The 72,089-nt window shown below is 36.2% G+C and overlaps 3 protein-coding genes across 3 annotated transcripts; 1 reads left to right on the forward strand and 2 right to left on the reverse strand.

Annotated features, from left to right (window-relative positions):
* Positions 1-785: 785 nt before the first annotated feature.
* Positions 786-6,120, forward strand: LOC139713485 (retinol dehydrogenase 8-like). Its single transcript, XM_071625213.1, has 5 exons — positions 786-1,050; positions 2,011-2,190; positions 4,139-4,232; positions 5,200-5,334; positions 5,847-6,120. Exons 1-5 carry the CDS (start codon positions 786-788, stop codon positions 6,118-6,120), a joined length of 948 nt encoding a protein of 315 aa, XP_071481314.1.
* A 312-nt stretch (positions 6,121-6,432) lies between these two features.
* On the reverse strand, positions 6,433-24,147 carry LOC139713486 (retinol dehydrogenase 8-like). The gene is made up of 6 exons (XM_071625214.1): positions 23,883-24,147; positions 19,627-19,806; positions 19,054-19,149; positions 18,629-18,761; positions 16,973-17,192; positions 6,433-6,438 (listed from the first exon to the last, which is right to left on the reverse strand). Exons 1-6 carry the CDS (start codon positions 24,145-24,147, stop codon positions 6,433-6,435), a joined length of 900 nt encoding a protein of 299 aa, XP_071481315.1.
* Positions 24,148-25,910: 1,763 nt separating this feature from the next.
* On the reverse strand, positions 25,911-38,839 carry LOC139713487 (retinol dehydrogenase 8-like). Its single transcript, XM_071625215.1, has 6 exons — positions 38,575-38,839; positions 33,181-33,360; positions 30,906-30,999; positions 30,400-30,534; positions 29,166-29,342; positions 25,911-25,986 (listed from the first exon to the last, which is right to left on the reverse strand). The coding sequence occupies exons 1-6, from the start codon at positions 38,837-38,839 to the stop codon at positions 25,911-25,913; spliced, it is 927 nt and encodes a 308-aa protein (XP_071481316.1).
* Positions 38,840-72,089: the final 33,250 nt, after the last annotated feature.

Below are 72,089 nucleotides of genomic sequence, written 5' to 3' on the forward strand. Positions count from 1 at the left end.
CGTACATGGTACATCAAACTAGGAAGATGATATTCACAATCCTTGGCATACCTGCTACACGTTACACATGTTTGTCTTCACATTATTTCAGACTTCCAGATTGCACGCAAATATAGTCTTTGATATGCTTAACGAGATAAGAAATGCGATCCATTTGAGTAAGTATGAGAAGTATGTTCCCTAATGTACATCATTTGGAAAGATACGCGTCTACTTATACGCTTCGCACTACTATCTTTACTTTTATTGAGGGGGGGGGGGGGCACATTTATTCCATATCTCTTGTTCTTTCAATTCCGTTTTTTATTTTTTATTTTTACACGTATAAACTACCGGAGCTGTTTTTGGTGTAATTTCTCGTCTAAAATAAAATGACCAGATATGATATTTGCAGGTAAGGAAAAAGGGACTTTTCATCATTTTTTCTTTTTAACAAGATCGTCATTAAATAGAGAGAAATGTAGAACATTTTCAATGGTACGGCATTCTCTACCTAACCAGATATATATATTTGAAAATAACCTTAAAGTTATGACATATTAAATTTTATTGTTTTCTTTGTCTTTCAGCAGATTGAATCTCATATAATATATATCAGACTTATAAAAATGGATATATCTGCTTTTGCATTTAAACTCTTTAAAATAATGTTCGAAGCTAACTTCAACCAGAGTGTAACTAATCGATAAAGAAACAATTATGCGGAATCATTCATTGTCTTTAACTCTTTCACATACACAACACAGGTTCCCAACATCAACAGGAGTCGCCCATCGCCAACAAATATGGCTCAAAGAGTTGTTTTAATCACCGGCTGCTCTTCGGGCATTGGCCAAACTATGGCTGTAAAATTGGCCAAAGACGCAGCGAAGAAGTATCTGGTGATTCCAACGATGCGCAACCTCGAGAAGCGCAAGCCGTTGGAAGAAGCTGCCGGTAGCACCCTCAACGACACAATGTACATTGAGAAATGTGACGTCCAATGCGAGAAGTCCGTCCAGGATGCTGTTGACAATGTAGTGAACAAATTTGGCCGAATCGATGTTCTAAGTAAGCACAGCTCTTAAGATACTACTCTCCAGCATCTGAAGAGACAATCAATGGTTATAGACCTAATCTAGTTCTTTGTCTTAAGCCATTACACTCAACTGCAATAGAATGAATTTGGCATGAGTATTAGGCTGCAGATCACATCCAATCGGATCTACAATGTACAAGCTATCGTAAATTATTCCAAACTTAAATCTGTCAAGCAAAAAAAAAAAAAAAAAAAAAAAAAAAAACGTCTTCCAACATTTTCGTCCTGGAAGTTGTTGTATCAACTGCTGCCTTCTATTCTAAAATTATTCATGTAACTATTTTATGTTATAAAAGTGTCAGAAAAAAATCATTGTTTATCTTGGATCATTTGTACCTGTCCTTGGAGGGCGTCTTTTATCATTAATGTTCTTTAGTGGATCAAATGCTAGATTGTCTGAACACACAAGAAAGCAGACTATTGACACCGGAGCGATTATTTCCATAGATGAAAGTAGAAAAGTCAAAGCGACATGATGTAAAGAAAAGAACAGGTAAAAGAAAATGAGTGAAGGAAATGAATAAACTAGGTTACACAGTATACTTCGATAATGAAATTGGTGAATAAATTGTATACTTAATTGAATGTATGAAATATATGAAGATTTTGATCGGAAAACCGTTTAAGCTAAATTTTTATACATGTTAATGTAAATCAGTCACCAGGTATAGAGCAAAACTAAATCTTTCTAGCGATACTTACGTGTTACATCGCATAAAAATGAATACTTATGAAGATATGTTTCAGAATTTTCCGCATTTTCCGATCATTTTCTCTCTTTTTTTCGAGCAACTGTAATTGTAAATATGAAAAATATGAAAAATGGAGTTACCTCGTCTTGCCATCAAACTCTTCATGCGTTACTGTGTGTACAGTGTGCACGACTATGTGTTTGTAAGCATGTACATGCGTGTGTACATTTTCCCGTGCAGTTAATAACGCTGGAATCGCCTCATTCCAACCAATGGAGTACATGCCGATCGAAGACATGAAAGAGCTGTTCGATACGAACTTCTTCGGGATGGCCCGGATGTTGCAGGCTGTTCTCCCTCACATGAAAGAACAGAAGACCGGCCACATTATCAGCACCTCGTCAGTTTCGGGCATTGGCGGTAGGTTAACGTTCCTCACGTGACATACCGTTTAACCTTTTCTGTGCCAGGGACTTTGGAGAGCTTACATAATGCTGTGTCGTTGTCTGGGCCAATCAGCAATTATTGCCTTTGTCAATACATTTAATGTATACGTGTTAAAGGCCCGAATTCACGAAGGTGGTACAAATGACACCATGGTTTAAACCATGGACAAAAACCATGGAGCGCCAAGTGTCGAGTGGAATATTTCGTTACGAAATCGGTCACTTCGTCGATGAAGTGATTATTTTGTAACGAAATGACAAAAATTGTGTAACTGAATGAAAATGTCGTTAACGAAATTATCATCTTGTTAACGAAACGGTCGAACTGATTGCCCATTTTATGTAAGAACACATAATCATGTATTCGAGCAATGTAATTTCCTTTTCTTGTGATTATTTTGTTTGGTAATGAATTTAGAGGCCTCAATCTCTTTCATTGCAGCTGTTAATATCTTCCTCTAGCTTGTTTCCATGCAGAACTGTTTACACTGGTCAAGTTTCCTGAAACAGATTGTAATATTTTGACTCACGGACTTTCAAGATTGAGAAATTTATCCCCGTGTTCGTTACTTTCCATTTGATTTTTTTTTTTTTTTTTTGGGGGGGGGGGGGGGGGAGGTTTGCAATTATCTTTTCTGACAATGTCAACTTATCCGCTGTTGATAATATACTAATCACTATAACTAATAAGAATCTGATAGAAATCATGAAATGAAACTGAATGTGGTACTTGCTGTAAAGGGAAGATATTTGTTCAGTTATTTGCGATCGAGTTGCGATCGATCATACGCTCGATTAATTGAGCAATTTGCTCGTTGAAGCGTAAGTTCAATATCAAGCGTAAGTCCTGTTCATAGAGACATTTACGCTTGATTTCAAGAAAAGTCAGGCATAACATTCTGTGGATTGAGCGTTACTTGCGATCAATCGCAAAGTTGTTATAAAACGCAGTTTTCGATCGATTGCAACTGGTGCTAAATCTGAATGAAACAGCCTGGTTGTTAAAGGACAAGTCCACCTTCATATACATAAGGATTGAGAGAATGCAGCAATATTAGTAGAACACATCAGTGAAAGTTTGAGGAAAATTGAACAATCCGTTCAAAAGTTACGAATATTTTCAGTATCTGCGCAGTCACTGCTGGAAGAGAAGACTAGTACAGTGTATGATGTCGCTTGCGTACAACTATATAAGGAAAATAAAAAGAGAGTTTCGCAAAACTTTACTTTTTGAATAAAGTGCACATTTCTTTGACTTGCTACTGACGTATGTTAAGGGTAATATTATTCCCCCTAACTTCTGAAAGAGAAAAGTCGAGTGTTCTTTTGTTATGCGAGAAAAATGGAAATATGTTGAATTTTCTTTATTCTTTCTTTATATCGTTGTACTCATGTGACATCACAAGCTATAGTAGTCTTTTCATCCAGCCGTGACTGAGCAGAAACTTCAAAAATGCATAACTTTTTAACGGATTGTCCGATTTTGCTCAAACTCTCACTGATGTGTTCTACTAATATTGCTGCATTCACTCAACCCACATGTCTATGAAGGTGAACTTGTCCTTTAATGTATCGCTCCGTAGTTGAAAATCTTTCTTTGCCTTCATCTAATTTTCATATTTTTTTAAAATGTTATTATTACATGTACATAATGCCGTATTTTAATGTAATATTTTGTCAATCAGTATTAATGCGCTAAGAAACGTGAGCGTTAAGCGCTATAAAAGTATTTTCTATTATTGTTCATTATTATTACAATTATTATTATTATTATTATTATTATTATTATTATTATTATTATCATTATTATTATTGTAATCTTTACTCTCTGTCTTACCATTTATTTATTTATTTTTTTTTTTTTGGTACCGGAAAACATAAATTTCCAAATTATCGGCTTAAATCTAAATTGTTTCTCTAAGGCTATCCCCTGTACGATGCCTACTCTGCATCCAAGTTCGCAATTGAGGGCATAACAGAAGCGTTGGCATGCAGACTGAAGGCTCACAATATCAGGTATACATTAGCATATCTCCTGCACTTTTTGGTGCCTTTAGAATTGATACATTTATTTCATTATGTGTTTATTCATTAATTTCGTTACTTCTTCATCTACTTTTTATTCATTCATTTATCTATGCATTTGTGTATTAAATTCTTTAGCAAGTTACATATGTATTTGTTCATTCATTAATATATTATTTTAAATAACGTGTACTCTTTAATGTCTAATGCAATGGTAACTCTTTCTCACCATGATGCATTTGTGTTCTATTGGTGTGTCATATGGTCCTGATGTCCGTAATCAGCTACATTGCTTCCAGAAAGCAGGAGATCAAATACATGATGTTTTTTTCAAATCTTTTTTTTTTGTGTGTGTGTCTCTATAGTCAGACAAATTATTTTCAAACTTCAAATTTCAACATTTTTAAAATAATGAATCACATATAATTCAATTCAATTCATTTATTTTATTTTTTTTCAGCAAAACATAACACAGAATTAAGCACGAATTATAACACAGGCATACATTCAACTGTTCAAAGGATAAATAACAGTTAATAAATAAACATATGCGTGCATACCGGCAAAATACAAACTTATATTTAGAGAAAAAAAGAATTGAGATGTCCAATAAAAAGCATGCTTTTATACTGTGAACCACTCGAAAGATTCTAATGAAACTATACTTGTTTACAAAGATGCACGATGGACACGATGATTGAACTACCATTCGTTTTTCTTAAAGAAACACGTCACAAAACGCAAGAAATAATGCAAGACAATTGATTTTTATTGCATTGAAAATTTCCAAGATTTACGAATCCGAGTAATGAATGGTCAAATTGTCCATGATCAGTAAACGGGGCAACGTTTATGTATTTGGTCCAAGGTTGCCAGCAGAAATGTTATCTGCATTTTTTTAAAAATCATTTTCTACTTTTTTTTTATTTGCTGTCTGTTTTTTTTTTTTTTTTTTTAGAGTTTGTACCATAGTGCCGGGTCCTGTAGAGACGAACATCAATACCAATATCGTTGATGGAAACCGCATCCCAGACAAATCCACAGTTGACCCGATCACTAAACGACAACTTAAGAACATTTTGACTCATCAGAAGTAAGTGTCCCTATATATATGAAGCTCTTTTTTCTTGTTCGTAATATGTATCCATTTCTGCATGTAAGTTTTTTTTTTTTTTTTGTACCAACCTAATTTATTTATATATTGAGTAACTAAAATGTGTCAACTTCTCAATCATTGATTCATTTATCCTTTTACTCGTACAATATTTTGCATTGATCTTTTTTTTTTTCAGGGGCCGGCTATAATGGTTGCTCACGTTATACGTTATGCACTAATGCAAACTTCGCCTAACATTGATAAAAACCAACAACGAAAAAAAAAATTCATCAAAAGCGTACTCTGAAAACTGTGCTTAATAGATGTGAATTGTTTTAAGTGGCAGTAGTGTTACTATTGCCATTGTTATTATCATTGTTACTCTTACTGTTATTATCATTGTTATTATTGTTATTAGAATCATTATGATTATTATGGTTATTATTATTATTATTTTCCTTATCGCCAAAAAAGGGTGAAATATTCAAATCTGATTTTATTTCATGCAGGTTTCATTTTGCACCGCCCGTGATTCAAAGTGCCGAGGAAGTTGCCGACATCACCGCGGAGCTCTTGGACAAGAACGATGTCGACATTCCTCCCAAGATTTTCACCAGTGACTACTCGCTTGGCATATCGCAGATAAAGAACTCCGACCTGGACGGGATGAACTGGGTGGAGTACATTCGGTATTTAGTGGACAAACCACAGCACGAAACCCCGGATGACCATAAAACATGGGAGAAGAACTTTACGTATGCGAATCAGAGTCGGAGGTATTAAGACCAGTGATTACGATTGCCAGAGATACCATAGATCATTGTTTGAAACGAACGGGAATCGCGTTTTCTAGGAGATACATGGTTAGGGGAAGTGTGGGAGAGTTGAGCCACTGGGAGAGTTGATCCAGGCCACCTCACATCTTCATAGTAACTGGCAGTAGTCAGCTGATGCCATTTCTTGTTCATGCCTATGATTAACTATATACCAGTGTACGAGGCAGCCACGTGAGATGAAGCATGACAAAATAGTTGAAGATAAACCATTTTTAGTCACCAAAAGTGAATATTTACTTGTTAGATATGTGGTTTTCTCTCACACCTGTGGTAGAGGATAATTGCGAATCAGTTAGAGTAGCAGATAGTCTTTAAATCACTTGTTTCTTTCAGCAAATTTCAACAGGTTTGGTGCAGTCACTTTCATAGGCTTTGAGGATTAGTTTAAATGGCGGCTGAGGGGAGAATTGAGCCAACGCGTTAAGGGAGAGTTGTGACATGGCTAAACCTATATTCCAATGGCTCAGCCTCCGAGTGGCTCAACCCTCCCTTCAAGTGGCTCAATGGGTGTCATTTTTAGTCAAAGAAAGGGGTCTTCAATTGGATGAGGTGAGGGATATTGGAAAGGTATGTGGTAAGTGTTGCTAGGGGTGAAGACCTAAGGGCCGTTTCTTCTTCCTCATAAATCACACAAATCCACTAAAGGTGCATCTAGAAATCCTGATCATGTGATCGTTGGTGGATCCCAACAACATCCACATTATCCATCAGATGACCCTAAGTCGAACAGACGCCCCACCTTCTCTGTTACCATTACACCATCTGTCCTTTAAGGTTTCCATATAGTCATATTTCTTCATAAGCTTGAACTGCAATTAATATGATATGTAGGGCCTAAAGAGTAATGGCTCAACTCTCCCAACCCCGTGGCTCAACTCTCACCACATCCAGGGAGAGTTGAGCCATTTTGTTTTGTTGAAGTGTCACCCCCAAATCGTTTGTGCCAGATGTCTTTTTGGGCAATCATATCATGCCTGACTAGTTGTAGTTTACACCTGCGAACGAATAATGCATAAATTATGCATAGTTATGGAACAGTATCACTTAATGTAAAAAGTGGCTCAACTCTCCCACACTTCCCCTACTTATATTATGGCCGATGCTTGTCAATCTTGCGGAGGGAGGGAGCGTCGAGAAGTCATTGCTGGTTATTACCCCTGGTGAAAACCGTACCCCTAAAATCTTGACGATTATACCAGAAAAAGAAACCGAGAGCCCGCGGACAAGGACTTATACTTGCAATGAATTAGCAATCACAAACGCACGACATATGAAACGTTTGTTGCTGACCGAGCTCCGTAAAGATGTTGAAAGACAGGGATACGCAGACACAATTACAAAGAAAACGAAAGGACTAAACACTCATTAAAACATTAAGATTTGATTATCACGACGCCTCTATCAAATATCTATTCATAAATGTGACCGCCCGACTCGAAACCCCAAAAGGAGGCCAACAAAATTAAAAGGATAAGCTCTACGCTTCAAAATTATGTATAAGGCCTAACTTGTTAAAATTGGACCATTCTTACCCATTAAAAAAGGGTGACTAAAATAAGAAAGAGCTTGGAGGTTCAGTTTCATTGAAAATGGGGAAAAGACGATCCAAAAATTAGAGTCACGCTGTACAGGAGTATCCATGATATTCTATGTCACAGTGAAAATATCGTCTGTCCGAACAGATGTTGTCTTGAAAAAACTGCTCGATTTCGGTTTAATTTTTAATTTTAAGATAATTTTGACAGTAAAGGTAGAGAAAACATTGCACTCCCAGTTAAGACAAACTAAAAAGGGAATTCGGAACTAGGTCAACAAATATGATATATTTTGGTCCATCATGTCCATGAAAGATATTCTTAACATGAGACTTTTTTTTTTTGCGCAGTCACAAGTATCCCCATGAAAACAATTATTAATTCCAGTATGGTTTATTCCAATGCTATCTTTAAGCGTTTTGAATTGAGTTGACACCAATTCGTTGCTAATATTATAATCTATTAATGCGTCTGTTTCTTTGTTGTTGTTGTTGTTGTTGTTGTTGTTGTTGTTGTCGTCGTCGTTGTACTACAGAGGAAAAAGCAGTAGCATAAATTGCTACAAATCTTAAATCTGTAAAGCGTCTATATGGTTTTTTTTTCGCAAAATGCTTAAAAGCATTGACGTCTAGTTTCAAAAGTGGTAAAATCGATACCTTTATTTATTGTAAGCTATGCAGTTATGACCAAACCGCCTTTTAATAACAGGCCATAATATCATTTTAGTGTCTGATTTTCGGTTATGTGTTAGTTATTTTTCTCTTTCTCTATCTTTCTTGCTTTCTCAGTTTTTCTTTCTCTCTCTCTCCCTTGTCACAGGTGTAGTAGACGAAACATTTAGTAGACGAAACATTTAATTTAGTTTGGTTTCTTTAAATATATGTACTTCCATTGTATTCACTTGCATCATGAATTGTCGGGTTAATTGTATTTAAATCTAATGGATCTGGCTCAATGATAATGTTGTGATATACTTTGTTCGTACATGCCAATGTTTCACTGGGCTATGACTAATATCCCTCGCTTTGTGATCTTGTTGCAAATACACTATGATCTGTAAATGAGACCTTATGACTACTGTATAGTATTTGTGAACTCATTAATTCTGTCTTCGGATGCAATTATTTGACTGCAGTGTATTGTGTTGTAATTGTATATAATAAACATGGAAACAAAGTGATGCGGTGAAGCATTCCGAGAATTTGAGCTGTGGACTCTTCATTGTTCTTATGATTAACTGTTCAATTGAAGAGCGTACTCCTTTCCACAATTTTAGCGTGTACCAAATTATAGGGAGAAATTACGCCTGACAGGGGGTTTGATGTTATAATGGTCTCATGAAGTATACAAAACTATATAGAAATTATAATGTCACAATAGAGGAATGCAATAAATGCCAATTGCCTTGATTTAAATTCAAATTTTTGAATTTAAATCAAGGCAACTGGCATTTTTTTGCATTCCTCTATAGTGACATTATTATTGCTATTTTTTAGTACTGCCAATACGCGCAGCAAATATAAAACATGTATACTATATATATATATATATATATATATATATACAGTGAATATATTACCATGTGTGTGTGTTTAGTGTTCCTTTTACATACATTCTAACCGCAGAAATGTCATGCTTTTGATTTAATTGCGCACATACGTCGAAAGAAAAGAACGAACCTCCTCCCTCTCTTTCTCTCGCACACACACACACACACACACACACGCATGAATTCATAATTATTCGTATCACAAAGTGCATGGGTTTCATGCATCTGACATTTAATGTCATTATGCAACGCGAAAACTGAAAACAAATAAAATGAATAAGTATCAAGTTGCATATACATGATGATGCATAAGAGCATACATATCACGAATAGGTTTTTTTTTTCAGATTAGAAGTGAATTTCTTCGTGTAACATATCGTTTTATTGTGCTGGACTGATCTGGTTTTGCCAATATTTGATGCCGCTTATTCCCTCTGTTTTCACTCTAACTTGACCACTATATGTATATTTATAACTTCGTACCATCTCTTTATCCGACACTATTATCCGCAAGACAGCTCAGGAATTGACTGTTTCGACAATAAAATCAACAAATAAAAAAGAACCCGAAAATCATTATGCATCGTATTTATATTCATGAACTATTACAGCATGCTGGCTTGTATACGGAAATAACGTCATTGCTTTTGCTTTAAATTGACCTTACACTTCTTATAATTTGACTTCGCAAAGCAAGACATTATTTATTTTTATTCGTCATCTTTCGTGACGAAATCAAATGGCAAAGGGAGATATTTTTGATGCATTTACTGCTACTGTATGGCTGAGAATGCTCAAAATCTCATAACAAAACTTGTTGTCATCAACGTGTTCTTGACTCTAAAAATAATTTAATAAGATATTCAAGCCGAATAGGTTTTGGAACAGTTTGGATATAATTTTTTTTATCTTTCTTTAATGAAAAGGGCATCGTAAATATGATTAATTTACGCCTAAGACTGCCAGCGTTCAACCTCTTGAATATAGCATTGCGTATATGACTACTCAGCTGACATATCAAAGTGAATCCGTTAAAAAAAAGATATCCCGTCGTTATAAACACTACTGATCAGAGGAATTAATCAAATCATGATAAATAGAACATCAACGAGGAAGAAAAAGAAGAAGAAGAAGAAGAAGAAGAAGAAGAGAGAGAGAGAGAGAGAGAGAGGGGGGGGGGGGTTATAGGCCTCCTCCTTTGTATTGTACATCAACACGTATCAGCTTAAATATTTGTATGTGGAATTCTGTAATATTGATACCTGGATAAGACAATCTGTCATCTTATCGTTATAGCCGTATCATTGGATTTAGGAATGTCAACCTCATCACAATGATACCGTGAACGCCGAGACTAAATGTGCCACCAAGTAAGAATTTTAAACGACAAGCTCACCTTCATATACATAAGGTTTCAGTAAATGCAGCAATTTTAATATAGGTTTTCCCGGTCAATTTCATACTTTTGTCACTCAAATTCATTAATGTGCAATCAAATTCACGCAGCGCACGCACGCGAAAATATTCGGGCATTCAAATTCAGAATCCGAGCGATCAATTTCATTTATGGGCGTTCTGTTTCGTTTTCATGAAATCAAATTCACGATTGGGCATTCAATTTCAAAATGCGAGCACCGACTTTCCTACTCGGGCATTCAAATTCATGCGATTGTCACGTGCTAGTCCCAATGAGCTTGTTTGGAGCGTTCACATTCATTTTTAGGCGATCAAGTTCCTACTTCGTGCAAACGAGGAAAATGGAGTAGACTTTTAAGAAAGGAAAAAGGGCCAACACAACCAATGAAGGCTTGCATATAGTGTAATTATGATTGTTTACGGGTTCTACCATTGTTCTCTGTTCATGTACTCTTTGTTTTTTTATCTCAATAAATTTCAAATTGTGATGTCCAATTAGTAGTGCATCCAAACAACACAACGGCAATTCAATCATATTTCTTGATGATACTGCATGCTGTCAACGTCCCAACACCAATCCCATAATGACAATTCATCAAAGACAAACTGACACACAATGATCTCATATAATCCCGCAAAAGTGAATTAATAAGACAGCAATACACAACAAACAAGACGTATAAAATGTTCATGTATCAGTGTCAATAATTATAGTCGAAATTGTTTTTTTTTTCTTCGAAAGTGTCAACCAACCCTCCGTATCATGCTCGTCTGTAGGTCTATACAGTGCCTAATGTTTGTTTGTTTGTTTCATTTTCCATCAAAAAAGATGGCTGGATAACCCATATTCAGCTGCAATAGCTGGTCTTCCAGGGGTCCAGTTGGATGTTCTGCTCTCTGCGGTGAATAAATGAAGTGGGATCTTTTACGTGCATGCGTTGTGACTCTCTCACACATGGAACCTCCATTTTATGTCCAATCCGAGGGACATGTGCCTGTATATTCCTTTTTGCTGAGCGCGAGTTAAAAATTGTCAATGAACAGGTGGACCTCTACTGCAAAATAAATAATCATCATAAATCCCAATATATTCAAAGCCAAATGAGAAAACACGTGCATACACGGCCCCAAACTAAGTAAATTCAGGACTTCTTTTAAATTGAATGCAGTTATTTGGAACATGGTTGCCTATTCACGAATTTGAATGACCGACGAGATTCCGTCGCCAGCTTGACATGAATTTGAATGCTCATTGATGAAATGCGTGCTCCTCTCTTAAATTTGAATGCTCCGATAGTGAATTTGAATGTTCCGATAGTGAATTTGAATGTTCTGATAGTGAATTTGAATGCTCCGACAGTGAATTTGAATGCTCGGATAGTGAATTCGAATGACCGGATTTTGAATTTGATTGCTGATTCAGCTGCTGCGAGCGTGGAATGCGTGAAATCGAATGCTCGGACATAGGAACTTGAATGACAAAAGTATGAAATTGACCGGGAAAACCTACAGTAAAAACACATGACTGTTTGCGAACATTTAATAATCCGTTCAAAAGTTATGAATTGTTAAAGTTTCTGCACAGTCACTGCTGGATGAGAAGGCGACTGCAATGTATAATGTCACATGCGTAGAACGATATAAGGAAATCATAAAGAGAATTCCATAAAATTTCATTTTTTTGGGGGGGGGGGGGTGGGGGAGTGCACATTCCCTCTACTCGTTATTGACATATGTAAATTATGTGAAGTTTAATATTATTCCCTCTGCCCTCTGAAGGCGGCATGTCAAGTGCTCCATTATAATTATATAATGTAAGAAAAGCGAAAATATGTTGAATTTTCTTTGTACTTTCTTTGTATCATTCTACTCTTGTGATATCAAAAGCCATAGTGGAATCTTCTCATCCAGTGATGGTAGCACTGACACTTCAAAATTCACAACTTTTGAACGGATTGTCCAATTTTCCTCAAACTTTCACTGATGTGTTCTACTAATATTGATGCATTCTCTCAATCCTTATGTCATATTATGAAGATGGACTTGTCATTGATGTATAGGTTCTATTATAGGTTTTCCCGGTCAATTTCATACTTTTGTCATTCAAGTTCCTATTCCGAGCATTCGATTTCACGCATTCCACGCTCGCAGCACTGAATCAGTAATCAAATTCAAAATCCGGTCATTCGAATTCACTATCAGAACATTCAAATTCACTATCGGAACATTCAAATTCACTATCGGAGCATTCAAATTTAAGAGAGGAGCACGCGTTTCAGCAATGAGCATTCAAATTCATGTCAAGCTGGCGACGGAATCTCGTCGGTCATTCAAATTCGTGAATAGGCAACCATATTCCAAATAACTGCATTCAATTTAAAATAAGTCCTGAATTTAGTTAGTTTTGGGCCGTGTATGCATGTGTTTTTCATTTGGCTTTGAATATATTGGGATTATCTATGATTATTATTTATTTTGCAGTAGAGGTCCACCTGTTCATTGAAAATTTTGAACTCATGCTTAGCGAAAATGAATATACAGGCATATGTCCTTCGGATTGGACATAAAATGGAGGTCCTATGTGTGAGAGAGTCACAACTCATGCACGTAAAAGATCCCACTTCATCTATTCATCGCAAAGAGCAGGGTGCAAAGGCTTACATCCAACTAGACCCCATATGGAAGACCAGCTTTTGCAGCTGAATATGGGTTATCCAGTCATCTTCTTTGATGGAAAATAAAACAACACACAAACATTAGGCACTGTATTTAGGCCTACAGACGAGCTTAATACGGAGGGTTAGTTGACACCTTCCAGGAACCCCCCCCCCCCCCCCCACACCATTTCGACTATATTGAAACTGATACATGAACATTTTATACGTCTTGCTTGTTGTGTATTGCTGTCTTATTGGTTTACTTTTGCGGGACTATGTGGGATCACTGTGTGTCAGTTTGTCTTTAAACTGATGAATTGTCATTATCATGATTATGTGGTTGGTGTGGGGGCGTTTTCAGCATGCAGTATCATCACGAAATATGATTAAATTGTCGTTGTGTTGTTTGGATGCACTGGAGATTGGACATTACGATTTAAAATTTATTGAGATGAAAAACTAAGAATACATGAACAGAGAACAATGTAGAAACTGTAAACAATCATAATTACACTATATGCAAGCCTTCATTTTGTTGTGTTGGCCCTTTTTCCTTTCTTAAAAGTCTGCTCCATTTTCCTCCTTAAATTGATTGCAAGAAGTAGGAACTTGATCGCCTAAAAATGAAATTGAATGCTCCAAACAAGCTCGATGGGACTATAACATGACTATCGCATGAATTTGAATGCACGAGTAGGAAAGTCGGTGCTCGCATTTTGAATTTGAATGCCCGATCGTGAATTTGATTTCACGAAAACGAAATAGAAAGCACATTAATGAAATTGATCGTTCGGATTCTGAATTTGAATGCCCGACTATTTCCGCGTGCGTGCGCTGTGTGAAATTGAATGCACATTAATGAATTTGAATGACAAAAGTATATTGAAATTGACCGGGAATACCTATATTACTACTTTAGCTTCTTTTCGCTACGCAGGATAATGCTTGGTATACGTTCATAAACTTTAATCTCTGGCAGACTCTGTATTTTAACATACTGTTATAATCAAAGCTATGTAGTCCCCCCCCCCCCCCCCTTCAACAAGAACTATCATTAAGAAAGAATGTTGTTGAGTCAGCTTTAGCTGATATCTATTCGTAAATTGAAAAGGACATGAAAGGTGTTGACAATGACTGACAAACAGCCATTTCATTCCGTCATTAATGCAACGTCAGTTTATTGATTGTATTCATTCAGTCATCTATATTTATTTTCATTTCCTCGCAGGATTTAAATTTCATTACACCTCTTGGTATAATCGCACTGCTTGCGGGAAAATCGATTGTAAACGCATTAAAACGTAGTCATGGAAATCATCGGATCTCGCAAGTAGCACATTAATGCTTCTGTCATATTCGGACAGTATAATTCTACAGTCATCATCCACGATAATTTGAGTAGCAAGAACACGGAGAAAAACAAACCAAGTAAAAACAAACGCTGACAAATATCGTGATAAACATTTATAATGATATTCTCGTTTGAATTCTATGTGTCTCTTATCCTACGTTTCGCCTGATGTATTTTACAGCTTGAATTTAGGGTTTTCCTGGTCAATTTCATACTTTGGTCATTCTAATTCATTAATGTGCATTCAAATTCACACAGCGCACGCACACGAAAATATTCGGGCTTTCAAATTCAGAATCCGACCGATCAATTTCATTTATGGAAGTTCTATTTCGTTTTCGTCAAATCAAACTCACGCTTGGGCGTTAAATTTCCAAATGCGAGCGTTGCATTTCCTACTCGTGCATTCAAATTCACGCGATAGTGATGTGATAGTCCCGATGAGCTTGTTTGGAGCGTTCAATTTCATTTTCAGGCCATCAAGTTCCTACTTCGTGCAATCAATTTAACGAGGAAAATGGAGTAGACTCTTTTTAAGAAAGGAGAAAGGGCATGCACAACCAATGAAGGCTTGCATATAGTGTAACTATGATTGCTTAATAGCTCTACATAGTTGTCTGTTCATATTCTATGTTTTTCATCTAAATAAATTTAACTTGTAAAGTCCTATCAGCAGTGCATCCAAACAACACAACGGTAGTCTAATCATATTTCTTGATGATATTGCATGCTGACAACGCCCCAATATTAACCACATAATGACAATGCATCAGTTTAAAGACAAATTGACACACAATGATCTCACATATTCCGCAAAAGCAAACCAATAAGATAGCAATAAACAACAAACAATATTACGTATAATGCTCATGTTATCAGTTTCAGTGTAGTCGAAATTGTTTTTTCCCCCGAAGGTGTCAATCAACCTTCCGTGTTATGCTCGTATGTAGGCCTATACAGTGCCTAATGTTTGTTTGTTTGTTTATTTGTTTGTTTGTTTGTTTGTTTGTTTCATTTTAAATCTATGAAGATGGCTGAATAGCCCATATTCAGCTGCAATAGCTGGTCTTCCATTAGGGATCCAGTTGGATGTAAGGTGGGACCACTTTACTGGGTTAAACACCCTACTTTTTGCGATGAATAAATGAAGTGGGATATTTTACGTGCATGAGTTGTGACTCTCTCACACATGGGACCTCCATTTTATGTCCTATCCGAGGGACATGTGCCTGTATATTCCTCTTCGTGACGCCGTAGTTCAAATTTTTCAATGAACAGGTGGACCTCTACTGCGTAATAAATAATCTTCATCACAAACCCCAATATATTCAAAGATAAATGAAAAAGACACACATACACGGCCCCAGATTAACTAAATTCAGGACCTCTTTTAAATTGAATGCAGTTATTTGGAACATGGTTGCCTATTCACGAATTTGAATGACCGACGAGATTCCGTCGTCAGCAGCTTGACATGAATTTGAATGCTCATTGCTGAAATGCGTGCTCATCTCTTGAATTTGAATGCTCCGATAGTGAATTTAAATGCTTCGATAATGATTTCGAATGCTTCGATAATGAATTTGAATGCTCCAATAATGAATTCGAATTACCGAATTTTGAATTTGATTGCTGATTCAGTGCTGCGAGCGTGGAATGCGTTTTTGATTTGATTCGTTACATCTTTTTAAGAGATAGCCTTTCATAGTTTCGCCCTCATTTCCAAATAATTCTGAAAAAGTAAAACACTTTCTCTTGATATCAATAACGCAAATTTTTCTTGTTAAGGCCTACTCCCGAAATCTACTTTGTGAAGTTTACTTTGTGGCTAATTTTGGTAGGAATCGGATGCTCAGCCACTCGAGCGTGACGAAATATTAAACAGCAAAGACTGTCACGTGTGTACGCAAGATATCGATAATGGTCGATATGATACAGTAGTTTAAAAATCATCTATATTACTATTCCGTTATAACGGGTGCGGTAATAACACGTTTACTACGAATTTCTCCGTACAATACGTATAACAATGAAGTAGAAATTCAGGTCCAAAAAACCATCACCCATATTCATATAGTAAAACTCTTATACAGGCCCAGATACGTTACTGTCCAGGTATAACGGAATTACCATAAAAATGACGAAAGAAAGTTCCGGTCCGGAAGACTCCTATACAAAGGGAGTTGCTTATATTTGATATCTTGCCGTCCACTCGGAAAGGAAATGTGCAGAGCATGGATTATCTACCTAATTATAGCCAGAAATTTTTTGAATGATTTATCATTCTGTACGTGGGCAGTCGGTACTTCATCTTGCTTCTTCTCAACCATATACCGGATGTACTGGATCCAGTTACTACGGCCCAGGTCCGAGCGCTTGATGGCCGCCATGTTTCGCACGTACTCGCTGGTGAAGACCCGCAGAGGCCCGTCGATATCGTCCTTTTCGATCACCGCCTGTACGACATCGCTGACGTCGTCTGCCGTTTGAATAAGTTGCTCGAAGATGTATCTATGCCGATAGAAATGAAAAACCAGGATCCTTAAAAACACCCCCTGAATGATTGACATGCACTTTGGGTATCCTTATTTCAATTCTTTCTTTCAATTCTTTCTTTTTTTTTTCTCTCGAAGATCAAATTTTTCAAGTTAATGATATGACGAAAGCAAAGTTATTTTCAAGTAATATACATAATCAATACACAGATATCAGGGCTCGAAACTAACATTTTTCTCCAGTGGCAAATTTGGGTCCAAAAAGCTTTGAATATGACATTCTGGCGGCCCGAAAAGAAATGAATAGTGGCTCAAAATAAATGGAAGTTTAAAATTTCAATTTGAATTTTGGTCACCAACTCGGGCCACCAAAAGACTAGCTTTTAGGAAGTTTGGTGTCAGGGCATCAATTTTTAATACAATGTATGTCGATTTTTTGAAAATAACATCACATTATCCCCTTACTCCTCCGCTTTAATTTCATGTATAACAAGACTCATAAAAGTACTTGGATGAGACTTAGGTACAACACGCGCCATCGTGGACACAAGCACACTGGACTTCATGATGTAAGTGCAATGATAAATGATATCATATATATATATATATATATATATATATATATATATAACTAATATGTATGTATATATGTTACCGTGCACCTCAAAACGAACATAAAGTCGCACACACTGATTTTGCGTGAGGACTGAGAATAAGTGAAATGGGTCAACCTAGCCGAACTTGACTTTTTCATATTTTCTGAAAGAGCGGGTCTTCTTTTACATTATGCTAAAATTTGGTATCATAAAACGGGCAGGAAAGTGTGTTTTTTAGCAGTTTATCTCGAACATTTTTGGTAAAAAAGTGTGATTAGGTGTGTCTTTAGAATCCCTTTTTCATTAATTTTCTGAAAAACCATGTCCACACTATTCACTTTCAACTCTAATAACTTTTGAAAGGATAGTGCAACTGCTTTGAAAAGGAGCATTAATTATGGACAGAATGTGTTAATGAGGCATGCTTAATTTCAGTTTAATCTGATAATCCTTTCATTGTTGTTACTCTGGTGGTTTACTTCCTGTTTTTTGTCCCATTCATCGCACAGCCAGCACGGTTTGGTAAAGATTAAGGGCTTGAATAGACACTGTACTTCAGAGCCTCTTTTCTCAGTTCACACTTTTCCTGGGTTTGTGCTTTCTTTCCAGTATTTAGATAAGTTAGGAGAGTCCATTTGATTTGAGTTATACATCATTTCAAAGCTTAAAGTCTGGTCTTTCAGAATATGGTCTTAACTAAAAATTCATGTCTGGCGACTTTTTGTTTGTTTTGAGGTGCAGGGTCATATAATATATATATATATATATATATATATGTATGTATATATATATATATATATATATATATATATATATATATATATACATACCGTGCGGGGAAAACAATCTGACTTACTTTAAATGTGGGTTGATGGTCCTGGCTTGTTGTAAGGTTATTAGGTCGAAGGCGGCTCTCGTAGGTAAACGTCTTTCTTCCACTATGTTGTCGTTGATTTTAGAGTCAACAGGTCCAGGGATGATTGACGTTACTCTATCAAGAAGACGTGTTTGAATTATTCATATAATACATTTTCAAAGCCATCAAATTTCCCCGTATACTATACATCATATACAGCAACTCGGACAGATGTGTACTTGTTTATTTCATTTGTACCTTTTGAAATATATTAAACAATATTATAACATCCAATACACAGACATGCATAAATAGTCTAATTCTAAACTAGTCGAATTAAAGACAAAGAGAAGATACAAAAAATATATTCCATAATTATAATACAATATCTCTTACAAAAACTGATAATCAATGGGCAACCTCACACCTGATGTTATGTGCCTTCATTCGAGGAGCCATACTTTCAGTAAGTCCATCTATGGCATGTTTTGAAGCAGTGTACAAATCGTAGAACGGAAAACCTGCCAGAAAACAATACAAAAAAGGAACAAACCATAATTTCTAAATATAATTCAGGAAAAATCCACAAGTAATGTATCTGTCTTGGTATAGGTGAGTGTTATGGGGAAAGATATCTGATCCTTTGAATGCATTTGATATGTTGCAAACTAGCTGCTGGCATGTCACAGACAAACGTCAATTTACTGTCGTCTTTCTTTGATTTTATTCTTTATTTTTCAATTCTCAAGTTTGGCTTTTGTCAAGGGATATGGCGTGAGCAGAGTAATAATGAGCGTGTATATGTATACGTACTTTCTGCAGGTGACTTTGAGTAACTGTCAATATGGATTTGGAAACTTGAACTATTTAAATCAAAGTCATCAAAACCATCTACACAGGCAATTTTCTTTTGTTACTTGCATTTCCTTTAGTTCTGTTTGCGTTGAGACATTGATACAATTGAAATTTTGAGGATACACATCACACATGTGACGTACCATTTACTCCTGTGATGGAACTCATGTTGATGATGTGACCGTACCGCTGCCTTTTCATGTGCGGTAACACCGCCTGCATCATCCGGGCCGTACCGAAGAAGTTGGTGTCCATGACAGCGCGCACGTTGTCCAATGAAGCTTCCTCTAATGGAGCGAGTGATGCAACCCCGGCGTTGTTGACTTCAAACATATATTCATGAGAAATATTGTGGTTTTTATCTTTAAATTCTGCATTTTTCTCGAAAGCCATAATTGAAAAAAATATAACGATGAAACAGCAAAAAAAAAATGATGTTGTGAATAAATTAAATACCTATAAAGTAATCGTTTTGTACTTATGATGTGGTAGAGTTGAACACGCTATTCAAAGTCCCTGTGGCATGATAGGGCTATGAATGTAATATAGGCATTTCTACGGATTAATTATGGAGGAATGTATTTGTACTTATACACATTTCTTGGGGGAAAATATTCACTAAAAAGCAGCATTAACTTTGCCACATAAAAACGCCATGGATCTTCTTTTCTTTTTCATGTTTTTGACATTGTAATTAACTGGAATTGGAGTTGTGTAGGGGCTATTTAGTCGTTATAAAAGAAAACAGAAAACAAAAATCATATGAGTAAATTTCTTAGGAACACTTTATACTCTGACATAAAGCCAGGAATTAAAATTTCGAATGCACATTTATTATGATGACTGAAAAAAGGAAAATACATTCGCTTTATAAAATACAGCTGTCATGGCAGCATTGGACCAGATGGTGCTAAGTACTTTGAATTTGTAAACAACATTTACGGCACTTTCTTTGCTGTTATCAAGTTCAATGCAATTCCAATCAACACTGACTTTCGTTTTTCACATAAATTTATGATATTATCTCCCACACGATCTAAACATATAATTATGCAAGTTTGACTCACAAGTGGTTACTGATTGATTCGTGCAAAGGAAAATACTTGCCATACAAGGTAGTTGAGTTTTCAAAACTAATCAATCTAAAATCGCACCTTTGCCCGAATGTCTGACGCGAACTCAACATAATCATGCAAGTTTGACTCAGAAGTGGTAATTGACTGATGTCTACAAGGAGAAAGTACTTGTTGCAAAGCAGTTGAGTCCTGAAAAAACAAACAAACAATCAATCAATCTATAGCTGCACCTCTGCCCGCATGTTTGCACAAGATCATTTATGGTTAACAACCATGTTTCCTGCGGGAGATAACTGTAGCGTCATTGCGTATATTACGTAAATTTTATCATTTTCATTCAACTGAACTATCACGAAGTTGGAGCAATGATTTTATCTTTATTGATTATTTAATCAATGCTAAGCAGAACAGCTTGATTGCACGTCTTCCGCCCAATGAACAACAATTATATACATAGACTTTGATTTGGTTTGATTTGGTTTATTGGTTTCTGTATCATCATTGTACATATACACATTCATGTACAAACATAAATATGATAATATATACAAGTATTTTCTTGTTCATTGCCTGTGTACAATGTACAGCAAAAGTACAACAGAACATACTACAATGAATAATACACAGGGGCTACAGCATAAGCGTAGCTTGATTTGCGTGCAGCCCCCGTAGCATAACATAATATTATAATGTACATCGGAAGGAGAATAGGAGGGAGGGATGACTTGCATAGAGATAGGATAGTTGAAAGGAGAAAGGGAAGGGAGAGGTTTGTCTGCTTTCACTAAAGGTTTATACAAAATAAAATCACCTGTATCACTGAGTAGCAAGACATTACAAAGTATTTCTTCAACGAGGTACAGGTGGACAGCTGATACAGGTCATGGTCGGTTACATAATCATTATTACATAATCGATTAATTGTGTCGATATTTGTACGAAAGAATTTCGTGTATATAACAATGACAATGGAATTACTGATATTCAGATAACAACATCGTTTTTACAGCCTTCCTAAAAGAATACGTGGACTTTAAACTTCGAATTTCAGAAGGAAGAGAATTCCAAACATCGGGTCCGGTGTGTCTGACAGATTTCAGAGCCATCACTGTTTTGGGATTATACAAGTGAAACTTATCAGATTGTCTTGTTGGATAAGAATGTATTTCCTTATTTAATTGAAATAATGAGTAAAAAGAAGATGGCAACTGACCATTATGTAAGCGAAACATAAAGAGTGAGTTTTGCAAAAAATTAATGTCATTTACCTTAAGTGTTCTTAATTCTGCGAATAAAGGATCTGAATGGTCTCGATAACCTGAGTTGGTGCATATACGTATTGCTTTCTTTTGCAAAAGTAATATACTATCAATGTGGCTTTTTGATGTTGCCCATACAATGTTGCAATAAGAAATATGCGATAATATCAATGAATTATATAATATAAATAAAATATTCTGAGGGACATAATACTTTAACTTTTGAAGTATACCAACATTACGAGATACTTTATCAGAGATATATTGTACATGAACATTCCATTTCATATTTTCATCTATATATATTCCGAGGAATTTAATACTCTCTTTTTGTTCCAATAATACACCATCCACCATAATATTTAAATGTTGCATTTCATTATTGTGCTTCTTGTTATAGAAATACATAAAATTTGTCTTTTTCAGATTAAGTGATAATCTATTACTCTTAAACCACATAGATAATTTCGGTAATTCAGTGTTAAGAGTTCTTAGGAGCGAATGAAAATCAGAATTGGAACAAAATACATTGGTGTCATCAGCAAACATGATATATTGCAGTGACTTAGATGAGTTTGAAATATCATTTACATACACTAGAAATAATAACGGTCCCAATATGGATCCTTGTGGGACTCCACATTGTATAGGTAATACTTCAGAGTTAACAGATTCATAGTACACATATTGCTTTCTATTTAACAAGTAATCTTTAAACCATTCAAGTGGAATGCCACGAACACCATAGGACTGCAATTTACGTATGAGGATAGTGTGGTCAAGAGTGTCGAATGCCTTGCTTAGGTCCATGAAAACACCGATGACATGTTTTTGTTCAGCTAAGGCAGTCGACACTCTATCGTATAATTGGGCTAGTGCCATATCTGTTGAATGAAATTTCCTGAAACCATACTGGTCTTGGTTAAATATATCATATTGTGTCAAAAAATCATACAATCTGTTATATACAAGCCTTTCTATTACCTTAGAAATACTAGGAAGAATAGAAATAGGACGGTAATTTGATACAAAAGAAGAGTCATCTTTTTTATATATGGAACAACTTTAGCAATTTTACATGCATTCGGAAATATACCAGTTGAGAGTGACAAATTACAAATGTACACTAAGGGTGTCAGTATACTACCAATAATCTGTTTTAAAAAATACGTACTCATTTCATCATGACCAGTTGCATAAATTGATTTTAATGAGTGAACAATGTCAAGAATCTCACCATAATCTGTTGGTTTAAAAAATAATGACTTATCATTTGACGCACCTAAATACTGCGAAAAATCAGTTTGTGTGGGATCTATTTTTGAAGCTTGACTAGGACCTATAGCAACAAAATACTCATTGAAACAACATGCTATATCCCTAGGGTTACAGAGTGTTTGACCGTCACGCATAATTTGAAATGTTGACATATTCTTTTGCTTACCAATAACATCATTAATAATTAATAGACAAGGAAGCAGCATTCATTTCTTTTCTTTTCTGTTCTTCAGTGAAATCATTTGAGAATCGGATATGTGCTAGCAAGAAAGCGCAAATCATCATAATTCATTTCAGCCATATCCTTTGTTGAAATAGCGATTTATTCAAGTATACGTTCATGAGTGATCGTTTCAAGATAATCACATTTGTTTTAGGCTAGGACTCAGAGGATGTGTGTAACAGTTTGCAAGCATGGGGAGAATTATAGCTGTGCGATTACGATCTTAAATTTAGGGCGTACTTCTGTCAGTTTGCACGTCGCTTACTCAGTAAAAAAGAACACCAACATAATCTTTCATCATTCTCTTTCTAAAAATGCAACTTTTCAATGGAAATTTTGTTCGCTCGAGAGAACACGTTATGAACACACAGTCCATATTTTGATTCTCCCTGCCACTGAGTCTGATATTCAAATTTAAGTAGCAATATTACTAACTGCAATACTTAACTGGCGTTTCTATTACCTGGTTGTCGTTGTTTTTGTTTTTATAGGGTTTCCCTCTTATGTGATGGCGAAAGAAAAAGATGTACAACAGAATGTTGTGGTATTAATAAAGAACTCACTGAGAATATCGATGCGGCCGTAGTCTTTCACAACCGTCTCCACAGATTCTGCCACTGAGGTGTCATCTACCACGTCTAGCTGACGGATGTGAAGCGTGTCATCGAGGGCTCCGCCCGCCGCCTCCTCCAAGGGACCCTTCTTCTTCACGTTTCTCATCGTGGGGATGACGAGATACTTTTTGGCCGCATCCTTCGCGAATCGCACCGCCATGTTCAGCCCGATGCCCGACGAACAGCCAGTGATGAGCATCACTTTTTGCGCCATCGCGTAGTCTCAGAATTGGCTGCAGAAAAGGATTTGGCATGGTACGTCATCATTGAATTGATGAAAAGAAGAACAATAAAAGAACAGCAAAATGCTCTTGTTTGAATGTCATAACCTTTCTGTATATGATATTATTATGTATATACATGATTATGATATGACCATGACGTGACGTTGTCAATTAACACCGAATATGAAGAACTCATACTCATGAGGAAAGGGGTTTTGAAAATTAGAGTCCTTTGCTGTGTGTGCAACAAAAATGGAATTGAACTGGTCCAAAACTCACATTAATTAATGTAATTCCCTTCAAATTCTTTTGCTTTTGTTTTTTCCAAAGTATCGATGCTAAAAAGAAGAAATATATCTTTACCGAAAATGAAATTGAGACAAAAAGAAAAACTTTGCCAAAACAAACAAAAAAACACTCATAAAAGATGAATATTTCTATTCATACCTTCAGTTCCGTTGCCTACCAACAGTTTGACGATCTCGGGCGAGTGTTCTTTAGGCGAGTGAGGTTAGGTGCACTATGAGAATGCTTTACGTGGTGAAGGGCGTTTGATATGGTCCGGTGGCCTTGATAGATTGATGACGATACTGATGACGACATTTAGAGATGTGTTTCGATTGCCGGTTTACAGTATTGTTGTTGATGTTGTTGTTTTTTAATAAATCGTTTCTATTTTTTCGAGTAGGTAGTAAATTCCCGCAGTTTGGAACATACGTGATATATATGTAAGATATATATATATATATATATATAATATACATATATATATATATATAATATATATATATATATATACATATATATATATACATATATATATAATATATATATATATATAATATATATATATATACATATATATATATATATATATATATATATATATATATATATATATATATATATATATATATATATATATATATATATATATATAATATATACAGGTGTCTGGAGAAAAAAAACTATACACTTTTGAAATGGTTGCCAAATAATAAATATATGATTCTGGGGGAAAAGGTTTATATATATGGATAGCTGCGTGACTATGGACTTAACTTTCATATGACACCAAAATGTCTAAAGATAATTCATGGTTGAGTGAGTACTGGTCACTTTTGTAAAGGGTATGAAAATTAGGCTGCGCAGGAATTAGCCTTTTAAATTTGCGACATGTGAGTCCGTTTGAGCTTACAAAGCTGAAGTTGATATGATAAATTTATGATCAATTGCGATCAGATTGAGTTTGTTGGGTGAATTTTATGGTTTATCAAACCAAACTTTTATGCATGAGTAGACCCCAGTTGCATTTATTTCATTGTAACATTGCAGATTTCCCTGGTAGACTCAATGGTGTGTTCATATGAGTCAGGATGAGGTGATGGTACATGTTGCAATTTTCATGTTACACACTCTTATTTTTTACATTTTCTGTGACTTGAATGAAAACCTTTCCCAACATTGCAGTTATTTTCAGCTACTGACTACTTACTATTCAGGTTACCCAGTGACCTAAAGAATAAGAAGCTGATATCCTTGACATTCTTTTTTTTTTTTTGACAATTCATAATTGAATATTCAATGTTACATAATCCCTACCGGGGTATTAAGTAAGTCAATGAGAATGATGTTCAATGTGGGGTTGAGGTTTTTATTCAAATTCAGTGATGTTAAAAGATCTAACAGTGTGTAACAGTGTGTCACTTGATCATGATACATTAAGAATAAATTAAGAGCTGTAAGTTGTTACTCAGCCCTCATTCATCTTGGAGTCTTGGACTGCCAACCAAAGATGGAGAGGCCTCAGTTCACACCGCAGCAGCGTTCTTTTATGGTAACAGAATACCATTTTGGTGTCATATGAAAGATGAAACCATACTGTAACTATCCTTACAAATAAATATTTTCCCCGAACAGATTGTAATTGATCATGAATTTATCATATCATGGACCTACGTAGGTCCATGATCATATCAACGTCAGTTTTGTAAGCTCCAACGGACTCACCTCTCGCAAAATTGGAAGGCTAATTCCTGCGCAGCCTAATTTTCATATCCTTTACAAATTAAAGTGAGCAGTGCTCATCTAAGCATGAAATATTGTCAGACTTTTTGGTGTCATATGAAAGTTCATAAGCTATCCATTCATATAAACCTTTCTGTCAGAATTGTATATTTTTTTAATTCGGCGGGCATTTCAAAAGTGTATAGTTTTTTTCTTTTTGAGACACATGGTATATATATATATATATATATATATATATATATATATATAACATTTCCGCTTAATGCATTCTCTGCTTCCTATAAGAACTTCTGGGCAAAACAGTTCAAAGATTACATACGCTGAAAAGAAATTGCACCCTTCTAGTTTGATTTGATTGTTATTTGTTTTGTTTCTGAATTTATTTATTTTCTCCAAGTACAGTGATAAATCAATATAATTTGACACAAAATATGCAAAGAGAAAAATAAAACATAAAAGAACAATACAGGAATGGTCAAATTCGTGACAACACCGGACTTGATGACATATTATGACTATAGCTGCAACCTTATGAAGCATATCGTAACCATGTGAGCAAAGGAAAAATCAAAACATATTATGACCGTCATCACAAGATTATCCCGAGTGGAAAAGGTCATATCAGGTACATTGCCATTGCTTTAAACTATCAAACCTATACACTCATAGTTTACAGTTTTACCCTATATTTCTCCTAAAAGAAAAGCGATTGAATAGTTTGATGGTGATATGTTGCTTATCTATACGTGAGTCTGTATTTGGGTTGTGTGTTTTAAAATGAGTCGTTATGTCATTGATGTACATGTTAGAGTGTTAACGTTGTGTGTGCGAGTGACAGTTTACTGTGAATGCTAGTGATAGTGCATGTTCATTTTTGTACATGGCATATCATTTCATTGTTTCTATCTTGAAATAGCTTTGTAATTCGTTCTTAAGAAAGGAAATTACATACTTTTCTATATTGTTGTGCTCGAATTTAGTTGAAAACGTATAGTCTTTGGGCGATCTTAGCTGCTATGAATGAAATACATACAAATATGTGCGACAAATAACATATTGATTTGATAATCATCTCCATAAACATCTCCATACACATAATAAAATATCTAAAAAGATGCATTAGCAGCTTTAGAATATTGTTTTATAAAGTTCATCTTTTGTTTGAGTAAAACGAAGAGTAGAATGCACAATGGCAGTCATTGTTGTCGTATCATCACAGTCAAGGCGTCGGTACAAAAGGGAAAAAAAAGATACTGTAAACGCAATTCATCAAACACCTAAAATCAATATTGTAAAGGTACCTATATTGTTTATAAAACGTTTGGGAAATGTGTATACAGAAAATACAAATGAGTGAACTAAAGCGAGAGAGAAAGAGAGAGAGAGAGAGAGAGAGAGAGAGATATCATATCTGTCTTGTCAATAAACACCTAAATATTATATGTTTAAATGTTCAATATCATAAACAACAACAACAGCATGTCAAGATCACAGCACGGCTATATGCCCTTTCAGCCCCTTTCCTTTGAAATGTGATTTGTCAACTTCACCTTCAACTTCTGTCGTTAAAGCTGATTAGTAAACCTGTAACCGTTTTGATTTTACATAGTTTCATGATGTGAGTTTCTTGTTAAATTCTTTACGATACATTGTTATGCTTATATTTAAGCTAACCTTTTTATTTGATTATCAACTCTGGCCACGAAAATGATCAATATACATATATGTCCGAAAAAAAGGAAAACTTTAGAAGAAAAAAATATTCAATGAAACATCAACATAATACAATAAACGATAATAGTTATATACAAATTTTCAGGTATGAATAAGGGTTTCCAATGTCCCATGCTACGACTAAGTTGACTTAATGGTATATATAATGGAATATAAACAATGTTAAATTCAGGCATAAACATGATCTTCCCATGTCACCAAATATTCATTTGTATTCAACATGTTTCTTATGTACATGTAAGACAGAGTTGTGAAACTGAGAAAAAAATGACAGTGCCCAATTTGGTGGCTAAACAGACTGATTTCGGCCGAAGATTAGCGGCGACCTAGCAACCTTTGTCTTGACAAAGCTGACAGCATGCAATTATCAAGCACTGAACAGCGAGCAGACTGCAGCTATTCTCCTATTTTCTTGGTGAGAAAAGCACATAAAACAACGTAGCCTACACACTCACCACATTTTAGTGGCCCTATCGGTCACCAAAATATTACGCTGGCCCGACATGCATTTCTGGTGGTACCGAGCCACAGCTAAAATGTCAAGCCGTCTTTATACTATAATCAAGTTTTGTCTGAGTTGCGAGCAGTAGGCTTACATGGGCAGATCGACCTGGTAAGTGAAGTATTACGTCACCAAACACATCGATATGAAAGGTTGGATTGCAAAACACAGGGAAAACAAACCTAATGAAAACAACAGTTGACGACTTCAACACGTAGTTGTATAGTAGGACAGATTTCTCATAAATTCAAATGGTATTATTTTGCTGTTGATATTTTCAGGCAAAAATCCCTAGACTTCAAATTTGCCTGATGTGTTTACAAAATGAATCAACCTGTCGTCAGAGCTATGAAAGAAGAATGTGAAATGTGCAAAAGTCTGAAATTCCATTGAAAATCCATTCCGTATTCACATACAATACAATCAATGAAAGCAATATCAAACAGAACAGTAAAAGAGTCAGTATAATAGATAACTTTTCGTCTTCTCCCGCCTTTCTTGTTTTTGTCTTTAGATAAATACAGATCTTGAGCCATGAGTCTGATACAAAGAAAGCGACATCCATCCATGCATAATAATTGAGTCTATGATGGTTTAACAAACATTTTCTGTCTTGCCATCCAGTTATCAAGTTTAAATTTTGAGCGTGGACTGCTTATTTAGTTTGCAATAAAAGCTCTGAATGATTGCTCATCAATTTTGTGACCATTTGGTCTTTCATCCAAGGTGTTCTCGATACAATACCGAATGTACCGGACCCAGTTGTTGAGGCCCAGATCCGAATACTTAATGGCGGCCATGTTTCGCACGTACTCGCTCGTGTGAACCCGCAGGGGCCCGTCGATATCGTCTTTTTCGAGGACCGCCTGTACGACATCGGTGACTTCGTCAGCCGTTTGAGTCAGGTACTTGAAGTGATATCTAAATGGCCGAAACGAAAAAAAAATCAGTTGAAAAGAATGATCTCCATTGATACTATTAACGAATCTATCTCCACAGCAAGCATAACTTCCAATTTGAAAGTAATGCGTCTAGAGCATGCTAAAAATGCTGGGTGAAGAAGATTACATCGACAGGTAGGAAGCCTGGGGTTTGCAATGATTTTGTATTTTGCAAAAAATAAGCCAAAAAAAGAAAAAAAAGAAAAAAAAAGGTAATTCAACGTGATAAAGACGTCTCGGAACAACTTACAAAGGTTTAAAAAAATTTTTTACAAACATGTATAAAAATTCACTCCCAGTTTCTTTTCTCGATTTTTTACTCCCTCCCCGCAGGTTGGTTTTCTGGGCTGCAACAAGTTCAAGTAACCGCTTATGATGTCAGTCCTTAATCGTCTGTATAATTTCGCAGTTATTTCTTTTTTGAATAGTACAAGTAATACATTTTCTTTAATGAAATTAACTTACAAGTTGATATTTTTCTCGAATTATGTACATTGTTACAAGTATTTTGATGGTTTCTATGACATTAGTACTGAAAAGAAATATGATTTATGTATGAAATTATGTTGAAGAATATAAATCAAAACTAACGAACAAGCAAGCATATTCAAATCTTGTTTTTTTTCCAATATTTTAAAAGTTCTATAGCGAATGCTATTTCAAAGTTTGTTAATGTTACGCGGTTTTCACAAGTGCGAGAGCTACATGTTCATATACCTGGTCACTGACTTCAACCCAATCACGTTCCAAAGCACCTGATGATCACGATGTGTGAACTGGCTATAGCGCGAACGAGATTGACCAAGTTAACGTTAATTTTAGTTTTGTTCGTTATGTAAAACAGCTACAGAGTGTTTTTATTCGGGATATGGTTGGTATGATTTGTCCCTCTGGATCTCAGCTCGGCGCTATGACCCACGGAGCAATCTCCACTGGTCATAGCGTGGAGTTGAGATTCCTCGGGCAACTACACAGTCATGTCTCGAAAAGCAGTCCTTATCTGTTTTATATTATGTATGCGAAACAACCTCACTCACTTCATATGCGTATTGATGGTTCTGGCTTGTCTCAGGGTTATTTGGTCGGAGGCGGCCTTCGTAGGCAACCGCGTCTGTTCCCCCATGTTATCGTTGATGTTGGAGTCCACTGGTCCCGGGATTACTGACGTCACTCTATCACAGAAAAAAATAACGTATTTTTGTCTAACATAGCCTATCCACAGCAAAGGCACTAGAGAACTATTGCTCGCTCTTTCAGAGGGTACATAAGTTTTTATGTCTTCATTTCTGGGATTTAAAATGCAAGGTATGTCAAAAAGAGTGTAATTTACTTCTCTGCGTCTTTTTTTGTTGTTTCATCTTTACACACACTGTGAAGTAATAGACAAAAAAAAATCTACACATTCAAAGAAAAACAAAAGGACACACAACAATTCCCCCATGAAAAACAGCAGATATCCAACAAAAACAAAACAAATGTACGGAATTATAAATATCCTGTATACAATAGAATGATGAACGGACATGAATTATTTGCCACCCACCTGATGTTATGTGCCTTCATTCGTGTTGCCATGGCTTCAGTAAGACCATCTACGGCATGTTTGGAAGCAGTATACAAGTCATAGAACGGATATCCTGCAAGGAATGGGTAATCATAAGTTATTCATAAATTGCATATCGTAAGTCATATATATATATATATATATATATATATATATATATATATATATGATAGAAAGAGTCTCAAGTACGCCATGGATCCAACGAGAAGTTTTTTTTTTATTACAAAATTTTCGGTCTGCCTCAGACCTTCGTCAGTGTAAAGTTTTTTTTTTTTTCTGCAGATTCTTCTGCTTCTGGGTGGGAACGGCTGTAGATTTCCTTGTTCTCTTAGCCTTAGGTTTGTTTTCGCGGTATTGGAGTAGTTGTTTGTGTGTCGTTTTCAGCTTTAGCAGTTCAGTTTTCGTTTTTACAAGTTCTTAATTTTGGTGGACTTCACCGAGTTGCTTCAGCTTAGCTTTGAGATCTTGAATTTCCCGTTTCAGTGATTTAATTTTGTCATCTTTCCGTTTAATGGCCTGATTTGTGACACACTTGGGAATTCTCAGTTGATCACGAAGTTGGCCAATTCTAGCTCTGTGTTTAGTTATGAGACTGACGTCTGAGGCAGACCGAAAATTTTGTAATAAAAAAACTTCTTGTTGGATCCATGGCGTACCTGAGACTCTTTCTTCTTATAATTACAACACTCGAAGTCCAACACGTGGAAAGTTCCAAGATATATATGTATAAGCTGAGCAAAAAAGAAAGTAAAATTTTTTTCAAGTTCATCCTTCTCATAGAGTATTTAGCTAATATCAATGTTTTACAATTATACCATATTACAGGTAATTTAATTGGCTATCAACCTTGTAGGTCAACGAAAAGGGAAATTTTACGCATGAGTGAATGCATTCGTTTTTCTCTTCCAAGGCACAAAAGTAAAAATTGCAAAAATGGACAAAATACTATTCAAATGTATGTGCTTTTCCATATAACAATAAAAGAACAAAAGACAAATTCAACGCAATGAGAAATGCAAATTTATTTGCAAAAATCAACCCATGATCTCTATAATGGTTCGGTGACCCTCCAAAGATAAAGAAAGGAAAAGAGGGCGGAAATGACGAATCTGTTGTCAAATACATTATTCAAAGAACATCAGAGAAGACGAAGTATTAACAAAAATGGTAAAAATTTGAAATAATATTTCAAAAATTATAAAAAAAATGAAGACAATGTTTGGTTCTTTAATTTGTCTCCTGAATTCTTAAATCCCTAACTTAAGATTAAGGAAACATTTGAACTCATCTTTCCCTAGAATGAACTTAACGCACATGACACTGTTTCCTTGTTGTAAATGTGTATTACAGTGTATGATGAAAAAAAAAGAAGGCATTGCAGTGACGCGTATCAAAGTTCAGCTTCTAGTACCCAGAATATTTCCTATTCTCCTTCTGATAGAGTAACGAAGTGATGATGTCAAAGTTCTGATTGTTTGTTTGTTTTTTGTGTTGATTTGGTTGGGACCTGGGGCCCGTTGCATAAAACTCCAACCGGATTTTTTTTTTCCGGTTGAAATCACCAAATTCCGGTTGGAAGCTCCCAACCAGAGTTTTTATGCAACGGATTTTACATTCTTATGTTGGCAACCTTAAAAAATTCAGGTTGGGCAAATCCCAACCAGAATTTTTTTAAGGTTGCTAAAAAAGTTTTATGCAACGGGACCCAGGTGCACGCATGGTTAGCAACACAAATATTCGGGACGGGGTCATCCCACGAGACCAACTCCCATTAGTCAGCCCACAAGTTTAACCTTGGAAAAAAAGGTCCATGAGTCATACTTCCCGTGAATTCGACACTAGGCAAAATAGGCCCGTGAGTTCGACACTAGGTAAAAACAGCCCACGAGTTCGACTTTACAACTTTATGGCTTGTGTCGGTCTCGTGCGCGGGCCGTGTTTGCTTTAGTGTCAAACTCATAGGCTGTTTGAGTCGTGGGCTACAATGATTCATGGGTTTCGAACTCGTGACGTGCACCCATTCAGTACAGGTTGCTCAAAACCAGTTCCCATGGCGATGAATGGCTACGACATTACACTTTGATCCTGTACCCGATCTTCTTCTTTCTTTCTTTCTTTTTTTTCATTCTCTGTGTTTGTTATGTTTGTAGTTTTTTAATCATAATACTATATCCAAAGTGGATGTGCAGGGAAATAAGGGTAAAACCATTTACAAGGATTTGTGCAAGATTTTATAGCAATTGCCACGACATACCATTAATTCCGCTGTTAGAACCAATGTTGATGATGTGACCGTACTGCTGCCTCTTCATGTGCGGTAACACCGCCTGCATCATCCGGGTGGTGCCAAGGAAGTTGGTGTCCATGACAGCGCGCACGTTGTCCATTGTCGCGTACTCGAAGGGAACGAGTGATGCAACTCCGGCATTGTTAACTACGTACAGAGTTTATGAAAGAAATTGTGATGATATATATATAATAGATAAGAAACAAAACTGGAACAAAGTTCATGCTGTATTCACCGACGGTTTATTTCTGCACACAAATTTTCAAGCGTCTGGCCGCCCTTTCTCAATTGTTGATACTGAGAGAACAATAACAAAAATTAAGCCATAACAATATTGCAACAGTGTTACGAAGCGATGCGCGCTTTAACGCATCAATGCTAGGCATCATAGGCCATGTCTACGCCTATCCCAAAACTTGACGTTATACTAACTACGAGCGTTACGACAAAACTTCGATGCCGTTCACACCTACATGCAGTTAGCAAAACCTCAAGGTAATGCTAACTACGACAGAAAATAAAGGGCAGCTAGTCCGCACACACGTTCGCGCGCTATTGTTGGAAAATTGAGAGTCGTGGTTAACAAAACTCCGTTCACATTTGTCGTAGTTTTAGCGCTCTGTGGGGGGCATTCCCAAAACCACGACGAAACTATGACAAAACCCTAAGAAATGTTATGGTGTTGTCGTGGTGTCTTCGCCTTAAGGTTTTGTCGTGGTTTTCAAGACTACGTGCGTCTACATCTACACTAACTTGGAGTTTAGTGCCTCGTAGTTTACAAAACCTCGTAGTTTTGAAAACCTTAAGGTAAAGGGATCTAGGTGTGAACCTCACTAAAGATAGTAGTTAAGCGTCTTTGCTAGGCATCCTAGCACCCAGCGTGCATCCTGGCAATAGTGCAATGTTACGTCATAATGGAATGACAATGAGTATAAAGTATACATAAAAAAACTGGGCACGACTGATATAGAAGTAATTCCTCTGAGGACGCAGCTGCGGTGGTGATGTAAAAGTAGTACATTATTCCTTTCGAAATTCAACATATACATATATTAACTTTAATTCTATTGTATAATCTTTACATAATCTGAGATTATCATGATTAATATAAACATTCGATTTTTTAAAATCAAACTGAAACATCATGCTGTGATGGTTACGTAAAGTTTGTACAAGCAGTTTATTATTCCTTTCAAACTTTAACATACACTTACATTTACTTCCAAATTCTGATGAATAGATAATCTTTAAATAATCTGAGACTAGCATGATTATGAAATATGTGAAGATTCGATTTTTTGTAATTAAACAGATACGTCACAATACGTCTCGGAGTGAAAAAAAAAAATACTGGTTCCAAATAGAAAGAGAGCGAGTTTTAGTATTCAGCATTCTATTACTCAATTATAGTGATAGGACCCATATCAGCGGGATAAACGGGGGAACATACAACAGTAAGCGCCGCACCTACTTGTAAAAAGTGTAGTTCGTGAGCCATGATAGATCTATGTTCATGCCCTGTCCCTGGAAGCTCCTTGTGCGGATGATTGTTTTTAGTTCTTTCATGTGTCTTTCTTCAAAAGGCTTCCATGTCCTTGTATAAAATGCAACATTGCAGATCTGTTAGTGTGTGATTTGTTGTGTTGAAATGTTGTGCGACTGGATGTTGTGTTTGACTTCTGATTATGGTGCCTTTGTGGTTGTTGAATTGTTGTCTGAAGTTTGTCGTTTCCCCGATGTAGCCATGGACAGCCAGGGGACATTGCTTGCATGTAAGGCTGTACACTACGTTCTTGCTTTTGCAGTCCCCTGACGTCGGACGGAGGGTGTGACCGGATCCAAGTTTGATCTCTGTATCTGTGATTAGATGATCGCATATTATCTGACATCGATTGTTTCCACATTTATGACTTCCAGTAGGTCTGATTGTTTTGCTGACTTGTGATCTTGTAAGCAAACTTTTGAGGTTTCGTGGCTGTCGTTGTGCATGTAGGGGATGTGTTGTTACCTCTGGGGCTGGTGATTGAACTTGTTTGAGCGTTGGCCATTCCTTCCTAACTTCCTTCATGAACTGTTTTGATGTTGGATGATATGCTGTTACGAAAACCTTGCGGGTATGAGAGTCTTTGGGTTTGAGGTTATCGTGATGTAGTAAGGATGAGCGTCTTTTTGCTATCGCGCGGTCCCTCCCTGCTTGTACAATGTCTAACGAGCACCCCGCTGCAACGAAGTTTTGTCTCAGCTTCAAAGACGCATCCAGAAATTCCTTGTGATCAGAAATGATTCGTCTGTAGCGGAGAGCATTTGACTGTACACAACTGACCTCTTGATATGATTAGGATGGAAGCTGTTGTACTTATGTAACCCATAAAGTCTTTTATGTACAATCTTTTCTAGAACATTGATAAGGCAGGAAGCAAAGAAATTGGAAGATAATTCTTCATTTCAGATGAGTCATCTTTCTTATAAAGTGGAATAACCTTGCCTATTTTTAATGAGTTTAAGAATTGACCAGAAGAAAGCGATAAATTAAATATATGAGCTAATGGGTCGGCTATGTGGTTTATTATCTTCTTAGGAAGGTTAACACTAAACTCATCATAGCCTTTAGAATGCCTAGTCTTAAGGTACTTGACTGTTTTGATAATTTAATGACGATTTGTTGGCGTAAGAAATAAAGAATTTTCGGGAGATGAAGGTAAGTGTTGAGTAAAATGAGCATTTCCCGAATCTGTGGTAGAGGCAAGACGAGGACCCATCTCAAAAAAAAAATTCGAATTCAATTCTTCTGCGATATTGAGTGGGTCGTTTACCAGCTCATCATCAACATATATATTACATTTATCGTTATAATGGGTCGTTTACCAGCTCATCATCAACATATATATTACATTTATCGTTATACATTTTTCCTCCAATAAAACATTAACTGTACTTCAAAGCTCATTTATATCAATTTTATGTGATTAAATTTTCCGTGAGTAATAAAGTTTTCTGGAAAGTGGTATCACTGAGGTAAGTCTATTTATATAAAAACGACATTTTGAATATTGAGATTCTGATTTACTCTTCAAAGCGAATTTATATAATTCATTATGGGTTTATATGGATTGTATACCGTTGGTTACCCAAGATTTTCTACTTTTTCTATTTGTTCTTGTGAGGGCTAACGGTATATTTCCCTCATATGAATCCGTTAATTTAGATATGAATATAAAATCATAGACCCTGTCAGTATTGGACCCATGAAACACCTCTGACCAGTCTTCATTTATCAAATCAAAAATTAATAATTCATTATTTATGGGAGTTTTTTCCTTTACATTTTCTTAAGTTGGGGTATAGGCGGCGTAAAATGTAGCTGGTCAAAGATAGTGAATATCGGTAGATGGTCTGATATGTCATAATACAAAATTCCATTGGAATATGTAAGAAGCCAATCATATCTTATCTTTAATTTCTTCATTCGAATGTAACAGAGGAAATGTCAACGTTATCGTCTCACAAATACATGCTGGTATCATCAGCATGCAAAATAAACTAATTAATCTGCAACACGGCAAACATCATTTCACCCTCCGGAACCCAATAGCCCGGTCCTCAGGCTAATCTCAAATTGTTTACTAAAATAAACTGTTTACTAAGTGTTTTTACCAAAATAATTACCAACAACTTCAATAAATGAAGAGCTTGCTTCCAAAAGTCGCTTAATCCATTGAAAAATGATGGACTTAGCGCCTTTTGGAAGCAAGGACTTCAAATGATCGTGACATTCCTTATGCTCATAAAAAAAAAAATTAACTCAACAACTGATTAATGAGAATAACGTGCATTAGACATAAGATTTATCATCGCATGGGATGTGGAGTACCCTGGGAGAAATTTACACTATTATTTCGATATATCATATTTTTCTAAAAACATGAACTTGTTTTTATACAAATTTTAAAGGATTTTAGGAGTAAACAAGTAATACAGATATAGCTGTATAAGGATTTCATCATTATTATCATGACTAGTTTACAAAATTTGTATGACTGTAGCAATTTCAACTTTACATGAAACTATACCTTTGATTATTGCAAACTATGACAGGCCACACTGCCAAATGTGGCATACCATATTACACGACTGAATTAATATGTTTATATCACACACAAAAAAGATAAGTTGATCTCATTATATGCAGGCTTTGAAACTTTAATACGATTGCTACTTTCTTGCACAATTTCATCTACGAAAATTGGACAAAAACAAAGATGTATTGCCCATTTTGGGTGTAATATTGGGATATTATCGTTTCGCCTGACTAATTTTGTTGAAAATGTCTAAAGTATTCACCAAATGTGTTCACCAGATCTTTGAATTTCATTTCTAAGGATGGGAAAAAACGCTGCTCCCTGCTCCCTGCTTGAATAATAGATTTTGAAATAATTTTGTAAAAAGCACGCAACAATTACATGATTTATTTTGTAAGGGGCTCTTTCTTGCAACAAAAGTAATCAACCTATCACCTCAGTTGGAAATTGAAATTTCCCAGATATTCCACCCAAGAAATGCACGAGATCGCTGCATATCCATTCAAAAACTGCGGAACCCCCCCCCCCCCCAGATATAAGGGGGGGGGGGGGGCTGTACCGTGGCACTTCCCTCGCCCTAACCATCTCAGTCGATGCGCTTATGAATTACAGTTAAAAAAAGTTAATCAGTATAAACAACCAACTCAACACAATTCAGAAATTGATATGTTTGGCGCTTTTTTCCTGCAACTTAGACGTTCAACCAACGTATGGTATTATTTTTAAGGATTTTTCCGAAATATTCAGCAACAGTGAACACTAAAAAAAAAAAAATGAAATGACTCTACTTTTTTAATTGATTTGATTTTGTTGACTACTGCCGCACATTCGACTATCGTCTCTTGCAATCTGCCATATTTACTGCGAGTTCGTGATCACCCTGAAAGAGATGGTTGATATCTTCGCAGGATGATTATTATGTTAAACTTCGTAGAGATAATAGGTCAGAACATTTCACTACAGACATATAAAAGGTTAGAGACTTTTCTTCATGGTTAATAAATACGTCAAGCAAAACTACGAAGCGGAAAAAGCTGACTGATCTTTTAGTTTTCAAGATATTCTCCTCTAAGGCCTTACCCAAGCGCGGCATGGTATTTTATCTAATACTTCTGAAAAGAAGCCCATGCACATCACTATACCTCGACACTTCAAACGGAAATTAAAAAGAAATAATCCAAGCTTATCCTAAGCAACTGCTAAGAGTGTTCAGGTGTATTTTTGGTAAAAACAGTAATCTATATGAGAGGGTTTTTTTTTAACATGGTAAATAAAAACTCACTGAGAATATCGATGCGGCCATAATCTTCCACAACCTTCTCCACAGATTCTGCCACTGAGGTGTCATCTACCACGTCTAGCTGACGGATGTGAAGCGTGTCATCGAGGGCTACGCCCGCCGCCTCCTCCAGGGGACCCTTCTTCTTCATGTTTCTCATCGTGGGGATGACGAGATACTTTTTGGCAGCATCCTTCGCGAATCGCACCGCCATGCTCAGCCCGATGCCCGTCGAGCAACCGGTAATGAGCATCACTTTTTGCGCCATCGTGTAGTCTCACAATTGGCTGCAGAAAAGCGATAAACAAGGATAAGTTGACGGTTTCATCGCTGCAAAGGAAAGCCTATCAAGTATGAAAGCGAATGCTGAGAACTATAAAAATCATTAAAATCTAATCACTACCCTCTCTATCCCCCACACCCCAATGCAAATAAAGTCTACCGCCTTGTCCTAACGAAAATATAAGAGGGAAAAAACAATCTAACTCGCTTCTGATGATTTTTCTCACCCTATTACTTCTAACGTTATCAAAACATTTCAAAAAGAAAACATAAGCCGGTTAGGATAAACACAATTGGAACTTAAACTCCAAGTGTCTTTTACATGATACAATCATTACAGCAGCCGAGTTTAATACTTCAAGTCTGAAATTGGAAAGAACTGCTGATCCGTGCATGTAATATTAATAGTAATACTCAAATAGAAAACAGAAACAGGAAAAATGAACGGCAGACACTTCCGCTAATAGGGAAGATGGGATAGTATCTCTCCTTTGATCACGATGCATACAATTCTACAAAGTTCTGAGCCCAAAACAAAGACATAAACAGGAGACAAAATTAAGAAATAACGAAAGAACTTTTATCGCTCAAATATATAATGATAAATTGAAAGACGAGAAAAAGTAAAATAACAAACAAATAAATCGCCTAAATCAAGTTAACAGACGTCTTAAGTGATGAGAAAATGAAGTGTTATACATTTCACGACTGATTTGATTAATCAAAACGGAAATTTCATCTTACACTGTCGAGAGCGATGATGCTTTGCACATTTAGGCACTGTTTTCAAAACGGCTGGGCTAGTTGTCCGGCGAATGCAGATGAGCTGCCTTTCCTTGACTTTTATAGCTCGGGTGTGGTCTGATACTTATTACATGTAAACATCTCGATAAGTAATAGCACAGACAGGTAGGCGTGTCCATGTCGTAAACAGCTGAATTGTGAAACATGATTGGTTATTAAGTGCATACGCTTAAGTCACTAGCATACCACTGGCGAATAGGCGATGATTTCATGGATTTTGTTTTCGTTACTCCTCCCCTTACTCCTCCTGTCAGATCAAGTGCAATACCAGTCATTTGTTGATGTTTTTTTCAACTGTCAGTGCTGACTGCGCTATGGAGATACAAAAGGTACAAGTGCATCTCTTTTTAGACACGTTTATCAATATGAACGCTCGCCGGCCTTTCTCACTGTAAACTCCATTTCTTTTTATAGAGCAATTATTCTGCAAGGATAATGTCAACAACGTGTGCTTTTTTTTCTCTCATACTCAGTTGACACATAAATAGAACAAGTTTAATGTACCGTTCTTATCATCCTTAAATACTTTGTAATAGATACTCGAATAATTATACATGTGTCAATAACAGCAAGATGAGAGAAAGAGAAGATAGAGAGAGAGAGAGAGAGAGAGAGAGAGAGAGAGAGTGAGAGAAGGGGAGAGTAAGCCTCTCTGTGCCAGGGACTTTAGACAGTGTGTACATGTAGTGTGAAGCGTGTAGTTTGTAGACAGTTAGTGTGTTATGTGCCTATTGGCACTCAAAGTACACGTTTGTTTGTATATTTATTTTCCATTTCACACTAAAAATACACGGAACAATACATAACTCATGCATGAATCAGAGAAAGATTACTAATCTGATAGATTACCCATTTAAGATTCATTATAACAATGATTCTCTGCTTCCATGCATGGGGACACATAGACGCTAAAAATTATAAGTATAAAGTAGAAAATATATATTCAGACATACAAGCAAATACTATATATTTCATTCCGCCTTTGGGCAGTTTTAAGGCAGGTTTTACATTTACTCACCTGAAATATGAGTTTTGGGGTCATTTCTGTATGATTTCTGTAATGAAATAATCTATGAAATTGTGAGAGCATGAATTCGTTAACACTTTGATTTGAATATTGATAACAACTAACTAGAAATGTTTTCCGATTAATTTGTAAATGTCTTCATGTCATAACTTCTTAATTTCGTATCCGATTTTGATCCTTTGGCACAGTTCTGTAGGGATTTTCTGCTCTCTTTGTTAAGAAACTGATAAAATGTTGGAGTGTTTTTTTTTCTTTCTATTGATTCATAAACATCCTGATCATCACTTAAGTGGAGAAAAAAAACACCGATATTTGTCGCAAAAATTTAATCTACTTTTTTTTTTCAGCCATGAAAAAAAAAATGACAACGTATTAAGCTCTGACTATTACGTGACGAGGCAAATTTTGGTGCACATCACTTGCAAGAAACCCACATACGAGTCATACTGCTCGTTATTGACACTGCCCACGAGTTTATTAGCGAGTCATACAAGCAGCGAGCTGGACACTATTCATTACTATACTGGGTGTCCCCCCCCCCCAAAAAAAAAAAAAGCGGAACGGTAGATTTTCAGTACCTTGCGTTCCAAAAGTGATATATTTTTTGACATCATTAGAAAGAACATTTTCCGCAAAAGACAATGATACCCAAATCATTAAATTTGGTGCAGAACTCTTTAGTCTACGCCCAATTCCGTAAGTGCAGTCTTTTCAAATTTCGCTGGATTTTTGCGACGTGTGATTTTTCCAAAACTTGCCATAAAGTGAAAAGAAAATAATTCTTAAATTGACCAAACGAAACTCATCATTTTTTGTTTACCTATCAACCTATACCCCCCTATACAAACCAAAATAACCATGTGTGCATCTTATCAAAACTAACCGTATTCCTGCTTAACCCCCTGAACTTGCACACCATTACTCTACTATTACCTTACTACATACATCTACCTAATCCCGCCAATCCCCACTTATTTACACAGACATTACCCCCCCCCCCCGAAACTTACTCTCAAGACACATCCATACAAACACAAAAATCATAACAACAAACATACACACCCACAAACACAAACACACCAGATCACACTACATACATGTCGTATCATGGTTACCTGTTTCCTAGACACACACCAAAAACCAAAACTGACCAAACGTCTGACGTGGGAAAGAAAAAAATGTGACCACTTTAATGCTGATAAATACCAAATTCCTAAACATTGTCAAAACTTACCATACATCTGACGTGGGGGAAGAAAGATTGAAAAATCAGAATTGACATAATTACAAATATGTAATTCATACCATAAATGTGGACACCTATCCCTGCCAACAGTGTGGATAAAGCAATGAAAAACCAATCTCTACGAAAGCTTCAACTCCTCCCATTTTTGCAAATGAAACCCAAGCTTACCTGCTTTTACCGTAATGTTCTTTTCCTCCTCTATAAAATTCAAAACAATTTTCTTCATCTTCTCCCTCTTGGGTAATTTATATTCTTCTCTGACCGAAATATTACAACTTTCATCAAAATTATTAAAGCATTCACACATTTAATTCGATATTGTAATTGAATTACACTGCTACATTTCTGATATATGTGAGCCTTCTATGCCATCATCCTTGTCCAGTGCAATTTGTTCAAAGTATTGCTTTTCTACTCAAGAACCACAATAAATTCCACAAATTTATACCTGGAGCTGTTGATTCATGTACTACACGATGTGAAATTATGAAAACCATCTGGACTGCCCCTTTAACACAATCAAAAAATATATGTGAATTAGTTTCCCTCAACAATTGAGTATATGAATATAAGAACGACCCAAGTCCAATTTTTGGCCAAATTCAGTTTGACATGGGAAATTGTAGCTTATGCATGGACTCATCTTGTGTGCAAATGATAAATCCTAATTACCCCCGGGAGTGCCTGAAATGAATGAGTTAAATCTTATATTAATGTAAGAATGAAGGACTTGGGTCATTCTTACATTCATATAATAGCGCCCTCTCTCATCCTTCTCCCATCTCTATAGCAGAATATCATGTATATGAATCAAAGAATGACCCAAGTCCATATGAATCAAAGAACGACCCAAGTCCACCACACAAAATGGCCTCTCCACAATTAATGTAAATGTTAATTGTCATAATAATATATATTCTAATTTGTATATACACTGTTGCCTTCCCATCACAGTTAAATAGAATATTATTGGACAAATAAAAAAGATATGAAGTTTTTTTTAGTTTACTCGAAATGATCTTCCATGGACTTGGGTCGTTCTTATATTCATATACTCAATTGACATTAAGAACCAAGATTATCATTCACAAAACCGAACTTAAACAAATGTTCCCTTGTGTATATGATATAACCCCGTGTAGGAATTTAAACTGAAATTCCCTGTGTTTACTAAATAAAGTCGTACTTCTAGGTCTAATATGATAAATAAATTTCTAATTTTCATATCAGTGAAATTATACTTCATTTCACCATCAGCGACCATGTTTTATTTCCAAAGTATACAGTTCTTGTAAATCTACAACAAAATACTCACACAATATTTTTGACTTGATACTTTGAAAATCTGATATTTCACCAGAAATCCTCACCTGTATAATATATGAAGAGCTTGCTTCCAATAGGCGTTGAATCCAAAATTTTTCAATGGATTTAGCGCCTTTTGGTTGCAAGATCTTCATTTTTATTATCATGAGTTAATACATCAAAATACAGCTTTCACATTGGGCGCCAACACACACACACACACACACACACACACACACACACACAGACACACACACACACACACACACACACACACACACACACATACACACACTGTTTTTTCCTGGCCCGCGCCCAATGTGAAAGCTGTATCTTTTGTTGACATGGATCAACGGGCTTACATAATACACCGTATAGACCGCGTGTCGCACCCAAATTCTTTGCTCATACGTCGCAAAAATCGAGCGAAATTTAAAAAAAAGGCTGCATTTACAGAATTGGACGTAGAATAAAAAATTCAGCACCACGTTTAAGGATTTTCATATCATTGTCTTTTGCGGAAGATGCTCTTTCCAATGATGCCAAAAATATATCACTTTTGGAACGCAAGGTAATGAAAATCTACCGTTCCGCTTTTTTGGGGGACACCCGGTATAGAGAAGCCCACAAAGTCGACATAAAAAAAATAGGTCCACGAGCCATTCTGTCCACGAAATAAACACTAGGAAAATATAAGGCCTGCGAGCACACACTGGGCAAAATAACCACGAGCTAGAAGGTAGACCCCCCCCCCAAAAAAAAAACAAAAACAAAAACAACAACAACAACAACAACAACAAAACAACAACAACAAACAAAAACAAAAACACAAAAACAAACAAAAACAAAAAACAAACAAACTAATACAATCACAAAAAACCCAAGTCCGACGTTAGCTGATTGTTTTAAAGGGGAAATCTAGTCCAAATATGATAAATATATCTAATACGAGAGTAAAATCTTTCGAGTTCAACGGTAAAAATGTGACTGAAATCGGATGAAAAATAAGGAAGTTATGAAATTTTGAAGTTTTGCTAATTTCTGCGAAACAATTCTTGTACAGTGGATATGAATATGCAAATAAGTGAGCTAACCATGTCATAACCTCCCATTTTCCATTGATCGTGTAAAAAAAAAATGAAGAAAATGCTATGAATCTGTCAATGAAGTATAAAGCATAATGTTATTTCTGGTCAAATAACTTCAGAATACTAATCAGTTAGATTTACCGAAATTTTATTTACACACTATATGGCAAGTTGTAAGGGATGACATGCTCACTTTGCCATTAAGGACCGTTCAACATGTTCAAGAACTGTTTCCTGAAAAATTAGCGAAACGTTAAAATGTCATAACTGCCTTATTTTTCACATGATTTCGATCATAATTTTATTGTTGAACTCGTAATGTTTTACTCTTTCTTATCAGACTAACTTCTATTTGGACTAGATTTCCCCTTTAATTCACATTGTGTGATCTCTTGGACTTTTTAGCCTACTACACAGCTCGTAGGCCTTCTTTGCTTAGTGTCCCTTTCGTGGTATCAATGTCTAGCTCTTGGTCTGTATGACTCGTGGGTATATGAGTCATTGGCCTCTTTTGAATGTATAGCTCGTTAGATGACCCCTTCCGCTATCTGTCTACTTGTCCATTAATGCTTACTCTGATAAGAACTGCATGTTTATTTTTATTCTGACATTTATTCAATGATTGAAAGATTTATTGAACGACACTTTGTTTGAACTGAAAATGAGCTCCTTACACCACGGTCAGCAAACGGAACCTTACAACCTTCTGGTCCTCTATGCATGTGTTGACACGTATACACAGTCCTACTACTCTCTGCCCACACATGGCATATGCCAAGCCGGGTTATGCAAACAAAGAAACATGATAAGAAAATTGACTATAAACCTGAAATGACTTTGCGATGATTAACTCAAGAGAATGGATAAAATAATCTTCATTCTTACCTGCTACACCGCACCCACAATCACACACATAATCATATACACACTTTTTTTGGTTCTTTAATAATCTTTATTTAATTTCTATAATTTCACATGACAAAAACAGTCATCTTGAATGTATAAACGCAATATGTAATCAATAATATTTGATGTTCTCACATTTTTATTTTGCATTAAACTCATAGACCTACACAATAACATAGCTAAAAGATAAAAATAAAAATAGAAATACCCTCCCTAACTTGCTTCTTAACCGTCCCCCCCCCCCCATGCAGTACAAGGTTCCCCGCTCACATATCGATCTCTGCACTTCAATAAAGTATTTTTTATCAATCAAATTCCATAATGTAGTCATATCCTATTATAAGATAAAATGTCATAGACATAAGCTGCAAGAGAAAGTAGCAGAAAGAGAGAGAGAGAGAAAAAAAAAATACAGGCACACACCAGGGCCGGCGCACTGTTTTCAAAAGTGTGGGGGCCCACTTCCGGGTTTTATGAGCTAACAAGCAACAAAAAAAAAAAAAAAAAAAAAAAAAAAAAAAGGTCCTCAGCTCATCTCTCTCCGTCCACTTCCGGGTTTCTTCAGGTGACAAGCAAAAAAAGCTCATTCTCTCCCCTCCCATTTTAATGCCACTTACGTACTTCCGAGTTGAAAATACTGTGGGGGCCCAAAGTGATGACACCTTATGTATTCCTTTGTATGGTGCACAAAAAGTGTGGGGGCCCGAGCCCCCACGGCCCCCACGGCTGCGCCGCCCCTGCACACACATAAAAAGACACTCAACCCATGGCAGTGCTGTGATAAATTGTACAGAACGTCCTTCTTTGGTATCAAAGGACAATATTGCTGTCATCGAATACATTACAGGCAACAAACCAACTTTTAAAGAGGAAATCCAGTCCAAATATAAGTTAGTCTGACAAAAAAAAAAAGAGTAAAATTTTAAGAGTTTGAAGGAAAAAAATTGACTGAAATCGGATGAAAAGTAAGGAAGTTATGAAAATTTGAAGTTTTGATAATTTCTCCAAAACAGTTCTGGTACAGTGAGTATGAATATGCAAATTAGTGAGCTAACCATGTCATACCCTCATAATTTTCCATTGATCGTGTACAAAAAAAAAAAAAAAAAAAAGATGATGAGAATTCAATGATTACGTCCTTGAAGTCTAAAACATGACATTATTCCAAGTTGAATAACTTCAGAATAGTGATCAGTTAGATATATGAGGATTTGAGCCTCGGGCATAATTGCGTTTGAATGAAAAACTGGAAATTTCACAATTTTATGTACAAATTATATGGTAAGTTGTGAGGGAATGACATGCTCACTTTGCCATTTGCATATTCATATTGGCTGTTCAAGAACTGTTCCCCCCCCCCAAAAAAAAAAAAAATAGCCAAACTTCAAGATATCATAACTTCCTTATTTTTCGTCCTATTTCGATCAATTTTATACCGTTCTTATCAGAATAAATTGAATTTGGGCTGGATTTCCCCCTTAAAGCAAAATAAAGTTGTCTTTCATTCCTTTACACAGGTTAGACTCTTGAACAGTCAAATTTAGCAAGCTTGCTTTGAAGTATAGGTGCCAGCATGCACCTTTAGCACTTATATTTTTAATAGATTCAAACTTTCACAGATTGACCACCATGTTCAATGTGTTTGCCATTTTGTATTGTGCCTCCTGGTATGATATCAAGTATCCTTTTACTTCAATATATTTAATGTATTTTTTATTGAGAAATTTGAAAATATATTGGATTTGAATTGAAATCAAAAATTATGAAACGGTAAAGGATAGTTAAGACGTTAGGGGAGGGGAAAATCAGTCAGTTTTTTAAATTAATCTGCGTGTTTTGTTTTTGTTTTGGAGATACGACAGCATCGTTTATAAGAATGTCACATTGGCGTCATGAAGTGATTGTTTCTTAGTCACATCCGTATCAAGCGCCTGATAAATGTATTGTTTTATCATATTATTGTTGTTATTATTATAGTAATAGTAATAATAATAATTATTATTATCATTATTACCATAATCTTTATTATTATTATCATTATAGTAATAATGATAATGATCATTATCATTATTATTATCTTCATTATTATCATTATTATTATTATTACTATTATCATATTATCATTATTATCATTATCATTATCGTTATTATTATTTCTTCAGAAATGGGAACAGCACAGCATATCACATTACCTCGTTTATCAAGACCGGCATTAACAAAGGAAAAAAGTTATCGTCCAGTCTTCCATAACCACATTTTCTTTTTGCGTGTTTGTGGTTTGGTATCTATTGCCAAAGATGGATCTTATTTGCACAAGAACGATTATCAAATGTAAAATAGATAAAAACTGCTATTTTAATCTTGGATGGAAACAAACAGTCTCGTTCTGGAGAAAATATCAATATGTCGCAGATAACAGAGCTATTCTTGTCTTGCATAGAACCAAAAATAATTCAAGTGTACAGACAAAGAGAGAGAGAGAGAGAGAGAGAGAGAGAGGAAGAGAGAGAGAGAGAGAGAGAGAGAGAAAGGAAATATACCTGACGTATGCTAAAGCACTCATGTTTTACTTCACACGCAGACATGAATGTGTGCCACTAACGTATTGCAAATGGATGAAATATGATGCAGGAAATAATTAAAGAGAAAAGACGGGCGGATGGGGTCTCTCGCTCACCTGAGTATCGCCAATAATTCACCTTACTTCCACGGATTATTGCAGACTATTGCCTGACACTATAATAAAACTGGGGAGGTCACCTTTGAGGGCCTCAAGGGCATGGTATCCACGTGAATATTCTATCACGGTGGTGGAAATATCTACCGAGTATCCAGAAAATTTGACTATTCGTTTTCAAAAGGAAGATCAAACGTACCGACGGATGCCGGGCGTTGAATGATAGCAGTAATTCACTCGAGCCTTTGGCTCAGGAGAGCTAACTGAGGGTATTGCCAAATGCATTCTGCAAAAATGTATACATGTATGTACATGTACTACCAGAGTATATCAGTAAGGCTGTGCAAAGAACGCGTCACTTTCCACCATTTTCGTCTAATTTAAAGCGACTATCTTATAATAGGGACAAAAAATCCGGGAAATTGAACTCATTGTAACTCATTGTAACTAATATTGTGCATAGTATCATCACAATTTAAGCTATGTCAATTCAAACAAAAGGACGAAGCATCTTAATTCTGCTTTGAAAAAAAAGAGACAACAAAGGGACGAAAACCAATGTTTGCAAGTTTTGGAGCATTATTCTTCATCGCTTTATCAGAGGCCAAAGCTAAACGTTAATTACTAGCCTCGGTCTGGCTCAACTTACATAGCAATTTCATTACGAAAAACGTTAAGAAGAAGTAGTGGGAAGAGTACTACAGTTTGTAATTACGAAAGTGTTATGGTGTTGGTCAGTTGTTGTGGCATAACTTCTTGACTTGTTGCAGTTTTGATTCAAAGTGTACTGATGTACACGTTTTGTCCTGGGTTATTGCAATCATAAATAGAAGATTCCATTAGCCTCCCCTCCTTTTCCAATTCATTGTAAAATGACCAAAACTTTAATTCATAATATGCGGAGATCGGGTAGGGCTCCAAGGAACAAGAAAAAGGCGACGAGGGCAGGAGGGGCTGCTGTCTTTTCATGTTTAACATTTAGGTAATTTAAATGAAAAAAAAAAGGTTGAGGTCTAATGAAGAAGAAATATTAAATTCGATGAGTCATCTTCAATCTTATCTGTTACATAAAAAAGGCTTTGTTGTCCTTGACAATGACCCTCGCATTGACATAATCAAATATTAACTATATTCCATGATCACGCGACCCATGACTCTGTGGAAATATATCATAATTTGGGGTTGGTAAAGAATGTAATCGGTAATCCTGGTACTATTAGCTCAGTATATCACACAATTTGTTTTCCACAAACATCTAATTTTTATTGGAATGATAAAACAGGATTTGATGCTCGAGCCCATAAGGAAACAATAGCCGCCTGCAAAGAAACAAGCGCGTAATCGCTTTGTGATCTCTTGTCATAATTAATGAATAACCTCCATTGCCTTCAGCAATGATTAGTCTGTATTTACTCATTTGTGAATTGACATTACCCTGCAATTACGTATTTGTCTTCTGCTTACCCCCTCCCCCTCCGCCACGTATTTGGAGTCTACCTGTTGACATAATCACAATGATTTTGTACGTGATTCCGTTTTTGGAAGGCTAAATCTAGAAATAGACCACGATTTGTGGACAATATTGATAAAGCTGACGATATTTCAAGTGATTCCATTTTTGGCCGGCTAAATCTAAAAATAAGTCAAGACGTTTGCATAAAGGATAGATTAAACTGTGGAATTCGCCCTCCATATTAGTCGAGTACACGTGGGCATTTCATAACTATGATCCGTTAGTGACAAGAGTAAAACAAAACATAACTAAGCAACTGGTTTTTATTCCAACAAATTTATCCAGAGAAGCACGTTATTCATGTAAAGGTTAAAGACACACATCAGGTGCTGATTTTGTGCTTTATTCCGGGGGGGGGGGGGGGGGGGGGGGGGCATTTTTTCATGGAGCATTTTGTCAGAATTTTTTATTTTCTTACAAACTGTTTTAAACTAGTGAAATCCTCGCCTCTGATTGGTTGAAAGCAAATTTGTCAGAAAAAAATAAACGCTTGATGATACTACCGCTGATGTATTGCACGAGCTGTTATACGTAGCTGACCAGGTGGTCAGGCTATGAAACGATGGAAATAGCGAGAAAAAATGTATAAATAATTGCACAGTGCAGCAAACGTTCAGCAAGTAATTCATCATTACATAATTCATTATTGTGATTACCTTTTTTTTTTCTCTCTGTTCTACACCATTTCAGAGTCAGTTAAAGTTGTAACCATTGGGCTAATTGCATTGTGCATTTTTCAATAGTATACATAGTAATAATAATAATTCACAACATTTATACAGCGCATTATCAAATGAAATGTCTCTAAGCACTACGGGGGAAAAATTGTGCACAATACAGACATATTTCGAAACACGTGACGGTCCCACCATTCTTTCTAAACGAAGTCACTTTCATAACTTTTATGAACAGAGGGGAAAGAAATGGCAATGATACAAATGAAAAACACTGAGAAACATACATAGCTATTATGTGCGTGTGTGTGTGTGTTGTGTGTGTGTGTATATGAGTGTATAATGTTATTTACTGTGTTCACCAGAACACTGAAAAATAAAACAACGGGAACTGTTTACTAGGATTAGATTTATCGTGTTTATTTTCGCGTGTATGTGTACAGTATCTGCAATGGGTCAGCAGTCTTCAGGTCTTTTTGATATCAACTGCATCTACTGCACAAGGCCACTATATGAAGAGGGCGCTTTACTTTACACATCGAAAAAAAAGTCACTCAAATAATTCTTCCATTTTACGAGTCATGTGAATAGAATAGATATCCATTCAAAATAATCTTAGACCTTAGGGTGTAATAATCTCACATCTCCGTCTCAAAGGTCTATATTAAACTTGTAAGGTAGACAAAGTGATTCAAAGCTACTTCTTGGTGCTCTTGTTTGTCCTATTGTTTTTTATAGATAAATGCATATGAATGAAATAGATAACTATATATATATATATATATATATATATATATATGTATATAGATTATAATAATGTACATGCAAAAAGATGTGTTAAATGTCTGCAGCTGGCCTTTTGATGTCAGGAGTGTGACATTTTCTTCTCTAAGATGATGGTTACTTTTTCCCGTTTACAGGGGTGATTTTGGTAATATTTTCACGTACAGTTATGTATTGAGTAATATTTTGGTTCTTCAGTAGATCTTGCTCTGCCGAAATTCACAAGTTTTGCATAACTAGAGATTCGTTAATAAGAAAATGAAACTGGGTTCGTTAGCCCAAAATGTGAGGAAGATGCGTGCTGAAACGAACATTCGGAATTACGAACTTTCGGAAGAACGAACCTCATTTGCTGTAATTTTTCTTTTTTGATTAAAGGACAAGTCCACCTTCACATACATAAGGATTGAGAGAATGCAGCAATATTAGTAGAACACATCAGTGAAAGTTTGAGGAAAATTGGACAATCCGTTCAAAAGTTACGAATATTTTAAGTATTTGCGCAGTCACTGCTGGAGGAGAAGACTACTACAGTGTATGATGTCAAATGCGTACAACTATATAAGGAAAACAAAAAGAGAATTTCATAAAACTCTACTTTTTTGATAAAGTGCACATTTCTTCGACTTGCTACTGACGTATGTTAAGGGTAATATCATTCCCCCTGCCTTGTGAAAGAGAGAAGTCGAGTGTTCTTTTGTTATGCGAGAAAAATGGAAATATGTTGAATTTTCTTTATTCTTTCTTTATATCGTTGTACTCATGTGACATCACAAGCTATAGTAGTCTTTTCATCCAGCCGTGACTGATCAGAAACTTTCATAACTTTTTAACAGATTGCCCGATTTTGCTCAAACTCTCACTGATGTGTTGTACTAATATTGCTGCATTCACTCAACCCACATGTCTATGAAGGTGAACTTGTCCTTTAAACAAACAATCGGATTAAGGAATTGGTCCAATTTACATTTGCTTAAGTGTTTTATTCTCTCATCTCAAAATTTATGTTGCATATTATCTCAGTATCTCAAAAGCGCATGGAATGTAAGCCGTATGAGATGTTGAATATGGGACAAGATATATTAGATAAAAACGTCGAGATTAATTTTTTCCCCTTCCGCAGGGTGTTTTATTTATACACATATTTAGAAAGTGACATTTACAACTATATTGCTTAATACAAAGCAGGATAAGAATTTAATGATGATTAAATCATCGACAAAAAGTGGCCTACTGCACGTAATATAACAAAATTACTTTAACTTTTTTACAACATATGATTTATATTATTCTTTTTATCATTGGTAGAAACAACCCTAAAAATAATTTTGGTATTATATGATTTTGATTAAATGTTCAAAAACACTTCGTAAATAAAGCCCATTTTTTCACACAATTCTTTTCTCTACAATTCATTTGACTTATGCATTTTTCCATCTCAGAATAACATTTTATCTCAGATATAATATGTTCGAATGACGGAAGTTTTTTTTTTTTAATTTCGCTGAAAAAAAATCCCTTCTTATAACAGTCATCATACAGTTTAATGCACTGTTGTTGAAACTTTAAAATCCGAATGACTCATGTTGGTTTGTAAATACAATTTGTTTTTCTATCTTCAGAAGTAACCATCGCTCAAACTTATTCCATATATTATTTGAATAAGGACATGAACGAAATATACGCATTATGGTTTCCTCACTATCATTACAAAACGTACATTTTTTATCTGTTACAAAACCAAATTTGAAAAGAGCGTCTTTCATATATAATATTCTATTCAGAATCTTAAATTGAAACCACCTCATATTAACCCATTCCATACTGAATTCTTAAATACCATTAACTTAACACCCATGCCACCAGGTTCCCGTACGGAACAGGTTAATATCAATAGTTGATTGAAAAGGAATTAAACAATATAAAGACCATGTTTCATCATCAAAATTCAACATACTACTACACTTTACAAAGATTTTACAATGTTTTGACGTGTGTCTCAGAAACGTTTGATAAATATCAGAACAACCTTATTGTGTTTTAATATTACATTTAAACCATGAGGAATAAAAGATTCTGTCATCTTCAACACACAGTTTTAGGCAAATGATTGAATAGAAGCACATAATCCACAGTGCTGAAGAAAGTTAGTTTGCATACCAAAACTTCTTCTGAAATTCAAAATATGAAAGAAATTTTCCATCATTATCTAACATATCATTTATAAAACGTACACCTTTCTCACACCAAGACTTAAAATATACAGTCGTTGTTATTCATTTTAATCAAAGGATTATTCCAAAGAGGCTGACTTGCCAAATTATCATTTGTTTTTAAGTTCTAAAAATTCTGAAAAAAGCCAGAAGTACCTATTTCTAAAAATCATTAAACATTACATTAGCAATTTTTTTTCAGCTATAATAATCCAATAAATAAATGAAATGATACTGATTGAGGTCAAGAAAGAACTGAACATGTGGAGCGTGTAATTTTCAGTCTGCGGATCAAAATTAAACCTTCTAATCCAGGATATTTCAAGAGATTTGGCATGCATAAAAATATCAATCATTTTTGTACCACCATGACAATATGATTGTCACATTTGATTTCTATTTATTTTATCTATATGTATTTTCCCATATAAACGAATAAAAAGAACGATTTATATCTGTCAATGTTTTAGAATTTGGTTCGGGAAGTGATAACAGCAAATAATTTAGTTTTGACATCAATAATGATTTAACTACAGTAACTCTCTTCCTAAAATAGCAGGTGACCGTTTGGACCAGGATGTCATTGTATTTGTAATATCTTTCATTTCTTCACGATATTTGTGTTCAACCATTTCGTGTAATTTAACTGAAAATTTTATTCCAAGGTACCTAAAGTACCTACCCTGAAAAAAATCCAGTCAAAATCAAAATCTTCGAATAATCTAATTCTACAATTCCGTTTCTTTCCTATCCATATTATTCTAGTCTTTCTGGGGTTAATTCGTAAATTTGATATATTAGCAAAATTATCTAAAATCTCAAAAGCATCTTTTAGACCTTGATCTGATCCATTGAGTGTTAAAAGTGTGTCATCTGCGTATTGTAATACTTTATTTTTTTTCATTAATTTGCAACCCAACTACAGAATTCGTGTGCCTAACCATAATTCCAAGGATTTCACTGACCAATGAAAAAAGATACGGTGATAAGGGATCCCCTTGCCGACAGCCCTGTTCTTTTTTAAATCTATCTGTGAAATAACCGTTCACTAAAACACTGGAAAAAGCATTGTTATAAAACAATTGAACCCATTTTTTCATAGATGGGCCGAAATTGAAAAAAAAAATCTAAAGCTTTAAAAAGAAACTAATGAGACACGGAATCGAAAGCCTTTTCGAAATCGATTAAAAGTAACAACCCAGGTATATCACATGTCATATGTAACTCTGTATATAAAAGTATACCATACAGTAAACGAATATTTTCACCAACGTACCCACCTTCCACAAATCCGGTTTGATTCCCATGTATCAAATATGATAGAAATTTCTTAAATCTGTTTGCTATACAACCAGATGCCAATTTATATATTACATTTGATAAAGAAATTGGACGCCGATTCTTTAAAAACTGTCGGGGTTGATTTACTTTTGGAATTAATGTGATTACTCCCAATTTTTGTGCGGCCGACATTTTTCCTGAAAAATAAGCATAATTCAAAGAATTTAACAGAAAAAAATAATTTCCTCCAACAAAACACAGTACAACTCCACGGTAAAACCGTCTAATCCGGGAGATTTATTACATTCCATATTTTTTCAACACAGAGTATACCTCTTCTTCATTTAAGGGACCTTCTAATGATAATGACATTTGTCGTGATAGTTTTGGGATGTCAGAAGATGACAATAATGAGTCTAAATCTACATCTGTAGTTTCTTTTGCTTCATACAAAACAGGAATGAAAATTAAACACTTCTTTCTGTGTATCACACTTGATTCGTAGTAATATCATTTTCACTGGAGAGCTGAAGGATTTGTCTGTTAACATTATTCTGTTTTTCCAAAGTAAAAAAACATACTTTGAGGGCTTCTTTCCTAATTCCATCCACTTAATCCAGCTTCTCATTGCGATTCTTTCATTTTCTTTTGAACGAAATATTTCCAATTCTTCTCTGTTTATTAATTTCATCTAATATTTCACTTTCATCATTACATCATATTTTTTTTTTGTAAATCTTCTATGTTTTTCTCCAATTCCTTTTTCTCTGTTAATATTTTGCTTTTTGATGTGAGAAGCGTAAGAAATAATTCCCCTACTTATTGTCATCATTAAAGTTTCAAAAAATAACTGATCATTAACAGTAAACTGACATTCACCAACTACATTATCGCTGTGATCAAACTGAACAATTCCCGTTGCATAAAATATAATTATATCTTTTTATAATCTGTTTAATTTTTTGGACATATGTTTCATCTTTCAATAAAGTATTATCAAATTTCCAAAACCCTGGTCCCCGTTTAAACTCATTTAAATTTAAACTTAAAAAAACCTTTAGCATGATCAGTACGGTAACCTGAAAAATTTCAGTATTATGAACTAACGAAAGCAATTCGGAGGATGTTAAAAAAATATAATCTACTTCGCTTAAAAGGATTTGGTTGCCGCCAGGTATAACATCTTTCATCCGGATTACATATTCTCCGTGGATCACATAAACTTAAATCATTCTTCATTATGTCTAATTGTTTTTTGGCCGGAGGATTATTGACATGTACATAGTTCTATGTGTCAAGGGTTGTATCCTGAACTAAGTTCCAGTCGCCAAATTAAATATGTGGGTTTTCAAAATCTAGTATAATCTTTCGAAGATCATCAAAAAATTCAGGTTTATCAGAATTCGGACCATAAAAAGATATAAATGTCAAATTATATTCATATAATTTCAAATCTAATTCCACAAAATTTCCTGTTTTATCTAACTGAACTCTATTAACTTTTATTGGGATTGCATCTTTGAATAATATGGCAACACCAGTATTGCAAGAAAGAAAACATTCACCTTTTAATTCCTTACGGATTTCTGCCTCAATGCTAAATAAATGTTACATTAACCTGCATTAGATAAATATACTTTCAGGAAACGTGCGAAAGAACAACCTGTGGAAGTAGTTTTCAAATGAATGATACACAATAGACTACAAAAGACAATTAGCAAAACACACACGGAAGAGGGAGTGCTTACCAAAACTTGGTTGCATGCCCGAAGACCCAAACGACCCAAACGAAGCTCCGTGGGAATACCTACCCCAGAGTACTTAGAAAACTGTTTGCAGACAAAATAGTGACTTTAAAGTTTTGTCATACATTAAATGATTTTGGGTTTTTTTATTAAAAAAAAAAAAAACGGGGGAGAACGGATAACAAACAATTTGCGATATCTTTGCAAATTTGTCGCTATCATATCCCGGTACAGCAAAATATAATCATTCATAAAGAATATCAATTATTAAATCAACTTCACTTGTATCTTAACCACTCATTGTTGTACTAAAATTTGTTCATCATTGTAGTATAATAAGCCTATCGCGAAAAGTAAAAGGAAGAGAAAAAAAAGCAAAAACGATAGCTGAGCAGAATGAGACGAAAAATCTTTACAGTGGTGCAATTATATCAGCAATGCGTAAGAGACCTATCCAAGACCCTAAATACATCTTTGCCACGTTATATCATACGAAAGTTACAATATCATACACCGTTTCAACAGTTTCAAAATATTACACCTGTTCCATTATGACGTAAAATTATACATATTCCCCTTACCGCAAACTTATGACTATTTCCTACCATCGTACTCCTTTATACCACTAATGATGACTTATTTTGAGAGTTTGGACATTTACAATTCTATTCATTAATACGCATTTTTTCCTATTATGATTGTTGTTTTTTCTTACTAACATTCAACAAACATCAAATAAATCAATTAATATTTAGCTCTCCCAGTGCCAGGCAGCAAAAAACCTGTAGTTTCAAAGTAACACATGTGCTCATGACAACGAGAGGGCCACGGGAAGAGGGCCGTACACGGAACAATGCGTGCATGATATACCAACCATGCACCAACCTCCTCGGATGCACCAATGAGGTACAACATATAACCCACAGTCACAGAAAAAAAGAAGAAAAATCCTCTCCATGCCAAGCAAACTAGTGAGACAGAGAGAAAAGTAAACAAGGCAAGTGCCAAATTGTGTCTCACCCATTCGCGTAGAAGAAATTAATATTAATCTATATCCCGGAAATTCATTGACCCGCCTATGACCTTTGACCTGGTGGTGACCTTCAACTCCCCAAGGGACATTTACCATCCAAGTTTGGTCCCAAATGGACAAAGGGATAAAAAGTTAAGAGCCATAATCGAAATGCGCCGTATAAACTTAACATTGGGCCCTAAAAGTTTGTTGACCCCTGTCTGTGACGTTTGAACTTGTGGTGACCTTCAACTCCCCGAGGGACATCTATCATCCAAGTTTGGTCACAAACGGACCTATGGATCAAAAGTTATAACTCATAATAGAAACGCGCCATAAAAACTTAACATTGGGCTCTAAAAGTTCGTTGACCCCTGCTTGTGACCTTTGACATTGTGGTGATCATCCACTCCCCAAGGGACATCTGCCATCCAAGTTTGGTCACAAATAGACCTATGGATCAAAAGTTATGACTCACAATAGAAACGCGCCATAAAAACTTAACATTGGGCTCTAAAAGTTCGTTGACTCATGCTTGTGACCATTGACCTTGTGGTGACCATCCAATCCCCAAGGGACATCTACCATCCAAGTTTGGTCACAAATGGAGTTATGGATCAAAAGTTATGACCCATAATAGAAACTCGCCATAAAAACTTAACATTGGGTTCGTTCGTTGACCCCTGCCTGTGAGCTTTGACTTTGAGGTGACCTTCATATGTGGTAAAACGTGAAACTTTGTATGACCCCTCTTCCCTCGAAGTTTGATTGCAATTGAAGCCCAGAGTAAAGAGTTATTGAAGTTTTTGTAGCGTTACGGACAGACGACGGACGGACAGACGCCGCAGGCGATCCCTTAGTCTCCCCTCACTTCCGGTGGGCTCGACAAAAACCGAACGATAACATAGGCATGATAGGTGCCAATAGCAATGAGAGGAATAAGGAAAGGCCAGTGCCATCCTTTCACAGTACGACAGTGTCATGTACAAACCGAGACGCCACGGAATGGTGGCACCTCTGTGTGACACAATTACAATCAGCATGTGCACACTGTTTTCAAATACACCTCTGCAGCCCGCAGACCTATGCTTCGTAACAACATTCTCACGTCAGTCATGCATCTCAGGCCAAGTGAACCCTGAAAATATGGCCGAAAATACTTAAAACAAAACTACCAAATGTCATAAACTTATTCACATCACGCATGCATGTACATGTATAAACATATTTATGTATATAAACAAACATTCTTCTCCATACGCATACGTGCACACGCATACATGATACATTCATTTATAAACCATGAATAAACCAACCTGTGTGAACATTTACAAGTGTTGAAAACCAATCTGTCCCTTCGTACCATGCAAAAACACAGCCCCTTATTCAAAAGCAAAAAACTTTCGGCATATCTGGCTATTCGTTTGTACATTCATGCATGACAGAAAGCACCACCCCTGGTAAACACGAACAATTCTCCGTTCAATACCCCTCCATATCAGCTAAGAAAATTGAAACATACTCTAAATAAGTTTCAATCAATATTAACTTTAGCATCCATATTGTCTTAATTACACTGAACTCAAATGATATCCGCCGCCAAAGATATCTACCTCTGCGTAACACAATTAAAATTAGCATGTGCCACCCCTTAACAGTACACTTGAAGAGTCTGTTCGCAAAAACCAATAAGTACATATTTGCCAAATGGAGATATTTGCGATTAAAGGTCAAGAAAAATAAAGAGAATAATAAGACAATTTTTGCTTCTTTTGACCATAACTTCAAAAATGTACCTTTATAATATGTAGTGACCAATACATCATTTAAAAGGTATTATTTTGTACTTTATGACAGAGACCGTGCTTCAAAATCTTCAAAAATGGACTTATCGTTTTTTGCGAACAAACTTACTCTTCACTTGTACAACAGGTGTCATGCGCAAACCGAGATGCCAGGGAATGGTGGCACCTCTGCGTGAAACAATTACAATTAGCATGTACACACTGTTTTCAAATACACCTCTGCAGCCCGCAGACCTATGCTGCGTACCAACATAACTCATTTCTGTCACGCGCATCAGGCCAAGTGAACCCTGAAAATACTTCAAAGTACCGGTACCATATGTCATAAACATGTACATATTATGCATGCATGTGTATATAAACTTTAAATGCACATCCATATCCATACACACACATGCATTAACAATTTTATCTTAATTTAATTCTTTAATCTGTTCGTAATTATTACTGCAATAATCAGTGTGAAAACTATTGATATTGTTGATCTTATCCTTTGCAACTACATTGATCATAGCTGTCATCGTTCTTTATTTCTACTAGTATATATTAGAGAATAGAGAAGCATTCGAAAAGGTGCAATTTACTGTCTTCGTGCATTGTGAATTACTAGTACTGAAAATTGTTATAATATTCTGATTAGTTATACCTCAATAAAGAATAAACAATTCACACTTTGAATAGTAATACGTGGTTAAGTATGATCACGTGAAAATTGTCCACATGCAACATTCTGTTTATTCGCATACAAATGATAGCAAACTGAGCTAGAATCAGATAAACTAAACCATGGGAAAATGAAAATAAAATGCAAGGATTAATTACCAGGCCATTCGTTTTCGAACAGACCTACAATTCAGAAGAAGATATGTTTCTGATTTGTTGAGGCTGATGTAAAATCTGTTAATCCGGGCAGGCATAGGTCTGTACAAGCACAGTTAAAGTAGGGGAGGTTCTTTCTTCCTTTGTAGGTATTGCGATGACAAATAAACATGGCAGATATCATAGACTCTTAAAGTCCAGTGGTTTCAGGCTTCATTCACAAGACGAAATATTAAACTACGAAAGACCTCGTATAGCGCAGACATCCTCGCCAAATAGCTCATTTCCACTCATTATTATACACGCATGCTGAAAATCGCCCAATTTCCTGATATAGATTGTGTTTCCATCATCAGTTTCCACCTGCCACGCTGCGCCTCGCTCTAGGATAGCGCGTATGCAAATCTCAAATGCTCCAGCTTGAACTCCCACGTTTATTGACCCTATCTGCAAAAACAAAATAAATAAATGCAATAAAAAACATAAAATCCACAGATTACTACCAAAACTAATCATCTATACCATGTGCATTTATCGAATTTTTCTGCAATGTTCATTCAAATCCGTTCTCATCTTATTATGCAAACAAACAAACCAACGCCGATGACCACTTCACCTCCTCCTTCCTTGGCGGAGGTAATAAACCCGTCGTGAACATCTGCATCAATGCTAAAGTACACATGTAAATATCAAAGAAATACAGGAACACAAGAGCTCGAATTGCTGCTGTATCAGGAATCGTCGCTTTAACAGGTTAATATCATTTTGCTCTTTTAAGTTCACAGTTCATCTTTGGGAGCAGTGATTTAAAAAAAGAAATGTTCGAGATATCATATTCGTTGCATGCGTTTAGGTCAGTTGTATCACAAAACATCCTACCATGTAAAAATTTTGCAATAAAGACTAAGATATACGGAGATATCAGTATGTTTCTCCATAAAACATAACTGTACACGGTTTAGTCTAGAAACATTTTCATTATAACTATTTTTCACATTTTGTATATCTAACAATACTTAACATTAATCATACCGATACAAATTGTTCAGTGGTTGTTTCTATCCCTAGCTCTCATTGCTAACGCACATAGAAGTATTTTGAAACACTGAAGCTGAGAGCTGAAAATTTTATTCCAAGGTACCTAAAGTACCTACCCTGAAAAAATCCAGTCAAAATCAAAATCTTCGAATAATCTAATTCTACAATTCCGTTTCTTTCCTATCCATATTATTCTAGTCTTTCTGGGGTTAATTCGTAAATTTGATATATTAGCAAAATTATCTAAAATCTCAAAAGCATCTTTTAGACCTTGATCTGATCCATTGAGTGTTAAAAGTGTGTCATCTGCGTATTGTAATACTTTATTTTTTTTCATTAATTTGCAACCCAACTACAGAATTCGTGTGCCTAACCATAATTCCAAGGATTTCACTGACCAATGAAAAAAGATACGGTGATAAGGGATCCCCTTGCCGACAGCCCTGTTCTTTTTTTAATCTATCTGTGAAATAACCGTTCACTAAAACACTGGAAAAAGCATTGTTATAAAACAATTGAACCCATTTTTTCATAGATGGGCCGAAATTGAAAAAAAAAAATCTAAAGCTTTAAAAAGAAACTAATGAGACACGGAATCGAAAGCCTTTTCGAAATCGATTAAAAGTAACAACCCAGGTATATCACATGTCATATGTAACTCTGTATATAAAAGTATACCATACAGTAAACGAATATTTTCACCAACGTACCCACCTTCCACAAATCCGGTTTGATTCCCATGTATCAAATATGATAGAAATTTCTTAAATCTGTTTGCTATACAACCAGATGCCAATTTATATATTACATTTGATAAAGAATTTGGACGCCGATTCTTTAAAAACTGTCGGGGTTGATTTACTTTTGGAATTAATGTGATTACTCCCAATTTTTGTGCGGCCGACATTTTTCCTGAAAAATAAGCATAATTCAAAGAATTTAACAGAAAAAAAATAATTTCCTCCAACAAAACACAGTACAACTCCACGGTAAAACCGTCTAATCCGGGAGATTTATTACATTCCATATTTTTCAACACAGAGTATACCTCTTCTTCATTTAAGGGACCTTCTAATGATAATGACATTTGTCGTGATAGTTTTGGGATGTCAGAAGATGACAATAATGAGTCTAAATCTACATCTGTAGTTTCTTTTGCTTCATACAAACAGGAATGAAAATTAAACACTTCTTTCTGTGTATCACACTGATTCGTAGTAATATCATTTTCACTGGAGAGCTGAAGGATTTGTCTGTTAACATTATTCTGTTTTTCCAAAGTAAAAAAACATACTTTGAGGGCTTCTTTCCTAATTCCATCCACTTAATCCAGCTTCTCATTGCGATTCTTTCATTTTCTTTTGAACGAAATATTTCCAATTCTTCTCTGTTTATTAATTTCATCTAATATTTCACTTTCATCATTACATCATATTTTTTTTTGTAAATCTTCTATGTTTTTCTCCAATTCCTTTTCTCTGTTAATATTTTGCTTTTTGATGTGAGAAGCGTAAGAAATAATTCCCCTACTTATTGTCATCATTAAAGTTTCAAAAAATAACTGATCATTAACAGTAAACTGAAATTCACCAACTACATTATCGCTGTGATCAAACTGAACAATTCCCGTTGCATAAAATATAATTATATCTTTTATAATCTGTTTAATTTTTTAGACATATGTTTCATCTTTCAATAAAGTATTATCAAATTTCCAAAACCCTGGTCCCCGTTTAAACTCATTTAAATTTAAACTTAAAAAAACCTTTAGCATGATCAGTACGGTAACCTGAAAAATTTCAGTATTATGAACTAACGAAAGCAATTCGGAGGATGTTAAAAAAATATAATCTACTTCGCTTAAAAGGATTTGGTTGCCGCCAGGTATAACATCTTTCATCCGGATTACATATTCTCCGTGGATCACATAAACTTAAATCATTCTTCATTATGTCTAATTGTTTTTTGGCCGGAGGATTATTGACATGTACATAGTTCTATGTGTCAAGGGTTGTATCCTGAACTAAGTTCCAGTCGCCAAATTAAATATGTGGGTTTTCAAAATCTAGTATAATCTTTCGAAGATCATCAAAAAATTCAGGTTTATCAGAATTCGGACCATAAAAAGATATAAATGTCAAATTATATTCATATAATTTCAAATCTAATTCCACAAAATTTCCTGTTTTATCTAACTGAACTCTATTAACTTTTATTGGGATTGCATCTTTGAATAATATGGCAACACCAGTATTGCAAGAAAGAAAACATTCACCTTTTAATTCCTTACGGATTTCTGCCTCAATGCTAAATAAATGTTACATTAACCTGCATTAGATAAATATACTTTCAGGAAACGTGCGAAAGAACAACCTGTGGAAGTAGTTTTCAAATGAATGATACACAATAGACTACAAAAGACAATTAGCAAAACACACACGGAAGAGGGAGTGCTTACCAAAACTTGGTTGCATGCCCGAAGACCCAAACGACCCAAACGAAGCTCCGTGGGAATACCTACCCCAGAGTACTTAGAAAACTGTTTGCAGACAAAATAGTGACTTTAAAGTTTTGTCATACATTAAATGATTTTGGGTTTTTTTATTAAAAAAAAAAAAAACGGGGGAGAACGGATAACAAACAATTTGCGATATCTTTGCAAATTTGTCGCTATCATATCCCGGTACAGCAAAATATAATCATTCATAAAGAATATCAATTATTAAATCAACTTCACTTGTATCTTAACCACTCATTGTTGTACTAAAATTTGTTCATCATTGTAGTATAATAAGCCTATCGCGAAAAGTAAAAGGAAGAGAAAAAAAAGCAAAAACGATAGCTGAGCAGAATGAGACGAAAAATCTTTACAGTGGTGCAATTATATCAGCAATGCGTAAGAGACCTATCCAAGACCCTAAATACATCTTTGCCACGTTATATCATACGAAAGTTACAATATCATACACCGTTTCAACAGTTTCAAAATATTACACCTGTTCCATTATGACGTAAAATTATACATATTCCCCTTACCGCAAACTTATGACTATTTCCTACCATCGTACTCCTTTATACCACTAATGATGACTTATTTTGAGAGTTTGGACATTTACAATTCTATTCATTAATACGCATTTTTTCCTATTATGATTGTTGTTTTTTCTTACTAACATTCAACAAACATCAAATAAATCAATTAATATTTAGCTCTCCCAGTGCCAGGCAGCAAAAAACCTGTAGTTTCAAAGTAACACATGTGCTCATGACAACGAGAGGGCCACGGGAAGAGGGCCGTACACGGAACAATGCGTGCATGATATACCAACCATGCACCAACCTCCTCGGATGCACCAATGAGGTACAACATATAACCCACAGTCACAGAAAAAAAGAAGAAAAATCCTCTCCATGCCAAGCAAACTAGTGAGACAGAGAGAAAAGTAAACAAGGCAAGTGCCAAATTGTGTCTCACCCATTCGCGTAGAAGAAATTAATATTAATCTATATCCCGGAAATTCATTGACCCGCCTATGACCTTTGACCTGGTGGTGACCTTCAACTCCCCAAGGGACATTTACCATCCAAGTTTGGTCCCAAATGGACAAAGGGATAAAAAGTTAAGAGCCATAATCGAAATGCGCCGTATAAACTTAACATTGGGCCCTAAAAGTTTGTTGACCCCTGTCTGTGACGTTTGAACTTGTGGTGACCTTCAACTCCCCGAGGGACATCTATCATCCAAGTTTGGTCACAAACGGACCTATGGATCAAAAGTTATAACTCATAATAGAAACGCGCCATAAAAACTTAACATTGGGCTCTAAAAGTTCGTTGACCCCTGCTTGTGACCTTTGACATTGTGGTGATCATCCACTCCCCAAGGGACATCTGCCATCCAAGTTTGGTCACAAATAGACCTATGGATCAAAAGTTATGACTCACAATAGAAACGCGCCATAAAAACTTAACATTGGGCTCTAAAAGTTCGTTGACTCATGCTTGTGACCATTGACCTTGTGGTGACCATCCAATCCCCAAGGGACATCTACCATCCAAGTTTGGTCACAAATGGAGTTATGGATCAAAAGTTATGACCCATAATAGAAACTCGCCATAAAAACTTAACATTGGGTTCGTTCGTTGACCCCTGCCTGTGAGCTTTGACTTTGAGGTGACCTTCATATGTGGTAAAACGTGAAACTTTGTATGACCCCTCTTCCCTCGAAGTTTGATTGCAATTGAAGCCCAGAGTAAAGAGTTATTGAAGTTTTTGTAGCGTTACGGACAGACGACGGACGGACAGACGCCGCAGGCGATCCCTTAGTCTCCCCTCACTTCCGGTGGGCTCGACAAAAACCGAACGATAACATAGGCATGATAGGTGCCAATAGCAATGAGAGGAATAAGGAAAGGCCAGTGCCATCCTTTCACAGTACGACAGTGTCATGTACAAACCGAGACGCCACGGAATGGTGGCACCTCTGTGTGACACAATTACAATCAGCATGTGCACACTGTTTTCAAATACACCTCTGCAGCCCGCAGACCTATGCTTCGTAACAACATTCTCACGTCAGTCATGCATCTCAGGCCAAGTGAACCCTGAAAATATGGCCGAAAATACTTAAAACAAAACTACCAAATGTCATAAACTTATTCACATCACGCATGCATGTACATGTATAAACATATTTATGTATATAAACAAACATTCTTCTCCATACGCATACGTGCACACGCATACATGATACATTCATTTATAAACCATGAATAAACCAACCTGTGTGAACATTTACAAGTGTTGAAAACCAATCTGTCCCTTCGTACCATGCAAAAACACAGCCCCTTATTCAAAAGCAAAAAACTTTCGGCATATCTGGCTATTCGTTTGTACATTCATGCATGACAGAAAGCACCACCCCTGGTAAACACGAACAATTCTCCGTTCAATACCCCTCCATATCAGCTAAGAAAATTGAAACATACTCTAAATAAGTTTCAATCAATATTAACTTTAGCATCCATATTGTCTTAATTACACTGAACTCAAATGATATCCGCCGCCAAAGATATCTACCTCTGCGTAACACAATTAAAATTAGCATGTGCCACCCCTTAACAGTACACTTGAAGAGTCTGTTCGCAAAAACCAATAAGTACATATTTGCCAAATGGAGATATTTGCGATTAAAGGTCAAGAAAAATAAAGAGAATAATAAGACAATTTTTGCTTCTTTTGACCATAACTTCAAAAATGTACCTTTATAATATGTAGTGACCAATACATCATTTAAAAGGTATTATTTTGTACTTTATGACAGAGACCGTGCTTCAAAATCTTCAAAAATGGACTTATCGTTTTTTGCGAACAAACTTACTCTTCACTTGTACAACAGGTGTCATGCGCAAACCGAGATGCCAGGGAATGGTGGCACCTCTGCGTGAAACAATTACAATTAGCATGTACACACTGTTTTCAAATACACCTCTGCAGCCCGCAGACCTATGCTGCGTACCAACATAACTCATTTCTGTCACGCGCATCAGGCCAAGTGAACCCTGAAAATACTTCAAAGTACCGGTACCATATGTCATAAACATGTACATATTATGCATGCATGTGTATATAAACTTTAAATGCACATCCATATCCATACACACACATGCATTAACAATTTTATCTTAATTTAATTCTTTAATCTGTTCGTAATTATTACTGCAATAATCAGTGTGAAAACTATTGATATTGTTGATCTTATCCTTTGCAACTACATTGATCATAGCTGTCATCGTTCTTTATTTCTACTAGTATATATTAGAGAATAGAGAAGCATTCGAAAAGGTGCAATTTACTGTCTTCGTGCATTGTGAATTACTAGTACTGAAAATTGTTATAATATTCTGATTAGTTATACCTCAATAAAGAATAAACAATTCACACTTTGAATAGTAATACGTGGTTAAGTATGATCACGTGAAAATTGTCCACATGCAACATTCTGTTTATTCGCATACAAATGATAGCAAACTGAGCTAGAATCAGATAAACTAAACCATGGGAAAATGAAAATAAAATGCAAGGATTAATTACCAGGCCATTCGTTTTCGAACAGACCTACAATTCAGAAGAAGATATGTTTCTGATTTGTTGAGGCTGATGTAAAATCTGTTAATCCGGGCAGGCATAGGTCTGTACAAGCACAGTTAAAGTAGGGGAGGTTCTTTCTTCCTTTGTAGGTATTGCGATGACAAATAAACATGGCAGATATCATAGACTCTTAAAGTCCAGTGGTTTCAGGCTTCATTCACAAGACGAAATATTAAACTACGAAAGACCTCGTATAGCGCAGACATCCTCGCCAAATAGCTCATTTCCACTCATTATACACGCATGCTGAAAATCGCCCAATTTCCTGATATAGATTGTGTTTCCATCATCAGTTTCCACCTGCCACGCTGCGCCTCGCTCTAGGATAGCGCGTATGCAAATCTCAAATGCTCCAGCTTGAACTCCCACGTTTATTGACCCTATCTGCAAAAACAAAATAAATAAATGCAATAAAAAACATAAAATCCACAGATTACTACCAAAACTAATCATCTATACCATGTGCATTTATCGAATTTTTCTGCAATGTTCATTCAAATCCGTTCTCATCTTATTATGCAAACAAACAAACCAACGCCGATGACCACTTCACCTCCTCCTTCCTTGGCGGAGGTAATAAACCCGTCGTGAACATCTGCATCAATGCTAAAGTACACATGTAAATATCAAAGAAATACAGGAACACAAGAGCTCGAATTGCTGCTGTATCAGGAATCGTCGCTTTAACAGGTTAATATCATTTTGCTCTTTTAAGTTCACAGTTCATCTTTGGGAGCAGTGATTTAAAAAAAGAAATGTTCGAGATATCATATTCGTTGCATGCGTTTAGGTCAGTTGTATCACAAAACATCCTACCATGTAAAAATTTTGCAATAAAGACTAAGATATACGGAGATATCAGTATGTTTCTCCATAAAACATAACTGTACACGGTTTAGTCTAGAAACATTTTCATTATAACTATTTTTCACATTTTGTATATCTAACAATACTTAACATTAATCATACCGATTCAAATTGTTCAGTGGTTGTTTCTATCCCTAGCTCTCATTGCTAACGCACATAGAAGTATTTTGAAACACTGAAGCTGAGTTTTTGTTTTATCTGCAAATGGTATATTATGGCTTTAACATTGTAAAAAGGATTTAGAAAAGAAAAGAGTCATTCAAATAGTAATAATACAAACGTGTTTCTATTTCTAGTCGGTTGCCGTATTGTATATATGGAATAAGGTGTTCAGCCATGTTTGCGCTTTGAAATTTACCTCAGCAAAAGGCAAAAAGATAATTTGAATAAAAACTAAACTGCAATTTTGACGCCATTGCACTTTCGTATACAGTCAGAGAGCTATTGTTTCAGCCTAATGCAATGTGCATTTAAGAGCAAAAGGAAGGAAAAAAGACAGTTAATGGTGGAGAGACAACATAAAGCACTATTCCCCTTTTAAATTCTTGATGGCAGCAGAGATGAGGGAAAGAAAATATTCTTGAGTACAATGTCACAGCAAACAATCAAAAATGCAGTATGAACAACAAAAACAAATATGCTAAACAAGAATGCACATAGCAAGGAGAAAGACTAAGAATTCAGCAAGAGACCCCAGCATCTTCGCTATGAATGCAGTCATGATCGAGGTAGGCATTGTGACTGCAAGCTCCGATATCGATTTCAGAGCCGTTGCACTCGACATCGTCGAGCACGATAGCTTGGGACGAGTTGCCGACCCCGTAGTAAGCATCCGAGTACGCCGTGCCCCCGATGTAACGCAGCATTCGGCATACCACTGCCGCGTCGTTGTTGTCCCAGTAATCGTCGCACACCGTGCCCCAAGCGCCCTGGTAGTATATCTCCACCCTTCCGTAGGAGCCAGAGGTAAGCCGGATTTGAGTATCTGGTCGTTCAGAGAGACAGAAAAAAAATGTTATAAGCTTATCACATTCACGTATAAAATAACACGTGCTTCCTGCATGTTATGGGAAGCTTCCCTTACCCAGCTTCCAAGTTGACTTATAATGAAGATTGAAGTCAATCAAGTGAAACATTGAAACATAACATGGATGTCCTATTATTAAAGACTTTTGGAATGACGTCGGTGGTAATTTTTTCGTATCAGGCAAGTATTGGCGATTAACATTTTTTTTCAATTATTTCATACAAATGGCATACGACCCCCCCCCCCAAAAAAAAACAAACAAAAAAAACAAACAAACAAACAAAACTTACAAACCTTTCTTGTCATTGATTCAATAGTTGCAAAGAAATCAATTCAATGTCAGAATGAGTACATATGTAGGACACAATTTTTTCTTCTGTAATACATGAAAAAACCGAATTGATTGATATATTTTTTATGTGCTTATTCAATCACACAATATAGATATAAATGCCCGAAGTGAATATTATTCACTTTTCTGAAGTACAGCACTGTTCCAATAACTTGTCTACCCTTCCCCCTTTCTCTCTACCTCTGTTTCTCTTGGAAAGCAGAGGGACGATATTATACTTTACCATTCCTTCTCTCTTTTTACTACTACATCTTCTCTCCATCGTATTGTACATAAATTGCCACAATGTCACAGAGCGATACAGACCACAGCCGCGCTGAAATGTCATAAATTAATACGAGTACATGTAGGCTTACTTGCGCAAGTGACCCCTATGTCCTCTGAGTGTCCGCAGTTTTCGACGAGGTACCCCGCGTGGCCACACTGAGCGAGGTTGCTCTCCGATCCTGTACAGGCGAGATCGTCCATGACTATCGCGCCTGTCCCAGGGGAAGCAGAGCCGTAGGTGATGTAACCAGTGAAGCCCAGCTGTCGACATACTACGGCCGCGTCGTTGCCATCGAAGGAATCGTTGCACACGGTGCCCCAGGCGCCATTCCAAAAGACCTCCAGGCGGCCGTTGAGGACGCTAGATCCAGCCGCCAGACGTATTGTCACACTTGAAACTTTCAGGAGAATGACATAGACCGAAGGCAGGTGCTTCCATGTAAATGACTCCTTATTGTTACAGAGTTTCGAGAACTATGTTTGGCAGTACGACACGTAACATAACGTGACTGATTGTACTCTCATATTCGGATCTGTATAGCCGTTATCACGGTTGCACAGAGATTTAGTGGGTTTCAACAAGAGTACAAGAGACCAGGGGGTCTCGCGCTCACCCAAGTATCGAAAGTTCACCTTCTGCATGCATTCTTGCAGACTCTCACCTGAGAACATTGGAAACTTGGTGCGGGGCAGCTTTGAGAGCTGGGGGTATGGTGTCTATTTGCATATTCCATTACACTGGTAAAAATGCCTGCCATGTCGATTGTACTTTATAGAAGGTTGGACAATGCAATCTAAAAAAAGAAAAGACTTAAAGCTCTATCACTTCTGATTCTACAGAAGAATATCATTTAATATTCTTTAATTCATAAGGACAATAATTAAGATTATTTAGGTCTACATATTGATCCGTCCCCATTTGGACCCATCCCTACTCACTCCCCTCGGTCCAAAGGGGGGGGGGGGGGGCGTCCCTGAATCCGCCATGAGCAAACTTGAAATTACAGTCATCAATGTACTAACACATTGTATAGGCCCCAGTCATATTTAAACACGGATCCTCAAGGATCTACACGGTGATCCGGGGAGATCCGGGGAGATCCGGGATAGTTTCGACCTCGATGGAGTGTCAACGAGCGTATTATACATATATATATATATATATATATATATATATATATATATATGTGTGACTGTACACACGGTATGAACACGGCAGCTACACGGATAATGCCCCAGTCACATAGACATCCCGGATCACCCCGGACCACCCCGGATCTGATCCGGGGAGAGATCCGTGTTGACGCCGGGAGACCAACACGGCAACTTTTGGAGGTCAAAAACATCCGGCGTCATCCGGGGATTGCCGTGTTGGCAGAGCAATCCGGGATGGTCCGTGTGGCTGCCGTGTAGATGCCGTGTTGATCCGTGTAGCTGCCGTGTTGATCCGTGTAGATACCGTGTTTGTCCGTGTAGACGCCGCGCTCTTCCGACCTTATCCGTGTAGCTGCCGTGTTGATACCGTGTGTACAAATCCCGGATCTCCCCGGACGTCCCCGGATTTCCCCGGATCACCGTGTAGATCCTTGAGCATCCGTGTTTATATGTGACTGGGGCATAAGGCTGGAAGAGCGCGGCGTCTACATGCACAATCGCGGCAGTTACACGGCAGCCATATGGACCATTACGGATTGCTCTGCCAACACGGCAATCCCCGGACGATGACGCCGGATGTTTTTGACCGCCACAATTTGCTTAAGGATGCTATCTGCCAAGTTTGGAGAAAATCGGTCATGGGGTTCTCAAGATGAAGATGAAAATGTACAATTAAGCCCCATTACGACCCCTCCCCCTCCCCACTCCCCTGGGTCTAAAGGGGGTACCCCTGATTCCGCCATGAACAAACCTGAAACTACAATCATCAACTCAACTTCTAGTTCTAGAGAAGATTTTGGGGGTTGGGGCCCTCCTGGGACCGCCCAGTTGGAGCATGGTGCCGATTTGAAAAAGATTTGAGATCCTATCCCCCTATTATAGGGCTGCTACCTGACAAGTTTGGAGAAAATCAGTCGTGGGGTTCTCAAGAAGAAGATGAAAATGTAAAAGTTTACGCACGACGCACGACAGACGCCGGACGAAGAGCGATCGCAGTAGCTAACGTGAGTCTTCGTGTGTGTGTGTGTGGGGGGGGGGGGGGGCATTTCATGAAAGGTTTTGGTCGGATATTTTTCTGACACACTGTTACAAGCTACTGAAATCGTTGCATCTAATTGGCTGAGAGCAAATTTGTCCGACGACTTTGTCGGACAAAATGCTTCATGAAATGCCCTCTCCCCAGGTGAGCTGAAAATAATAAATGAAAAGAGTTATTACAAAACTCAATAATTGCCGTGAAGGAATTTTGCTCTTCCTCCAGCATGCCCGGTACTTAATCGGGATTATTACATCCATTTGGTCATAACATGCACAATGGGAAACAGTTTCATGACTTCGACCTTCTGTCTTCATCGACGAAAGCAGTGAAATAATGGTCTAGGCATTGAAAATCCCGATAAGAATTCTGCCGAGAGCTTACATCTGTGACAAGAAGTTTTGATACATTTTCCCTCTTGATCACTGAGCATTTAAGGGCATCT

This window comes from Diadema antillarum, unplaced genomic scaffold, assembly GCF_040938485.1.
Source record: "Diadema antillarum isolate AM-2024a unplaced genomic scaffold, OU_Dant_1.0 seq00001984_RagTag, whole genome shotgun sequence".
Lineage (NCBI taxonomy): Eukaryota > Metazoa > Echinodermata > Echinoidea > Diadematoida > Diadematidae > Diadema > Diadema antillarum.

What these genes read in the sequence shown, in the direction of transcription:
- LOC139713485 (XM_071625213.1), top strand. Translation starts at nt 786, where the DNA reads ATGGCTCAAAGAGTTGTTTTAATCACCGGCTGCTCTTCGGGCATTGGC. An exon ending in TGGCCGAATCGATGTTCTAA is followed by an intron (nt 1,051 to 2,010) that starts GTAAGCACAGCT and finishes TTTCCCGTGCAG; the next exon opens with TTAATAACGCTGGAATCGCC. An exon ending in CTGAAGGCTCACAATATCAG is followed by an intron (nt 4,233 to 5,199) that starts GTATACATTAGC and finishes TTTTTTTTTTAG; the next exon opens with AGTTTGTACCATAGTGCCGG.
- LOC139713486 (XM_071625214.1), bottom strand. Translation starts at nt 24,147, where the DNA reads ATGGCGCAAAAAGTGATGCTCATCACTGGCTGTTCGTCGGGCATCGGG. An exon ending in TTCCATCACAGGAGTAAATG is followed by an intron (nt 19,150 to 19,626) that starts GTACGTCACATG and finishes GTTTTCTGGCAG; the next exon opens with GTTTTCCGTTCTACGATTTG. An exon ending in ACCATCAACCCACATTTAAA is followed by an intron (nt 17,193 to 18,628) that starts GTAAGTCAGATT and finishes CTATCGGCATAG; the next exon opens with ATACATCTTCGAGCAACTTA.
- LOC139713487 (XM_071625215.1), bottom strand. Translation starts at nt 38,839, where the DNA reads ATGGCGCAAAAAGTGATGCTCATTACCGGTTGCTCGACGGGCATCGGG. An exon ending in ATGAAGGCACATAACATCAG is followed by an intron (nt 30,535 to 30,905) that starts GTGGGTGGCAAA and finishes TTTCTGTGATAG; the next exon opens with AGTGACGTCAGTAATCCCGG. An exon ending in AACTGGGTCCGGTACATTCG is followed by an intron (nt 25,987 to 29,165) that starts GTATTGTATCGA and finishes TTACCATAAAAG; the next exon opens with AACGCTGCTGCGGTGTGAAC.